Source organism: Tinamus guttatus, unplaced genomic scaffold (assembly GCF_059628265.1).
Source record: "Tinamus guttatus ecotype Peru unplaced genomic scaffold, ASM5962826v1 Tinamus_guttatus_pri_ptg000915l, whole genome shotgun sequence".
Classification (NCBI taxonomy): domain Eukaryota; kingdom Metazoa; phylum Chordata; class Aves; order Tinamiformes; family Tinamidae; genus Tinamus; species Tinamus guttatus.
Window position 1 is genome coordinate 557,042 of NW_028289449.1, and position 53,546 is coordinate 610,587.

Here is a 53,546-nt window from a genome sequence, read left to right on the forward strand (position 1 = left end):
TAAAAGCCCTTTCACCTACTGCTTTTAAAGCAGTAAAGGCTGTGAAACCACATATCTCAGTCTTGTAAATACTACTCGGGTCTCTGCTATATTCAGTGCAACGCTAAGTAGAGAGAAGGATTTTTCTCTTGAAGTCCTGCAGTTAGTGTTCAATTACTGTGAGCTGAATTTCAGGCTGTGGGAGATTTTTGTTTGAATGCTCTTTTTGAACCCTCTAAAACTTCTCCTGCTGGAGGCTTTGTGAGCATCATGGTCTCTCTGTGGCTTCCTTTTGCCTGCCTGTCACACTAGTTCCGGAAAGCAGCAGCCAAAGCTTTGTCCTGCTTTCAGCCCCTTGGCACACTGATGAGGAAGTTCATGGGCAAGTTACGTGAAAGAGTTGCTGTTCCTGTAGTACTCTCTGATCCAGGCAGTACCAAATGTATCTGAGCTGTACGCGCAGGTCTGAGGGGGATGGAGAACTGCTGGAAGGCTTGCCAAATGGAGCACAGTTCTGCACACTTTTCTCTGCTGGAGCATGCTGCATCTTTTGAGAGCAGTGCCCAATGTTAGCCTGCATCACTCCTGCTCCTCCCTTATTCACCCCATCATGCTCTCCCTTTCTTTCTTCTTGACTATGCATTGCACAGCTCCTCCACCTTCTTCTTTGAAAGCAGCCTTTCTCATATTTTTCTCAATATTCTTCTTTTCTGCTTATGTGGTTGCCCTTCATGCCAATGAAGAGCGTACTTCAATCTGATTTCCTTGAATGCAATTGCTTGTTCTTTTTGTGAAACCTTTTTTGGTTTGTTCCATATTACGGACCATACTTCTGATACCATGCTGAAGGCAAGCTTGAAATAAACTCTGCACAGCTTAAATAACAAGACAACAGATCATATTTGCCCTCATTTCTTTGACAAAGTTAACTTAGTACAACTCCTTCAGAGTTAACTCTTCTCATTTTCTTATTCGAGAATTTGTAGTGTTGTTGTTGTTTTTGTTGTTGAATAGGGAGCATTTCTTCATTGGAGACTGGCAACAGGAATGCAAGTTTTGGCTGGTTCCCCACATTCTGCTGGGCTTTACACTGGAGTGAAGTTTCTGCTATGTTGGTGAGATACCCAGAGGGATTGCTGCTAAAGATCTGGCAAATTGGAATCTGCATAGATCCAATTGGCTACTGTATTTCTGGGTGGACATTTATCGCTTTTGCAAATAGAACAACTATATTGGAATATCTTGTTTTGAACAGTCACTTAAACCCCTCTGGTCAACAGAGGACAAATAGTGCAGGATGTAGCCAGAGCTCCCTCAATATTTGGTGTGGGATCTGAAATGGGGCCTTGGTAAGATTTTACTAAGTGTTTGCAGGATCAAATTTTTGAGGTGATTCCTGCTGCCATCGATTTCAGGGGGTTGACTAAAAGCAATGCACAAAATGTCAACAGATTCTTTATCCTTATTCCCCTTTCTAGTCCCTCCCTCCATGCTACCCGCTGTCCCTTTCTGCCCTTCTGATTGGGCTTGCCATCCCTTCAGTAGTGCTATTGCTTCTGATTGTGTGTCTGCACTGTACACCAAATCACTGAAATGAGTGGGATTAAATATAATTTTTGAGTTAACCTTTCTGGGTTTTCTTTAACCCAGGTTACAGACACACAAACTGTCTCAAAACAATGGGCTGTGAAGCACAGCCATGCATGCCTGCACAGACCTTTGTTTTGTGGAGAACCCTGCTGTGGTTTTAACTCTGCAGGCCCCTCAAGTAGCTTGTTCCTTCCTCAGCACTGCTTAAATGAGTGAGAGATCCTCCTCTGACAAGAGGACATCTGATATTTCCAGTGCGACAGAAGCCTTGTGCCAGCACCTTAGTCCCTGCAGATAACATGCACTGTGAGAGTTGGGTAGCAGCAACTACTGGAAGCTCTATGAACAGGAAGGATTTTCTTTAAATACCCCCATGTGTGGAGCAAGAGAGATGCCCTGGTTGAGATGGGGGCTCTGGGGGCAAGACCAGCGCCTGTGGGGCAGAGAGATTCCTGTGGGGAGAGCAGGGCAGCATGAAAGGGGCAGGGGGTGGTCCAATGTCCTCCATGGGTTGGGGTCCAGGCTGGTGTCTCATTGTGGCCTGGGGTGCCTGGGTGTTCCCTTGGGTTGGGGTCCAGCCTGTTGTCCACTTAGGGCCTGAGGTATCTGAGTGTCCCCTTGGGGCTGGGGTCCAGCCTAGTGTCCCCCTTGGGGTTGGGGGTGGCTGGATGTCCCCTTGGGATTGGTACCTAGGCATCTATCCCTTCAGGGACGGGGTTTGGCCTGGTGTCCCCTCAGGACCGGGGGTGCCCGCTCAGGGTGCAGGCCCAGGCCGAGTCCCCTCGGCTCCCTGGCCGGCCGGCCGGTGCCCGCGGGGCTGTGGCGCGTCCCGGGCGGCCCCGGGGCTGGGCCGCGTCCCCTCGGCGCCGGGCGGGCGGCTCCCGGGCGTCGCCCCTCGCGCCGCCCCTACTTAAGTGGCAGCGGCGCCGGGCGCGTGTCCCGCAGATCATGGCCCCGACGTGCCCGCGCTGCCCGCGGCGCTGCCGCCGCGCCGCGCTGCTGCTGCTGCCGCCGCTGCTGCTGCTGCCGCTGCCCCTGGCCGTGCCCACCCCGGTGAGTGCCGCGACCCCGCAGCCCTCCCGTCCCCTCGTGCCCGCGCGCGGGCCCTGCCCCGTCCCGCCTGGGGGAGCTGCCCCCAGGGCCCCCGCCTCGCCGCGGGGCTGCCCCGAGCGCCCCTGTCCGACCCGACCCGTCCCGCCGCGGCCGCGCGTCCCGGCAGCGGGGCCAGGCGGGAGGCCCCGCGCAGGCTGTGGTGCCCCCTCGCCGTGCCAAGCGGCGGGTCAGCGACACCTCGCCACCTTCCCGGCAAATTGCAAAACCTCCTTTTACAGTATTCTAGCGCAACAGACCTTTGGAGTCTATTCCAATCATAATGCTAAAACCAAGCTTTGAGCTGAATGACCTGTGTCATTCAATGTTACACTAGCAAAAAAAGTCTCATGCATGTGTGCAGACAGCACTGCCACCCCTTCTGGTTTCCCTGGGGAAGTAATATCGCCCTGCCTTTCAGCTGAACACAGGGGCTTCAAAGCAAAATTGATTTCTGACTGTTAGGCATTGCTACAATTAATATGAGGAAATCTGATTTCCCTGAAGTATCTCTCTGATTTTCCAGTATTTGTAGGAATTCTGTGTCACCACTCTAACCTGGGAAATTACAGTATTTCACAACAGGAGTATAACACAGCAACTGCTTCTTCAGCTCCGAGGAAAGGGCAGATGACTCTTTCCTGTGAACTGTCTAGAGACACCAAAGAAACATTCTGTGACTGTTCCTATAAATCATAGTTTTATACACACACACACACACACACATATATATGTATTTAATCCAATAACTTTGGTTGTTTGAATTGGCTGTGGATGTTGTAGTTAATATATAAGTACTTACCTAGCCATAAAGAAATGATAAGAGAGTTCCCTAAGAACTTCTAAGTTGTTCAGAGATGCAGTCTGTTTCTGCGCTCAGGTGTCTGACTAGATATACCTCAAGGACAGTTCCAGACAGTCTAAGTATCTACACTGGGAAATTTAGCCATCCATTTTAAAATAAATACTCAAAATATACACTCCCAAATCCATAAGCACTATTAAAAGTTATTGACTTCTAGAGCAGCAGATAAGATGGAATCTCCTACTTACACTGGCTGCCAACGGGCAGCTGAACCTGGAGCAATGTGCTTACCTGGCTGTGGAAGGGTTTTCCTTCACACCCTATGTTCCATGTGGCTGCATTAGAACAACTGAGGCAAAAAAAATCTGTTTTTTTTGCAGATGACTTCAGAACAAAGCTCAAAGTGCAACAATTTAAATCCTCATGATCCTATAGCCTGTTTCTGCATACCTGGTTAAGCTGACAGCAAAGGAAAATTTGGTCACTTTGCAATAGATCGGAGTGTTTCTCATATTTAAGAACAGATATCTATGCTTAAATGTGTCTTGCATTGTATTGCAGGAGGCCAAATGTGCATATGTCATCATGGTCATGGCTGTGTACTGGTGCACTGAAGTCATCCCACTGGCGGTTACTTCTCTCATGCCTGTTGTATTTTTCCCTCTGCTTGGAGTTCAGGACTCTAGAACAGTAAGGATGAATTCAGATTCAATGTGGGTATCCATTGCTCCAATCCCTCAATCAATACGCAGCAAATAGGTTTAATATGTCTGCCACTTCTGTGGTGGTTTTCTTGAAAATACTAACCAGTATTCAGCATTCATGTATGTGAACATGCTGAGCTAAATATACTTTTGCCAGAAGATAAAAGTGTCATAGAGGGGAAAGTCCATCTGTAAGTGAATCCATCTGTGAATTCTGCTGGAGAATATCCCTGTAATGCCAGGAGCCTGTGGAGTTATTCTTGATGCAGTAAGAGGGGGCTGATTTTGAGGCTGGTGTGTTCATATCCATCCTATGAGACCACTGTTACTTTTAAGTGCAGTTGTATCCTACAGCAGATTTCAAAGTGGGGCTAACTTCCTCTGAAAGGGTAGATGTTGCCAGTAAGCGCATTGTATCCCCTCCAAAGCTCATTCTGCTAAAGTATGACTGTGTGCCTGTGCCAGGGGGAGGACAGTGTTCTAGCCCAAGGGAGTAAAGCTGTATCTGTAGGTACTGTAGCCCAGGCTTACTACTGGCCAAGAAGGCAACAGGGAAGGGCGTGAGTCCTCAAGGTGTTGAGAAATCTGTTTTGGAGCGTAGCATCCATGGTACCTATGCAACGCTTTGAGCCCCTAACAATCATTAAGTACAAAATGACAACAGTTTTCTATTTTACCTCATTTTTTCTCTTTTACCTACCTTTTACCTAACTGCTCCTGCTGATGATGTTGGGGTGGGGTCTGGTATGGTGAAAGGCTATGGGACGGTGGAAGGTGATGTGTGCTGGTGAAACAAGCAAGAGGCTGCACTGAGGCTCCTGACCTACCTTCTCTTTGTTTCAGGTGTGCTTGCAGTACTTAAAGGAAACAAACATGCTTTTCATTGGGGGGCTTATTGTGGCAATTGCTGTTGAACAGTGGAATCTCCACAAAAGGATTGCGCTGAAGGTCCTGCTGATTCTTGGGGTGAAACCTGCATTGTAAGAGCATTACCTGACCCCTTTCCAGCCTGTGTCAGGTCAGCTGAGGTCCAGGGAAGGTGCGCAATGGGTGGCATGGAAAGGAAGCTCCAATTATGTTTTTGTTGCCCTTATACAGGGTTACCAGGGATGAAGTCTGTCCACAGGAACACTTTACCATCCTCTAACCAAGAACAACATCACAGTAGAACCCCTGTGACTAAAGTGTGGCCAGCTCTCTCAAGAGCTGCAAGGAGCATTTCCACAGATTCAGTATGAGCTGATTCAAGCTAGGATTTTCTCAGTTTTCTGCTAAATGTCTTGAATAGACTTAAAATGTTTTTATATTAATTTCAGTAACCAACTCTTCTCTTAAAATTTTCACTGAGTTCATGGTTTGATCCTTGGATGAGAGCGTTCAGGTGGAATTTAGTTTTCCAAACATAGGCATTCATTTCTGATTCAAATAGTTAGTCTGTGCAGTCATCAAAAAGGGACAGGCATTTCCAGAGATGAAGTTCATCTCCCCTGAAACTTGATATCTAAATAGGGCAGACAATTTATGTCCATCTACTGCAAAGCAGTAAGTAGAATCAAGGTACCTATGTTGTTCATGTATGAAGTCAGCTGAGATTAAACCTACTCTTGCTTTCTGTAAAACTATATGTTAACTGTGCTAGCATTACCCAGCTGACCTATTACTGTATGTGCTGTCTTTCATTAAGTGAATTAGGAATTTGAATAACCTCAATAACGGACCCTGCGATGCAGGGTCCTCCTCACCATCTCTGTGAATGCAAGTACAGTTAGCACGTAGGAAGCCATATTCACATGCTCATTTTGAAACGATTAAGTGATCCCAGCTCTGTGGTTTGAGTTAAATCTAGCAAAGGTGGTGCTGATGAAGAGCATCCCGTGTCCACTATTCTGCATCTAGAGCCAAAAGCCAAATTTGTAAGATCCAAAAGTTTTGTTTTCTGTATTAATGGTACTAATCAGGAAAATAACATTTCTTTAAGTTTGCTCTTACAAAACCACCATTTTATTTTAGTCTGGCTAAAATTTAGATGTTTGCAGCTGGGAAAAAAAAAGATGGCAGACTTAATCATATGCAGACCAAGGAATCCAATGCCTTTCTGGGATCCCTTCAGTGGAGGTGGCAGAGATATTCTAGGGAATATCTCTGGCAATTGAGACCTTCTTAGAACTGGATCCTTCTCACATTGCTACACATACTGCTGTCTGGGCTCTGCTTTCTGGGTCAGAATGACTGTACTGACTAGCAGTGACTTTTTTTTTCCCCCTCCCCTCCTCTGCCTGTTTCTCTCTTTCCAGCCTCATGTTGGGATTCATGGGAGTCACTGCCTTCCTGTCCATGTGGATAAGCAACACAGCCACCACTGCTATGATGGTTCCCATTGTGCAGGCTGTCTTGGACCAAATGGACAATGCAGAGCAGGATCTCAGAATGACAGAAGCAGCCAGCGGGCAAATTAATGCAGTGATTGAGTTGGAGGAAAAGGACACATCTGATCCCACTTCAGTGCAGGGTAAGGGACTGCTAAGGAACAGGGTGATACTCCTGAACTTGCAAAACGCAGAGCTCACTGGCCTTAGGCAAATCCTATGGACCTTTCCCAAGGAGAGAGAATGGTAACTTGAATGGAAACCCTGAAATGCATCACATGCAGGTTTTCCAAAACGGCTTCATACTGGTGGCTGCCATTTTGTTGTTCTTAGTTCTAGATCCAACACAGATTTTTTTGTCTTTTTTGCAAGCAGAGCTCATCCCTCCCCAGTTTCCCTGGAATTAACTGCCTGCTCAGGGATGTGAAAACCATTCTGTGAGAAATATCTTTCAATATTCCCAGCATCCTGTGTTTTTTATTGGTGGATGTTGAGTTCCTAATTCAGATAAGAATATTTGAAACACTTTGTGCAGTCTCAACCTATTATGGTCCTGGTGTCATAAATATGCCTTTATTGACCAGAACATGTGCAAAGACATCGGGAAGAAGGCGGAATACTTTAAAAGCTATGTGAAGGGGGAATTCAGCATCATTTGAACAAGAGCTTTCTCTTCTACTTGTAGATAAACTGTTTTTTGGCAAACTAACTATGATCTTATCCTGCGGCTTGACTCCTCCCTTCCTTCTGTCTGTGCTCAGACTCTGCAATAAGTTGCACTTGACTTGACCCACTCACACATTCTCTCTCTCGCTGGCTTGCTGTTCTGGTACGGAGGGCTGTGTTGTATCATTGATGAACAGAGGTGCCTTTCTCTTTCAAAGGAGGAAGGATTATCCTGGGCATTTTCAAGGAGATGTGATTTCACTGAACTAGCAAATTGTTCAGCTATGATTCCCTGTGTGACTGTGCAAGAATGAGTGCAAATGCTGGTAGTGTGTGCCATGTCCCATAGTTCAAGCCTTCTGCCTGGGATAAACCATTCCCCTCTTGTGGATCACACGCCCATTGTGAGGGAGAACGGCGCCCATGTGCGACCAGACACTGCCCTGCTATGAGGCTGCCACAACTTCCATATTCATCTGGTCTTCGAAGCATTGTTTAGACAAGACCTTGATCTTCTCTGAATTGGATCCTTACCTCGTTTGTGGAAGGAGGATGCACTATGGCTGTGGGAAGCTCAGGCATTATGCTTATGTGAGATATGCGAATCCACAAAAAAAGCCCCCTAGCCACAGAGTGCTTGATAAGGTTGCTAGTTTCTAGATTCTGAACAGTTGTATTGAAAACAAGTTTTCATATTTGCAAATGCCCTCTTTAATGTTGATTATTGGCTCTCCCAAACAGAATTCTTCTGTCACATCAGTAATAATAATTTTGCTGGATTTCTGTCTTCTTAGAAGGAACTGCTTGGCCTTGCTTACTAGTTTACCCCTAACTTATAGTGAAGGTAACCAGTTTGTGTGAAAAATATTCTTAAGCATCGAGTGGCTTATAATTGCCATAAATGCCTTGTCCTGCTCAGTTAGTCCAGTCAGACTTTAAGATAGTTTGTTAATATCAGAGAACAATGGACACAGCAGCAAAATTTCATATTTGATGTAAACTGACATAACACATTAACTTCAGCACTTGCATCAGACAAGTTTTTTTTGTTGTTTTTTTTTTTTTTTTTCCTGTTTGCTTGTTTTCTGCCATATCCATAATAGTCAAAGCTAGTTGGGTTCTTACTCTGGCACTGAAAGTGTTCCAGTGAGTGAGATATCTAGACAGTGTTAAGCTTCTCTGTGAAATAGGAAATTGCTGCTGGGAAGCTGTGGCGCAGTATTCTTGAGACATGTAGACCAGGGCTATCAGTCTTGTGCTAGCATCGTAACAGCTTGTCATGAACATGAGTCTAAAATATTATTATCTTTAAAAATTAAAATAAATGGCATAGACAAACCAGAAGCACTGAGTCTATAGACCCTGTCTTGAACTCTCTGCCTCCCTCGCTTTACCTGAGGCAAGTTATGTTCCTTTTGTCTAGTCATAAGCAATGGACAAGTCCCTGATGACCCCACATCTTCTGAGGAAAAGGAAATGAAGAAACGTATATGTAAGGGAATGACACTTTGTATATGTTATGCTGCCAGCATTGGAGGAACTGCAACGCTCACTGGAACAGGGCCAAATCTTGTGTTGAAAGGCCAAATTAATCAGTAAGTGATTCTTGCTTTTCCTTCCACTTGCACTCTCTGAGTTTCTCAGAACAGGCTAAAGTCTTAGTCCACAGCTTCAATTCCAAACTCTAAGCAACAACCAGTTGATAAACTGAGAGTGAGCACTATGTATAAAGTGACGGGCCTTGCTCTGCTGCTGCAGCCTTTCTAAGGCAGAGAGGTGTTGGTTCTTCTGTCTCCTCCTTCCCAATTGAAATGCAGCACATCAGAGGAACTGCGGAGAGGAGCATGACAAGAATGTATGATTACCGCTTCTCATAAGCACACCAGAGAGAGCTAAAAATAGCATGGAAACTCCTGTAAGGTTGTTCCTCCGTGCTGTGGAAACTGCATGGATCTTGTTGTAAAGCAGATATGCACAAAACACTGTCTTGCTGAGCTTGAGAATTGAATTAAATGCAATCATCTCTGCAGGGGAAAGTCTACAGATTCCACACCAATTGCTGTACATTACTTCCTTCTTTTGGAGAATCTGAGCCTCAGCATCCACATTATTCATTGGTTTTAACACCCAACTAGCCAAAGCAAAACTTCCAAGACCCAGCTGAAAATTTGCTATTTATATTTTTTCTCCAAATATCATTGGTGGAGGTACAGAGAAAAGTTGTTGCTACTAAAACTCTGCCTTCATTTTTTTAAGCCTAGTAGCAACTTTGTCTTCTGTTGAAGTTAGCTGAAGTGCAACTATTAATTACAAGTAGGAGAGCAAGAATTGTCTCCTCTAGCATTACAGACAGGGAGGAGGAAAGCAACATGTTGCTGGAGAATAAATGAGCAGGTGTGCTGGAAATGAGAAGTACCTAGAAGGTGTAGGATTTTTTTTTTTTTTTTAGCAGTGTTTGCTTTACTGAGGCCTAAAAAAGCAACAGTGAGCTGCTATATGCATCAGGGTAAAATGCAGTGAAATTAATTGAGGATGATTTAAGACCTGCTCTGAAATTCAGGGATTTTTTTCTTATTGACTTCGGTAAGATATATATGTTGCCTAAAATTATTTGTAATGATTGTTTGTGATTAGCTAATTCTTACTAGCACATATTATAGAGAAGGTGGATTCCTAAATGTCTTGACAGTAGAGAAAGCATCGTTCTGTTCTTCTCAGGTTGTACCCCAACAACAATGATGTCGTGAATTTTGCTTCCTGGTTTGGGTTTGCATTCCCAAACATGCTTCTGATGTTGATACTAGCTTGGCTTTGGCTACAGTGCTCTTTCATGGGCCTCAAGTAAGTATGAACTATATGGTATTGAATAGATGAACTCACTAAGAACAAGTTTCTGGACTTGTGACAAGTGAGAAGCCCAGTGACAGGCTATGATAATTTTGCAGCAGACAACAATTCCATTTCACAGCAGCTTTTGAGTGAAGTGAAAAACCTGTTAAATCTCCCTAGTATGTAAATACTTACAGTATTTTCTCCTTCCTTTTTTCTTAAAGCTTTAAAAAAAGCTGGGGCTGCAGAACAGAGAAAACTGCTAAAGAAAAAGCTGCGTACAACGTGCTGAAGGCGGAAATGAAGAAATTAGGCCCTATCTCTTATGCTGAATTCAATATCATTGTGATATTTGTTTTGCTAGTTCTGTTATGGTTTAGCAGACACCCAGGCTTTATAACAGGCTGGGCCTCAAGACTCTTCCCAAAAGGAGAAAAGTAAGTTTTTTGTTTTGTTTTTCATCTTGTACCATTTTATCAATGAGTATATCCCCATTCTCTTAGACTCATCTTTGACTTCTGGGGCCATTCATCCCAGCCTTTTCTGAATTCGTGTTTGTTGGGCATGTCTTACCTCTTGGATGTGAGATCAAAAAATGATCTTTGACAGTTCAAAGTACAACGAAGATGAGAGAATGAGACATGGAGCAAGCTGAACCTCCAAAAGGAAGAGAAAATTCTGTAATTCTAGTCTCTATCACATTGATGTACTCATTCATATTTATTTGTAGGAGCTTCAATAAGTTGTGGTGTCACCGAGCATTTGGTAATACCATCTCTAAAAAATAGTGTATAGAGAACCTGGAAAACTAGTTCTGTGATTTGAATGTCTCCTTTATGTAATGGCTCTGCCATGTTAAGAACGTTACAGCTGTGATGGCAAAACAACCACAGAATCACTTGCAGTGCTGGAAGGGTATCCTAATTTCTAATTTATCTCCTTTTTTTCTTCTTTAGGTTTGTCAGTGATGCCACTGTTGCTGTTTTTATTGCCCTGCTACTATTCATCCTTCCTGCCAGTAAACCCAAATTCATGAAATGGAATCAAAGCAGTTCTGACCCTGAGGAGGCTGAAGAAGGTATTTTAAAGAGGAATTGTGAAATTGTTGCCAGGCTCCTGCTAATGGTATTGAGAGAAATATGTGCTGGAATTGCATGCTTCCTCCCTCACTTCTTGGTCAGGACTGGTGCACGGACCCCATTCGTTACCACTACTACCCTGAGATGTGTGGGTTTCCCAGTAACGTGCCTCTGCCTGCAGGTCTCCACTAGAGTCTTGTGGATCAGGAGCCAAAATCTTTGCACTCTCCCAACAAGAGTTCTGCTTTTCACTTCTCACTTCAGATTTGACAAAGCCATTTTTATCAGCCCCGCTGCTAGAGTGGAATGCAGTTCAGAGGAAGATGCCTTGGAGCGTTGTGCTGCTGCTGGGAGGAGGCTTCGCTTTGGCCGATGCAAGCGCAGTATGTTCTGACATATATGTCTCCCACTTAAAGACAGACTTCCCTCGTTTGTCATCTTGTCCCACACGTACCCAAATTCAGGCCCAGTGAAGATCTAAAAGTGGAAGGAGAGTTGAATTCTTGTGTCTCCTTCTCAGGAATTTGTATTCTTCGATCAAGTTTCTCCAATGTGTTTGGGCTCTTGGAGTCTACCAAATAGTTTGGGATCTTCACAGGCTGAACAGACTAGAAGAGCAATGTTTGTGTTGTTGCCCTGGCTCCAGCCCTGTTTAGAAAAATAGAAGTAGAAAATACGTATGAAAGTTTCAGAACCTCTAGAGGTGTAAATCTGCATATTTAAACCAAACCATTACTGAAGTGGTCAGGAATAAATGCCTGGTGGGTAGATATTTCCATAATTGTTTACATTGGGGTTTCTCGAATCTTTGAGTCTGTCGAGTGAGGTATTGCTTTCTGTAAGCCCATGGTTTGATCCAGTGTTCATAAATTCACAAAAAAAACAGATGAGTTCCTGAAACAGGCAAGAATCTTGAGGCTAATCATGTTGATAACTTAATCGCTACTAAGATGGGTCTAAATCAAAGCTTTAAATTTCAACAGTGCCAGACTTTGGGGAAATTCCTATTAAGGTCTAAATTTTGTTTAGTAAGTTTTAAAACCATATGATAAATGAAAGCTTTGGAGTGCAATATTCCTCAGTGTTTGGACCTGGTGGCCACAGCCTGTGGTCCTGTCCACTTGGCTCAATAGCAGAAGGCTTTGTAAGATGTTTGTGTCAATCCCTGTTAATACTCAGAGCATTACACAAAGTCAGGATCCTCAGAAACCTTAGAAGGATATATTGGAGGATATATCCTGTGAGTGGTTCATTAATTATTTGCAGTACTCTCAGAAATAATGTCATGTTTAGCAAAAAAAACATATCTCAGTAGTCAAAGTGTGAGCAAGTATTTGGGTTCCAGGAAAATCAAAAAAAGTGGGACTAAGTATCATGTCTAGTTGGTAAGGAATTTCCCTTAGTGTCTGAGAAATAACATTTTACTTCTGTGAATGTTGTTTCTTCAATTTGTGCATGATCTAGCTGTGCCTTTCAAGTGTCTGGTTTCAGGCATCCTTTAGTATTATTGGCCAAGAACGTTATACATAGTGATAGTTCCTTGTTCCTAAGCCAAGGTTTCTAAGCCTCACTGAAAAACACTTTTTATGCTTGCCAGGACTCTGGGCTCTCAGCTTGGTTGGGTCAGCAGATGACTACGCTAGGATCTGTCCCACCATGGGCCATTGCTGTAATAATTTCATTTGCTATAGCTGTCTTCACCGAATGCACCAGTAATGTTGCCACTGCCACTCTCTTCCTTCCTATTTTTTCGTCCTTGGTAAGTTTAAAATCTCTTTCTGTCAAAGTTCTGGAGTATGTTCTCTCTGCTTTTCCTTCTGAAATGCCTCCAGTGTGATGACTCTTTATCTTGTACTGCAGGCCACATCTATCAAGATCAATCCTTTGTATGTTATGCTGCCTGCTACTCTCAGTGCGTCCTTTGCCTTCATGTTACCTGTTGCAACACCTCCAAATGCAATAGTGTTCTCCTACGGCCACATCCGTGTTTTGGATATGGTAAGAGGATTCTGTTTCTTTTCTCTAAAATTCTCCCTTAGCCTAGAATATGATGTAAGCTTAATTTTTTTAGCTTCTTCTTGTTTACTTATCTTAATACTTCCAAAGTACTAGAGGGCCCTTATAGGCAACAACCAGCTCCAGATGTCCCTCTCTTGTAAGCCATTAATATTTGAATAAGAATTTGCATCCCTAAAGCAATAGTACCTTGTTCACAGGCTTCCACAGACAAACAGCCCAGTTTGGAATTCAAGACTGGCAAATCACCAGTCTCAAACACAGAAGGGCTAAACTGCAATCAGGGCCTAGGGAATTGGCGAGTATAACTAAAGGCTTGACTGTGACTCCACAGGAGCCGAAAGCAGAAGATACTGGTCAGTTGTCCTAGGCTGAGGTCCTCTGATTGTCTGCTAGACCACACAGTGCCAGGTTCTCTGCCCACACATGGCCAGTTTTCTAATTGGGGATGTGCAGGGGCAGAAACTGTGCTTTAATAAAAGAAATGTGTTTTACATTACTCAAAGTTCCTGGACTAATTACACAATGAGTGCTCAAAAGCTTTGCACAGTCCCCAGTATTTCCATTGAAGTGTGAACAGAGGGCCGTTATTTGCTATTTCGTTTGGTTTTTGACAGTTTGGCGCTTTTTTTTTTTTTTTTTTTTTTTGGGCAGGTTAAATCTGGAATAGTGATGAACATCATTGGAGTCTTCTGTGTCACACTGGCCATCAACACATGGGGAAGGCCTTTATTTGACCTGGACACATTCCCAACCTGGGCAAACAACACGCTAAGCAGTGAGCAGTGAAGAATGCACACATCAAACAAGGAAAGGACTCTTTATCCTACTCCCCATTGCCTGAAGACCTGTAGAGAGTCTTGTCACAACTTTAGATCCAGGGCTAGATGTCTGCTGCTTGGAGTCGCATGTCAGATGTGGCACGACCAAATTCAAACTTATTGAAGTCAAAAATGAAGTCTAATTATATCACCTGGGGTATCTGTGTCTGGATCACAGGTATGACCAAGTGATCCAATGTACCTCCAATCAACATGGAGATGTAGAATTTATCTTGTTCCAAATAAAGAGAAGGCAGGTTATTGTATCAAATGGATTGAACTGTTGTATGAGTAATATGTACTTGTAAATCAGTAAATCATTAACAGAACACTGCATATATGTAAGGGCTGACAAGTTATTAAGTCTTACATCCACAAGTCAGTAGTGGTATAGAGAAACCTCTGCTGTCACTTGCCTAGTGTAAGAAAGCGTTCAGTTATGTTACGTTATATTTTAGTCTGGCCTCCATCTATGTGGTGGAGTCCTTCCAAATCAATATTCAACTACATTTTCCATTGGCCTGTTTTTCCTCCCAGTCTCACCACACTTAGACACCCTTGTTGAGGACTGAGGTAACATAATTCCTCACTGGCCATGATTCTGGTGCTCTCTTGGGGAATGAAGAGGTAAGGCTGGCTTTATTTTTCTTGCACTGTGGGATTGGTAAGACAATGAGTCAATCTGTGTCTTGGACCCAGGTACATGTGTTTTCACATGCCAATCAGTGCTTGGTTTGTGCCAGTCTGGAAGTGACAGGTGACCTACAGGACTTCACATCTATCATGTAAGTTCCTGATTTAGACTGTGAAGTGCCTTATCAAGTAACTCTAGAATTGTAGAAGGGAGACAGGGCCTGAAAAGGGGCTCTAATTAAAGTGGAAATAGCCTTGTAAATATTTAAGGACCCAGATTCTGGGCCTTCGACTAGCTAACAGCAATGGGAGTTGTCTCATGTACTTTGGAGATCAGGTCCTGTGAGAAAAGGCTTTTCTAGCACCTGTTTACAACTGCTATCAGTTCTCCATCACAGCTCTCATTTCTGAGGTGGCAAAAGTCTGCATAAAGACTGATGCTGGACTGAGTGCATTTTGCCAGCGATAGCTGGATTTTTGTATTAGCCCGGGAGACAACGTGAGAGGGAAGTAAGGTAACGTGTTGTAGTGGAAAGACATGGTCAGGTCAAGGCACAACCTGAATGCTGCTCCCAGGCTTGCTGTGAAGCTTCAGGAAGGACAATTCACCTCTTTTCAAAAGTTTCTCCTTCTGAAAAATGGTACTTACCTACTACACAAGATTGTTGTGGGCACAAAAGAGGTTAATTCTGCATCTTTAGTTATTCCTATCCTCCAGAAAAAGGGTGCAAGGTCTGGCCTCTAACATGGTAATGTATGTGGAATATTGGATAGTTTTGTTATTGATTTGATTGTTCTTTACCGAATTGGGAAAATAATTCATATTTTACCTTTCAAAGTGAGGAAAGTGTTTAGTCACAAAATCACCAGGTGCTTTTCTGAGCAGAAAACTACTTCAATAATTTTTTGATTTTTTTTGCCTGTAAATTTTTTTGTTCTTCCAAGGTGCTGGGCACCATAAACTCCCCACTTACTGTTGCTTTTGGTGCCTCCAAAAATGTATTTTTGTCTAACTAGCTTGGGTCCTTGTGGTACAGCCTTGTACCTCTTCCATGGACTGGCAGAGCCAGGACAAAGCAAGTTAGGATGGGGTTTTGTGGCAGATTCCTCATGCAGAGTCTGTCTAAGGAAGAGGCTAGTTCCAGTGCGAAGAAGCAGCTTGGTGACAGACTGGTCACCAGCTGAAGCTTATCACAATATTTGCTTGAAGGAAACCAGGGACAGCTGGGCAGTTTCTGTGCTTTGGAAAGCACCACTCAAGGCCTATTTACCTCTGTGGGTATTTAAATGCATTTGAGAGAGTCTTTTTCTGGCTTGTGTTGTTGCTCATGGACTGTGCTATGAGGACATTTCACCACTTCAGGGTAGCTCTCGGTGCTTGCTCTTTGCCACTGAAAACAGTGTGCAGGGAACATACACTGAAGGCTGTTCTTGAGCTTGCCTATCTCAGTACCTACAGATGGAGCTGCTGCAAAAGCTGTAGCATTTGCACTTTCTTGTTCCAGGTGCAGAAGGGAATGTTCTGAAAGTTTCCTGACAGGGAGAAAGTGTCCTCATCACAGTTAAGGGATAAGTTCCCTTTGTTGCTGTGCAAGAAAAAGAATGTTATTTTATTGATTAGACACACAGAGATGTATCGACAAGAATAGCAGGGAAGCATATGTACATATGTAGAATAAAGAACTCTGGTTGTATTGTAACTGTTATGTAGTCACCTCTCTCTACTCTGCATATAAAATCTTTATTTCTTAGGCACTCTTATGGCATTCTGTGATTGACTTGTATTTAATTTAAATGGGTGAGTTGAAGAATTGGAGCCTGGCAAATAAAAAGTGAATAGAACTGTCCTCACTGTCAAGAACTGTTTCTTGTGGAACACAGCAGAGCACTTACTCCTGCATTACTTTCACTGTAGTATGGTGATTGTTCAAACTGTAAGATCTGGGAGATTATACACCACAGAATCAGACCTGAGCAGAGATTTGGACAACCGCTTTAAGTACTTTCAGACCTCCATTTCCATGGTTCTTCCTCTTTCCCCAACTGGCTAACTCAAGTTTGCCTTTTTGAAAGTGCTAGTGGGACCAAGTCAGGTGCCATACTGCATGAGCTTTTCACTTTAGCATAAAAGATTATGTAAAAATCCAAGAAACATAATTCATGTTTTAAAATTATGTACAAAATCTCCAGCGTAATAGGCACAAACAGGCTTTTCTTCAGCATCAAGCAGGCGTGTCGTCCTGTTCCAGTGCCCTGCTATTTACAATGAGTGATGCAAGGCCCAACCTGCTTTGTTGCTGGAGCTCAGTTACATTTCTTCCCAGCATTACAGAGTAAGAATCATGACAGATGTTCATCTTCGATGGGCTTTTTTTCCCTTGTGCCTCTAAAGGTCTTAGTTCTAAACACAAAAATTTTGGTGGTATAGAGACATAAAAAATCCATTTTCCCTGGCTTCAAAACATGCATGACCAAAGGCAACAGAGAGTGTGGGAGGTTGTTGAGCGTGGGCTTTATGAGGATGGTTCCTCTTGGCCAGGCAGAGCTACCAAGTGGTTCCTGTTCTGTCAGGTGGAGGCAGAGCGTGACTCTTAGCGGCTCGTGGCTGTGCCTGCTGTCCCGCTGGAACAATGTTAGGCAATGCTGCCTCTAAGGAGCTAATTTAATGCTTTCCTATTTTCTGTTCGTGCTATAGACTATCCTTGAGTTTGTCTTGCTTCTCTCAGGATACCAAGTTGCTAATGCTGTTCCTGCAGTGTTGGAAGTGACATGAGTATCTCAAGCCTGCAGAATCTCAGTGTGGTCTGCTGTTAATAGAGGGTTTGCTCATGCTAACATTTAGGACTGTGTGTTGGCTTACTCACACATACTATTGGTTAGGGGGGAATGGTTACAAATGCGTGAATGAGTTGGTGAATGCCCAAACTACAGGAAAATCTAAAAAGGAAGGACAAATGGATTTTCAGTCTCCGTACGGAATGTATAGAGCTAAGGCAGGGAGAACAAAAACCTTTCAGCTTTTCACTATGTGATTTAGAAGTTTCCAAATTGAGAAGAAGGAGAAAAAAAAAAAAAAAAGACCCTGGTTTACTGCGGATGAAGAATTAATCTTCCTTATCTTCCTTTAAGTATCACTTTCTTCTTCTTTGTCTTCCCGTAGACATCTGACCGAGCCTTACATTTCAAATAGGGCTACATTAGACAGGTCACCTCCTCGGCTGGTGCTGTCCACTGAATATATAGTTGCAGCAGTTAATTTCAGCTGTGTGCCGGTCTTGGTCAGACTCAGTCTTTGCTTTATTCAGATCTTGTTTTCCAGCTCACATTTGTTACCATGCAAACGAAAAATAATCTTCTAGCTAAAAAAGAAAAAAAAAATGATGACAGTGTTTTGGGATTGAACAGTGAGTGGAATTCAGCACAGAAAAAAAGTAGATCACTAGACAGTCCTTCTTCAAAATCCAGTTGAGACCTCTTCATCCTTTTTGCAATGATGGATCATATACTCTTTTGACATGTTTGATTTACTTTTTTTTAAATGTCTCTTCAATACATGAAGTGAAATGTGTAGTGATGAATCCTGATCACTCAAATCAAATGACAGATTGTTTTCATAATGTTTTTCTAGTGGGAGGGGAATAAGCATATGACCCCCCTGCCATTCACAGGGAGGAAGGGAGTCCTATCACCGTGAGGTCCCAACGCTTTTGCGCATGAGCAAAACCTCAACAGTTCATTCAGTGTGCCAACAGCAGCTGCTCTTCCACACCTGAGCAGACCCCTCTTGGCTGTATCTTTGCTGGCCCCTTTGTGTGCATTATGTGGTGTAAAGATGACTGCCATGTGCTATGGACTGCACCTGTACTGCGGCATCTAGCTGACATGGTCCTGTCCTGCGCAGAGCACCTGGACCTACCTGAGCCTGGCAATATCACACAGTTGTCTACTCTACAGAAGTATGTGAGGAATACCATAGCTTGATAGTGTGATTTGCTATACAATTAATATTAATGACAAAACCAGTAACAGTGGACAATGATGTTGTTATTCCAGCCCTATAAACATTTTCTTAGGAAACTTAATCTTAAAATGTGGTTTTGCTTAAATAACCCTGACAGAAAAGAGGATTCATGTGTCAAAATTTGGTATTTTAGCAGAGGGTGCTAGCTTTTCTCTATCGTTCTAAATAAGTTAGCGATGGTTCAAAGACTTTCTGGACTTGGCATTTTGCAGCAGTGTGCTGGTAGTATAGTTTGTTTCATAAGCAGGCAGGCTTTGCAAGACTTTCTTTTTGTTTGTGCCTATAATTGTTTAATTTCATTGATGTCATCCCCTTTATTTTTGAGACTGGAGGTTATCGAAATCTTCACACCGAGGAACTCATCAACGGAGCTTCTCTGACTCCTACCAGCTGCCAGTCATTGTATTTGGGCTATTAAAGGCCGGCTACTCTTCTAATGCCAGCAAATTCTGACTGTACTAGTCTGTTCATAAATATGTTCATAGATTTATGTGGAAGGGGGTTATTCTGAGTATCTCATGTGAATGTGTGCTGTAGGATTACTCAATTAAGAACAAGTGTATAAGGAAGTGGGGAAAACTGAGTGAAAAAAATCTGAAAGTATGTGTATTAAAGAAAGGCTGTACAATCTGAAAGCAAGGAACCAGAAGCTGATATATTGATGCATTTTTTGTACTTATGGACTAAGTATACCTTAAACAGTTGCTTAACTCTTCTGTTTTCATATTAAATGCTATTTTTAATGCTTGTCATCCTGTAAAGCCATTAGAAATATGCCCTGCCAATTCATAAGTGAAGAAAGACAAAGTGATACATCCTACTAATTGCTAGACAGTACTGTTAAAGTCTGTGATTTTTATCAAATTTCATGAAATTTGCTGTGATTCTTAAATCCCCATCTCCCAGCGTTTGTCTGAAGCGATACATAAGCCTAAAGGTGTGACAGCAGGGGAGGAAACCTTTTGAACATAAACTCTAAAGCCTCAAAAAACAAAAGTAAGTAAAAGAAAATCACTGCTTCAGTTTTTAATTACTTGGTTTTAAATGCAGGCATGCAATTTTGAGGGTTTGGCTTGTGAATTTTTGCAGTGATTTGCAGTGCTTAGCAATACTGAATCCATGTTAATAGAACATGGCTTTCCTAGTCCAGTCCTTTATTGATTTTTCCTTTTTTGTTAAGCCCCTGTCCCTTTTTTATATTTGCCCTTTAATGTGACTCTTAATACAGAAGTGAAATCTGTTTATCTACAGATTCTCTTTTTTTTTTGTAGCAGTAGCGGTAAGTTTTCCTTAAATTGTTAAATGTTATTTGATCTGTAATTTATCATTCCAGTGCAGTAACTGTCAGATGTACTAAAAAAAAAAAAAAGTGATTTTGCCTGGTTAGTGAATAACTGCCTTTTCATGGTGAATGAGAACTTGCTTCTTCCAGAGGGAAGGAATTGCTCTCTCCTATATGGAATAGAGGTACTTGCAGCTTTTGCTTTGCTTTGGACTTGAATTTTGCAGGCTGAATAGGGCAGATGCAACCAGTGAAAGAAGAGATCGTCCAAAGCACCTTTTCAGCACATAAGTTATAAATACAAAATGCACAGTGCTTACTTAACAGAAGTCTCCCTACCCAGGCATAATAATCTTTGCAGAAGTGAATCATTAAAGTGAGATTTGAGCATCCTTTCTTCCATTTACCATTTGCATGGAGAAGGCAAATGAAGTTGTGTGCTACATGTTATCCCACAGGGCAATGGCAGGGTCAAGATACTGCCATATCCTGACACTGCAACCTCTTCATTACCTTATGGTTTTGATCTAGAACTTCACGTGGGCTGAGGACATCATAAATGAGGAGTAAGTTATTCATCTCTACAGAAATGATTAGTGCTAATATTTCCTGTGAATTTACCCCAGATATATGGGAGCTGGCATCCTGATCTCTGGCCTGCAGCATGCTACCTCCTCAGTCATCCCAGCACCAGCATTAGCACAGTTGCACAGGAATCTGGGTCACGAGGTGGAAAATAACCCACAAATTGTTGTATCAGAGACACAGTATTGTTGAGGAGAAGAAATGAACAGCCGAGGCACAGGAGAAGCGGGACTGCGATTTACGTCCCTGCGGTTTTCGCAGGCGCGCTGCAGGTGTGCGCGCCTGCAGGCCCCGTTGCTGCACGGCAGCTGAACGGTGCATGCAAACTGCCACGTGTCCTTGGGCGGACGGAGAGCTTCAGTCTTCAAGCAACGGCAGGAGAGCTGTGATCAATGGGGAGTAGCGTCGGGAGGAGGTAGGATTCTTTTTTCGATGTGTATAGCTCATGCTTCTGTATGCATCTAGATGCTTAGCAAGATGTTTAGCAGCTATGCAAAAATAGAGCCAATTACACTGAAATCCAGGACTACATTTTTTCTTCCCATTTAGTTTTTTTCTGGAGCTCTAGGTCAATAGCTGCCCATTCATTATGAAATAAATATGGATTGTAGATTCTGGTCATAAGGAGGAGGCCATTTCTTCTGTAGAAAAAAAAAAGTGTTATACTTCTCATGTTTACTTAGGCACTTTATTTATCCATATGAAATTACTGTCTAGCCTTCTTTCGCACACAGCCTTTCAATGAGTTTTCATAAACCATTCCAGGTCAGAATGTGATCTTCACTACAGCCCTCATAAAACATGCTTTTCTTTTAGACAAACCATATTCCTAACAGAACTAAATGTTCTAGATACTAGAACAAAGTACATGTGTGAACTATTCTTGAACTATTCTTTGTAAACAATAACATGGGTTGGGACTTACCAAATATTTTAGCAGTCTAGCTAAATATCAAATTTTCCAGAAACAAAGACCACAAAATCATTCAATTAAAGAAGGATTGTTTCTGGAATAAGTATCTCCTTATCTTCAATACTATGTCTTTTTTATGCAGATTATTCATCCTCCAGTTACTAAAAACAGAACTTCCTCTGAAAAAAGTGTCCTTTTAGATTCTCTTTGAAAAACAGAAGCTGGAAAAAAATTTAAACATCTTTCCCTGTACTTTTCTAAAGATGTCTTAGTTCAGAGCTCAGCTATGCATGTATTCATATCTGTCTAATTATGTGATTCAGACCAATGCAGAATAGGTCTGAATATGTCACCCTAGGATACTCAAAATGAACAACAGGTTAAAATATACTCTCTAGGGATTCATCTTGAGAACCAACTTTGCACTTGTTTGAAGGGTGATCGAATAAATAAGTGTGAATTCTTTGGCAGGCAGTCAGGACCAAGCTCTTTGCAATTTCATTTTGGGGTGAATGTTAAAAATACTAATGGTGACCCGTATACAATACTGGGAGGCATCAACACCACTTATTAGCTTTATGCAGATGAGAGCTCCAAGTTCATATACTTTGTAAAGCATTTGTAAAGCCTGCCTAGCTGAGTCGTTCTTTAACTAGAAAACTGCACGATATATCAAACTTTTGCAGCTTTTGAGTGCTGGAGCTGTTGCAGGAAATTTCAACCAGACTGAGACTCGTTCACCTGCAAAAACAGAACCCAGCAGCCTGTTAAACAGCTAAGAGATTTATCAGAGATGTACATGGTGGCTGGACCTCTTTAGGATGACTGATTCTGACTTAATTTGCAGCTCTTGCACTTAGGAGAGAAAAGGGCACAAGATTTTAAGAATCAAACTGATCTGACTATCCTCCACAAACTGGGAATAGTTTCCAGGAATCCTACTGTCCTGAATGTGGACAGGACACATGTTCCTCTCCTTTCTTACCTCTTCTGAAGGTTGCTGATAAAGAAGCTGCCTATTCCTGAAGAGAGGGAAAAAAAAAGCCTATGAATAACAATTCTTCCCTGCTGTGCCCTTCTGCACTGGAGTTATAAAAATTTAATCAGAATTATTTGGCTGCACTTGAGAAGTATAGGTGAAAGACACTAGGAAAAATTGTTGCTGAGGGGAAATTGTTGCTTAAGCAAATTGCAGAGAGGCTATGAGAATGCTGTGATTTAAGACAAAGTTTGGGAATGATTTCTTCTTTATCTTTTTTCAAAGTCCTAAAAAATAAGTGTTTTTGTGCAAGGAAGGATTTCAAGGGATGGAGATAAGGCTGTCATTTTCTGGGAGCAGGAGGAACTCCTTGACTATCATTTTATTGTTCCCAGAGATGTCACTTAATTCTGGAATATGACCCTTTCACTCATACAACCTAGCATCTGAGAAGTAGCAATGGGATTCAGAGGCAAACTCTAGAGAGGCTCAAACTGTGTCTCCAGCTAATCCAATGGATTTGTTGCTGCCACCTGCTCTTCCTCTTAGTTTCACAGGAGAAAAAAAAAAAAAAGAAAAAGAAAAAAGTTAATGGACTTGTTGTTTCCCTCTCTGTGGATTTTTTTGAGCACTGAATTCTTTAATGACTGCTGAAGATCAACTTCAAGAGACAGAGTTTGGAGAGAGAGGTGGGCCCATGCCACCTATACTAGATATATGAGAGAATAATGGTGAGAGAATAGCCTGAGCAGCAATAAGGAAAGAAGGAACCTCTATCCTGTTCACACACTTTTACATACCACTATAAATCAGTGCAGATTAAAAGCAGGATTCATTGCTTCAAGAGTCTGTAGATAACAGCGATGTTGCAAAGGCTAATAAAGAAGAAAAGGTTAGTGAGAAAATAAAATTCACTTTTCAAGAAGTCAGAGGGCAATAAAAGCTCAGAATCCTTTCTACCCATTTTCAATCTTGTGTAGGGATTTCTCTTCTTTATAACAAAGCTACTTGAACTTTTTTCCCTATCACTTTTGTCTGCATGTCCACTGCTAGCAAACCTAGCCATGTTACAAAACCTGAAATCTGAATATTTCCTGAGCACACTTGAGATGCTACATCTGCAGCTACATCTTCCAAGAGAAAACATCTCTTCTACTTGGCAAAAAGAGTGATTTTCTCTGCCCTCTATATTTTTATATCAGCTCTGAGGAAATAATTGAAAGACCTGGAAACTTTGAAAATGTGAAGTTTAAACACTGGGATGGTCCTCTGCCTTGTAGTTAGTGTGTGTATATTATGTGGTTTGTGGTTAAAGATTCGCATAAAATGATGGTTAGTAGAAGCAGTCAGGGCATTTTTTTAAAAAAATATTCCATTTCTAAACATGTTGTGGGGTCATGGAAAATGTGGATTTTGATTTGTAGTAATTATTTTAGTTCCAAAATAGATTTTGAACTCTGCCCAGTATTTAAGAAGCAGTCTCTTATTATCACATGTAATAAGAGATTGAAGTGCAGGAGTGCTGGGAAAGGAAGAAAGGGGTTTTTTTTTTTTTTTTGTGCAGGGTCACTATCAGATGACAAGGTCAAAGTGACAAATGTCACATAAAAAGGTTAGTGTCACAACTGCTGGTAGTAACATTACACCTGAGTATGACCAGTGGCACCTTTGGATATTTTTATTAACATTCTCTCAGGCTCCCCTGCCCTGTAGCTGAAGAAGCTGGAACAGCTTTGACTGAAGCTTCCCTCCAGCTTCAGGTTTGACAGAAATCAGTGCCAAAATGTTTTAATCTGATGTATTAGGCTCATTGAACTGGTATTCTGTAGCAGACCTGTACATTTTAATTGGCCTGTACACATGCGAATTCCACAACCTGTTTTTACGAGTCTCTACCACTGCAAGGTCAAAGACTTTGTCTCAAAGTCCCAAGGTGAAGTTAACTGGGACTGTTTTTGGCTTTAGGCTGTAATCGTATGGAACCTGCAGGTCAGGTTGGTCCCTTAGATGACCAAGAATAACTCAGGGACAGTGATAAGTCAGCAATAATAAGACAGCATCAACCTCATGATCATTTATGTCCCTGTCTGGTCCCTAAAACAGACTCTGTAGAAACAGTTTATGCAATTATGCTGTTCATGTGTGTCTCCAAATACTTCTAGGATCCACTGGTTGATTTTAGGCTAGATTGCTGCATAGGAGAGTCTTGACAACATATGTACCTAGTTAGAAGAGAGACCTGTAATGCCCCAACAATGAAAAATATTACAAGGAAATCCAGAAGACAACTTTGACTGTAGAGCAAGGCACTGCAAGATTGGCAACACATTCAGCCAGGTGCAAAGCCAAAATGTCTGTCTCCAATGAAATGAGCATTACTCCATGAGTATCTTTAACGTGCAGCCGTCTGGAAGGTTCAACCATCCAGAAGCTGCACATGTTAAGTATAAGGGATGGGAACAAGAGCTGTTCTCGCAACCCCTTTCTTTGCAGCATCTCTATTTCTCTCGTCTTCCTCATTGATCAAACAGCAGTACAGTTTGCCTTGAGTGAATGGCTGGTCATTTTTAACATGTTTCTATTAGGTTTCTCTGTATTCCATCTCAGGCATCTAAATATTTACTGGTTGGTATTTTGGCACTTAGTGACCAGTGATTCAACGTTTAGCGCTCATCTTCCACTAATATTTTCAGCCTTTCCCTCTTGAGTGTCCGAAGTGGAGGTGGGGTGATGATTGACTAAAAACCCAGTTAAGAAAATTGAAACAATTATACTGATCTGAATATGCTTAAGAGAAAGCAAATATGTATACACAAATATAGGTATATATATATAATAATATTGTAATGAAAATATAATGAAAAATATATATATATATTTTTTAAAAAAAGGATCTGACCTTGATCCTTTTCTTTTTGCCAGGGTTAAACTGTAGGACTGCAAAGTCAGGCATGCTAGAAATTATAATTATAGTGATAGTTATAGTTTCATATTTCTCTTAGTTGTAATGTTCTATATAAAACTGTACATTTAAAAAAAAATCACTTTTTTAAAAATAGAGTGGTCTAGAAAAAGGCATAGATGGGTTGCTCCCATTGAGCTAGGAAAAATAGCTATCTGGCTGAGACATATTATTAATTATCACACATGAACAAGGAAAAAAAAGGAGCCACAAAGATGACAGATCAGAGAAACTGCACTCTTATGCCAATTAATCTCAACATATTTAAATTAAGATTTTTAACTCTGCAATAGAATAAGAAATAAAGTTGAATGTAATGCAAATAACGTGTCAAGACGTGCTTTATCAGTATAATTCTGTAACAATTCATAAACTGTAGGCTACATGAAGCTACTTAAGTTTATATGTTAGACATCATTCAAACAGTCTACTACAGTCCTAAAGTTTAAAGGTTACAGTCCTTGCTTAAAACAGTTATATTTAAATTTGCTTCCTAAGAAATCCAATAATTTTGTTTACCTGAATGCTGTGTAATCTTAACGATAACTTGGCTAGCATGCAGCTAAAGAGGGTTTATATTCTTGCCAAATATTTAAGTAGGCATTCATGACACTGTAACAATTTGTGCACCACCTTTGCAATGACCAAGAATTAAAGTTATTTTCATCATGTGTGGGTGAGCTTGTGGGTAAATTTGTACAGGATACTTAGAGTTTTACTTGCCAGCAGGAAGGAATCTCACTAATCATAACGTTTTCATTACCAGTGATCATGTGTTTTGAGCTGTATTTGCTTTACCTATAAAATTAGATGTAATGGTATTTCTAGCATAGTTAGATGTTCCTGTATAAGGTGAGGGGACAGTTGCTCTCTTAAGTCAGACAGCTGAGATGGGGGTTTAAAAGCTAGAAATAAATGGTTTTCTTTTTTCTATTTAGCCCCCATGATTTCATTAGCATGACTCATTTTTATTAGTACGTTAAGACTTACAGTCAGCAGAATGTTGGGCCTGGTGGCAGATAGGAATGTTTTATGAAATGGAAATCCCTCTTCAGTTCTGTAATAAGAGGAATGGCTGGCAAATATAGAACAATGGAAATGCTTCTCTTACATTCCACATGCTCAACACTGCATTTGGTTTAGCGTTTTTCCTACAGTTTGCAGTGAAACTGTAGGCCTGGGATTTTATTGTCTTGATCTTCAGATGACTTCAGTTGGCAGATTTATATGAAATTCAGCAGCTTTTTCAGTTTATACGTGGGAAATGACAGTCTTGGGAACTGAACTAGTACATCAGTATCCATTTTCACTGTTACCACCAACATTTAAGTAGCACCTACAAGCCCAAAATCTGAAAGTCTGTGTCTCTGCATAGTTAGCATTACTATTTGTTTTGAGGGTACTGATTTACCAAGGGCCCCAGTTAAATCTAAAACTACTTTAGATCTGAGCTTGCAACTCAGGATCCAGCAGTTTGGCCCATTCAGCATTGTAGGGGTGAACAAGATGTGTTGAACGCTCCTGCTTGTCTACCATCCCCCTTCCTTCTCTGGCCCATTTTGCCAGCCCCCCTTTTGCATTATAAATCTTCAGAAAAGGCTTGAGTTTTTGGCCACGTTCACTAGACAAGAAGTCATTCAGGCTCTGAGCTGTCAGGGAAGCTCTGTATCCCACAGTGCAATAGCAAACTACACGTTTCTGTTTTTCAGGTTCTGAAATAGAAAAAAAAAAGTAATTAGAGGTGGAATTAAAATTTATTTACCAACTACAAAAATCCACAAACCTCCCTACTTGCTAGTCTGGTGTAACCAAATGCAAACAATCTAAACCTAGACATCCAAAACTTACAGCATTTCACAATGTCCCTGTGTGTGTGATGAAGGAAGTCTTATTCAGCTCTTGAACTTTGCAGAACCTCCAGTCTGCTGTTATGATTAAGAATAATATGACCAATATGTAGCTGGCGTGAGGATCTCTATTAGTTTAAGCACCAAATTAACCATTTGTTTCTTACTCGCTAAACACAGCCAAAACACAAGACAAAGTAGAAGGGATATAGTTTTCATGAATTTCAAATTCATGCCAACAATTTCCTTAGTTTGATGCAAAATCCTTTATGATGTTTTTCCTGCATCCTTCAGCTAAGAGCCACAGAAAAAAATAAAAATGCAATGGCTGAAAAGTGGATCAAATTAAAACACAGCATATTTAAACGGGCTTCAGATGACAAACAGTACCTTTCTGAAGATGTTCTTGCAGAATTTCTTGTATATTGTTACTCTCGGGGTCAATGCGTATTGCCCTGGGCAAATGGCTGACCTCAAATTCATCTGCCTTCCGGATGTCCTAAGAATAGAACACTGATATATTTTTAACTAGCTCATTAAAGAAAAACATACTTTCAGACCATGCAAAATATAAACTTGACATTTAAACTTCAAGGTGTCTGTATTTTTTTGTCTGAAGATGCATATATATACATACACACATATATATATGCACATTTCTGTGCATATACACACATATATATGCACATTTCTGTGTCTGCAGCAAAAGACAGACTTTCAAGCCTTTGGATGACTAAATTTACAAATTCATTTAATAGTCTTTAGATTCAAATAGGCTATCATAGGTTTCCTTTTGAAATGCACATTATCTGACAGCTCCTTAAGCCCAAAAATAAAACGCAGTGAACAGCTTAGCCTTTAATTAAATATGTTCTAACAATTGTTTCAGTCAGTGATAACTATGATCTTGTTTCTATTGAGTACAATTATAGCATGGGTATAAAAAAAATTGCAGACTTTATACTGACTTGTTATAAATATAACATAATGTGTACCCTGTTCTCTGTTATTTAACCATATTTAACACAAGATATTCTCCAGTCTGCAAAAAAACTGCCTGACATTTTATGGATAAAATCCTTCAAGATGTATTGATACAGAAAATGGCAAGTTTGCTTTCTATGCTAAAGTCAAAAGTAAAATATATGAACCAAAGGGGACAGCCTGGGATCCAAACATTGGGCATGAAGTACTTTTTGGTTCACGAGACCACTGCTTTCAATGATCAAGCCTTGCTGCATCTTCTTTCTGATGACAGTGCACTGTGCTATGATCTCAGACACGGACTCCTGACAACAGTGTCCACATTCAAGAACTAACAGCAATTCAGAGCAATTTTCTCCAGCGTACAAGGGAACCTTGCTGCTTTCGAAAGTGGCTCCATCTAATGGTTGTCTCTATATCAGGACAGATTCTGGAACTTCTCCTGAAGATTTGTTTGAATTTACTCCATATACTGTTCCATTTTCTAAAAATGAATTACTGCCAGTGCAATTCTTTTCAACATGTGTAAATTAGAGGCTATATTCTGGCATTTTTTCTCAGATTTTCTGAAACTTATCAGTATAATGTTTCAGCTTAAATAAGTTTCAGCCAACTTTGATTCTAACATATTCTGCCAAAATGTTCTAGAGAAAACAAAGGCCAAGCAACAGTGTTCAGATAGAGTCAATAACAGGGACTGCAGTCTGGTCCCTACAGAAGGAGAAACTGAGGCAGGGATGTTGTCACTGTTTCACAGCAATAACAAGGAAAAATCCTGGCTCATAGGCATATGTTGACACTTAAACCCTGGAAGTTTGATTTAACTGGGGAAAAAAAGAATCCCTCTTTACCTAGAGAATGTTCTTTATGACTCTGACTTTTAATTTTGCTCCTAGCTTTGGTGGTCAAAAATCAAGATGCTTAACTTAATTCCAGCAAGCCTACATAGTAATTTAGTTCCAGTGACCAACCCTTTCGTAGGATCCTCTCCTCTGAAGTCAGTCTTGGGAGAGAAATCACATTCCAGAATAGCAATGCAGACAGGAGGGATCTGTTTGATCTCTGCTTTTAGCCTGAAGGCTGTGTTTACGGGGGAGTGACTTGGTATGTTTTGGTATAGTAATGGTTGTATTCCACAACCACTAAAACCTTTTCTGAAAAAAAGCACTGCTATTTTATTAAGAAAAAAATAAGCACAAATCCTTTTTAGATATTTTTGTAACCCAGTTCACAGGGGGAAAAGTATCATGCTATGTAGAAAAAGAAGGTATTATGGAAAACTGCTAACCAAGATACCAAAAAACCAAGACAGTTTAATGAGTGAAAATAGCCATGACTTCTTTAAAAAAACCTGACAGGTTCCAGGTAACCCTATAAGCCTGTACACAGTGCTAATGATACAACTGCACTGTAGCTGAGCTAGGCTAACAGTGCTAAACCACACAGGTTTATTTTAGCCAAAGTCTAAAAAAAAAGAAAAGAAAAGAAAAGAAAAAAAAAGGTATGTGACATGAGGCAGAACTGCAACTTTTGGAATAATTTAGTTTTACAACCTCTGAAGCCGGGCTCCTCTCCAGGGTGCTGATGCAAGAGTGCAGCTCTCCTTGCACTCTTGGCATATTTATTGACTGGATTCACTCTCAGCTAAATTTTAAGCTGATGAAGAATTAACTACAGGGGTCGACTGAAATCTCCTTGGCTCATTGTAAACTTGCTATTACAAACAAACCAAAGTCCAGTCCCCAAACCCTTCCCAGTACGAGGGAAGGGGAAGGCAAGGCAAGGCAAGGGAAAGAGGAGGGAGGTGGAAGGAGAAAGGGAACATGAGTCCTTCCTGAGAAACCCAGAATATTGACAATTCACTACAGCTAGCAGCAATGGAAACACAAATGCAAAGACTCTAGGTGAAAACGACTGCTCCAGGCCATGTCAGTGCCCCTAAAAGAGCAATGAGAGCAGCTGGGCAGCTGTATGAAAATCCCAGCATGGAGATGCTGATAACGGGTTTGAGGCAGGCTGGCTGTCGACACCGGCTCTGTCTAGAGACTCTCCTATGGCTTCCGTTATGGGGAGGCCGTAGCCGGAGCGCAGTCAGTGCTTCAGACCCTGTAAGCCGCCCCAGAGGGAAGCCACAGGAGACCGGATTTCCTAAGTTCTGCTGTCCATAGAATTCCTTTGCTTTCATTTCATTTCTCTAGGTTTACCCTTAGCTCTAATAACACAATTCTAAAAAAGCAATTTTATTCATTTCTTTTAGTGTTAGAAAAGTATGTTGTAGTGCTAGAAAAGTAGTAACCTTTTAACATAGATTAGAAGAAGATTTGAATGGCAAATAATCACTTCTGCTTAAGCATAACTTCCTTTAATTCTCAATGGACCAAATTACTTACTAATATAAGTAGCTCTTCTGGCTTTTCTTCCAACCAACTTTGCAATGTCTCTGTAGAAACTGATTCCACATTTGGAAAAGACTTCTGCACCCATTTGATAGCCAAGTCCATCATTTCTGCAGGGTCAGTTACGTTGAGGTTAGAGATCTCCTCCAGAAATTTTGCTGACATTGCTTTGAAGCAGTACAGCACTATAAAGAACTCTCTCTTAAAATGCTTAAATGTTCTCTTTACTTAACTACTTGATGCTAGGTCACATGCCTGATTTGTTTTATTTGGATAATAGCCATACACTGTCAGAAGAAATGCAACTTTTTCTAAAAAGCAAGGCTAGAAAATGCAGATACAAGGATGATACATTTGTGCCTTCACTATACAAGGGAACTAACATTTCATATGTGACATTTTTATAAATTTTTGGTAACTGCTGCACAAAGGTAACCAGCAAAGGGTCTGGAAGCCAGTTTGTTTTGTTCTCAGAGTGAAGTGATTGATTAAAAAAAATGAACTTTGACTGCCTGAAAAACATGCTGGAATTGTACTTGATTTTAGCAGCCTCTCCAAGTTGGGGGTTTAAGCCAAGCTGAAGGAGAGCACAGGCAGCTGGACAGTGTGAAGAAGAGGCTGTTTCCCAGAGCCACGGTCAGTCCTGGTTCAAGTGCATCCCAAAGCTCTGGAGGCAGGTCCTTAGGGCACGGGTGTGTTAGAGGGGAACCCCCGCAAGGGGAAGGGATGAAGCCCATCACGCTCCGATTAATCAACTTCCTGTCAACCAAAATTCAAAATCCTGTCAATCTCCTCCGTGCTTCTCTGTGTAACACTGTATGGGAAAAGTAATGGTTCTGTGCACTGCGTATTCCTTCACTCTGGGAACCTGCCTCACTCTGGAAATCACAGAATGATTATGATCGTTTTCGCGAGCGATGATGTGATGCAGCACTTTAGCATCCACCGTGAGGCCGGAGCGCGGCCACCGCGTTCGGGAGCCGTGACCGCCGGCACCGCCCGCGCACCTCTCCCCGCGGGAAAATGGCGCTACCCACAACCCGTCTCCCTAGCAACGCTCCTGCGCGCGCCGCGGCCCCGCCTCCGCCCCGCCTCCGCCGCCGTTGCCGGGCAACCGCCGGCTTCCCAGCTCCCAACGGTGCTGCGCACCGCCCGGCTTCCGTCTGACCGCGCGGGGCGTGGCCGCTGCCATCTTGTTCCGGTCGGGCGCGCGGGGCGAGGTGCTGTCATGGAGGCAGGTGAGGGCTCCGCGGCCTGGGAGAGGCCTCGCGCTGTGGCCCCGCTCCCTAGGGCACCCGCTCCCTAGGGCACCCGCTCTCCCCTGGGTGCCCCTGCTTCGCGCTGCCCACCCGACTTCGTCGCTAGTTCAAGGCACAGAGCCTCGCCTCAAGGCTCTGAGCTGCAGGCCTGGGATCGCGCTTCCTTCAGTCCGTCTCGTCCCCCGGCTTTATTGCAAGAGTTTGAGCTTTATTTCTGTGCAGAGCACTAATTCTCACGGTCCTCTGCGGGCTCTGGACTTGTAACTGCCTGGATAACTTCTTAGAAAAAGAAAAGTGTGCTTAGATGTAGTTGTTTTAGGAGCATCTATATTCTGACGTTAAATGTCATTGGTGGTTCCAGCTGGGAGCTGAAGATCAGCCTCAGGCCTGTGCCTGAGTGGTCTCTGGTAGGTGACAGCAGGCCACAGGGACCTGGGAGCCCTTCTTAGTTCAAGATAGGTGTGTGCTTGTTTGTTATGCTTAAGATTTGCAAGTGTTCTTCACTGTAGTTTTCCCATGTTCTTGACTCGTATTTTACTGATCTCATATTCTCTAATCAAGTTTCTTGTTTTTTATAAGAACTTCAAATGTTTCCATGTTATGGGAATGCTGTGTATTATGGGATGTATTCATTGCAGAATTAAACTCTTCATTTTAGTGGCAGCCCTTTAACAAATCAATTTCACCTATTTTTTTTTTGTCATAAGCCTTATAAGTATCATGCCAGCAATGTTGCAGTCCGTCAGTGGCCCTCTCCTATGTGTTCATGTCTCTCGTACTGTGGAGTCCAGAGCTGGACACAGCTTTCCTGATTTGGCCTCACCAGCGTGCAAGGACCACAGCTAGCAGCACTTGTCCTCATGTATTCCAAGATGCTGCTGGCCACCTTATTTGCAAGTGCACATCGCTGACTTGTGGCTAGCTTGTGTACCAGGACCCACAGGTTCTTCTCTGCAGAGGTGCTTTCCAGACACTTGACCCTCTACCAGCCTGTACTGGTACAGCGGTTTATTTCTTCTAAGTGTAAGATTGCATTTCCCTTCAAATTTAGTGAGATTCCTCTTGGCCCATTTGTCCAGCCCATCAAGGCCCTGCTGAATAGTGGCACAGGCACCTGGTGTATCAGCCAGTGCTTCTGATTCTTTATCATCAACAAACTTGTTCTGTCCCATCAAAATCTCTAATGAAGATGTTAATACTGGAGCCAGCATCAGGCCCTTTGGGGGTCACCACTAGTGTTTGGTGTGTTGTAGCATGAGAACATTGCAGTGTTCACTCATGTACCATATGAAGATATCATCTTTCAGAAAAAAAATGCTGCTTTTCTCTACTTCTACAGTTACATAACGCTAGGATTTCGGTGGGCTGTTTGCTCTTCCCCCTTCTCACCCTGTTAAATGTTCTCTGTATAAATATCCTAGGTTCCTTGCTCTCACGTTCCTTCATTTTAAACAAGTTAGTATGCTTTCCTCCATTTCGCGTGTCTTGTTTGGCTGTAATCACCATATTTATTAATGCAGGTCCAACACTGATTATCATAAGGAATAACCTTTTGCTGAATTAATATGTTGATTATGAAGAGTTATTACTTTGTCTACTCCTCTTTAAACTTATTGTCTCCATACTGCTCAAGCTGAAAAATGACTTTCAGATCTATTGTATGGGTCCAGTTCTTACTGTTTTTCTTATCTGTATTAGATGATACAGGAAATCGACTGCGGTTCCAGCTGGAGTTGGAATTTGTTCAATGTCTTGCTAATCCAAATTACCTTAACTGTAAGTACTTCAAAGTAAATGTAAACATCCTGGGAAATGAATATCGGTGATCTTTGTTTTTGGTAACTCTAAACACAGCAAAGCGAATGAATTTTTCACAGGATAGTAGTAGTCTGTAAGTACTTCTGTTTGTCAAAATTTGTAACAGGTGGGGGTTATGCAGAACCAGCGTTTTATCAGTGTTAATAGTAGGTTCAGATACTGTATTTCTTCCTTTAATTTCCCTGTCGATTTTGATGCTACAGTAAAAAATTTCTGTTATAAAAATCTGTTCTCTATCTTGTCACTTTATGAAATACACATACTGTAATGGGGATGAGACTACCTTTTTATGCTTGGAATGCTGACATGAAATATACTTTTTTCCTGTATATTCATTTCATCTTGAATTGATCAAAATTTGACTGTAATCTTAAAATTTTAACTCAACTGTTCCTTTGTGTAGTTTTTGCCTATATTCTTTTCAAGTTTGGCAGATTTTTTTTCCTATATCTGTAACTGACAGTTCCTTATTTGTCATCTTGTTTCAGTCCTTGCGCAGAGAGGCTACTTCAAAGACAAAACTTTTGTAAATTATCTTAAATATTTACTTTATTGGAAGGAACCTGAATATGCAAAATACCTAAAGTAAGTGTTAAAATCACTTAGCATTTTGAATCTTAATGATGTGATGCTCACCCTTTGCTAGCTGCTGTGCAGCAATGTGTCACTATCTGATTCCTGCCTGCAGCCTTGCCTCTGCCTTCTACAGTGTGTTTTGCTATTTCCGGCAGTCCAGCTATAAGGGAATAGATAAAATGATAGAATTTGTCTTTCAGTAGTTGTGCAGCAAATGTTTCTTTTGCAAACTAAAAGCTGCGGTTTAGCATTTGTTTAAAATATCTGTTTTTAAAAAACACTTCAGTTAGGTGCAGTAGCTGTGTTTTGAGAGTGATTTTTTTCAAAGTTGATGCTTATATGATGTAAAGGATGGTTTTGCATTTTTCTTATTGTTACACTCTCCCTCACGTTTCAGGAAAACCTGTTTTGTTCTTTAAATGAGCTCTTGAAGTAGATGTTGTAGCTGATCTATATGTTTGTTTTAATCAAATCTGACTATTAGAAAAGTTACCCTATGCAAGCATGTGTATGCATCTACAGATAGATCTTATTGGACTCCTTTCCTAGAATAAAACTGAAGTATTAATGCCTGGAACACTGTAGTTTTAAATGGATTGATACTTGAGTAAAGCACGTACATGATAAACAAAAATTATGGGCCGCTTAGTTATTGGAGATGTCAGTCTTTGGGTACCTTGTAAAAGCTCTTATTAAAGCATCTGTTTATTTTTAACACAGGTATCCTCAGTGTTTGCATATGTTAGAGCTGCTCCAATATGAACATTTCCGCAAAGAACTGGTAAATGCTCAGTGTGCTAAATTTATTGATGAGCAACAAATTCTTCACTGGCAACATTATTCACGGAAAAGAATGCGTCTCCAGCAAGCACTGGCAGAGCAGCAGCAACAGAACAACACCTCAGTAAAATGAGGTGTTGCAGAGTGACAAGGTGGTACTTTGTATCCCTTCAAGTACTTACAAGAGAGGACTCTTGGTAGTGTGTAAGTGACTATGTGCATAAGTATGTAAGTTTACCTGCTCATTTCTGTCGCTCAGCTCTTTTTGATTTATCAAGTGACTAGGCTTCTGTTATATTTTATTTTATTATTTTTTGGCTGTAACTTGTATCAACATTTAAAAGATACAGGACTAATAAACTCAAAGTTCTGTAATTTATTCTGTAGCATGAACAGTCTCAAGAGTGTTATTACCAGTCTTCGCTCCTCTTGAAAACAAAAATGTAGGCTTTTTTAGGTTGCTGTCACTTAAGTATCTAACAAAAAAAGTATAGTTCAGAAACCTGGCTTTGAGGCATGTTCCTTGGAGAACAATGCAGTGTCTCAGAGTGTTGCTAAGAACCATGTGTACTGCTTTTCACAGCTGCAGGATGAGCAAAGCAAAAGTGAATATATACAAAATCTATATAATATTTACAAAATTTACAATGCAGATGTTTACATTAAATGTTTGTTTACAGAGCTGAGCTATAATTTGTCATTTCTGTTTTATAGTTAATCATTGTTGCAGGGAGTCTTGCAGAGTTTTGCTTACAGTATTTTAGAGAAAGAAGTCAAAGTGCACACAAGGACTGCATGAGGGAGACGGAGTTAAGTAACACAGTCAGATATTATGCAAGTACTAAACAGAAGGTAGAGGAATTGGCTGCAGCTGTATCTATTCCATTAAAGTCAGTGTATTTTAATGGAACACACACTTTCTGCCAGTGACATACCAGATGCTTGTCGGCTTTCCTACAGAAACTGTAGCAAAAAATAATGTGTTAAAAAAAGGTGTAAATGCTTGGGAAAAGCATTTGGCGTTCAACAGGTATTTAATTTTGTTATTTTTAGGTTGTACTCAAATGAATATAGTTTTCTTTGTATAGTGAATAAAATGTAGGATAAAAACATGACAGAATTCTTAGTTAGGCATGCTACATAAGGTGACTGGTCAGTTAAAAATACAATGTATTCAACTATGTTAAAAATACAGTATAGTTTGAGTGTTCTGCTTCTAGTTCTATGTTTCCAGGACTTTTTTTTTCCTTTCTGAATACTTTTAGGCAACTATTCATGCAATACTTTGTATTCTTGTAAGAGCAGGTACACTGATCATCAAACCAGTGACACATAGAGTGTTAGCCTTCAGCTCATCATACTTGGTAATGGCTTATGTGTTCATCTATTTTAGATGTTGAAAATCTGTCTTAATAGCTTTGGTAGCTATGTAAAGTCCAATTTAGGAAGAACAAAGAGATTCTTCTATTTCTTCTCTTCTTTCCATTTAATTGCTAAGCTACACCTTTAATAGTCAGTCTTATTCATCAGTAAGTTGAGGCTAAACAAGGACCTGTTGCAGCTGATCTGGTAAATGAATTTAAGTCTTCATTTTGTTTTCTAGTAACTGTAGTTTGGCCTGCATTCTTGTAAGAAAGGATAGTAAATTACTCCCCTCTGCTTAGAGTGGTACATTCCTTTTGGCTGAAATGTTGCAATAAAGACTTCAGAGCCAATATGCATATACCATACCACCAACTCCATGGCCATTAATAGATTTAACTCTATCAAAGAATAGTTATTTGTGGGTATTCTTTAACAGAGCATCTACTTCAGCTATGCGGTGTTGAGGGAAAGAAGAAAATGTATATAAAGTGTTTCAGAATGTGAGCTCAGCACCCTTGAAACAAGACTGTTTGTGGAAAGTACAAGTTTATTTCAACAAGCAGGGAATGATACCATTTTGCATTTTGAGGATTTAGTGGAAGGTTTGGACCTAAACTTAGATGACATTTATTTTGACTGGTCAGACATTGCCATTAACAATGATAGCCTGAAAAACATAAAGATCCCTTGAAAGAATAGAACAAATAACTGAGATGAGCATCTTAATAAATGATTGACTACTAGAAGATTTAATCTTCAGTAAACAACATCCGCACAAGCTCTGCCTTAAAACATTCTTCTTCAACCAGCTTCTGAGGCTGAAAGAAAAGTAACATGTTTTTAGGGGTGGTTCAAAATCCTGTTCAAGACTAGAGGTATCCATAACATTATCTTTGCTTCAACAATTATTTTTTAAGTAGGAGTTGAGGGGAGCAAGTAGTGAGACATAACTGAAAAATGCCTGAGGGTTTTCTGCTCTGAATCATTCCTTAGAATGTAACTGCTAATTAAACTAACTTGTACAAGTTAAAACGTGGTCTGACAGGTTTAGTGTCTTCAACTAAAAACCACAAGACTTTATAGAGTTGTAGTTTGTCTGTATCAGAAGTGTACTGCGCTAATACTGTTCCACTCCCATAATTCCACAGCTGGATTTTCTAAAGCTGGAGGAGCTGCAAGTCAGGAAGCTAACTATGTTGTTAAGAACTTTCTCTCCCTTCCAACCACTATTTTATGACATGTTTGCATGGGAAAATTCTACGGAAGATGGATCAGTTGTCTGTTTGAGCCAGGAAGTGGAGTGGGGAGCAGAAGAGATGTTCCTAATTGTCTGCCCTTTTTAAATGTAAGGGCATAAGACAACATGGATGACAAATATAAATTTATAGCCACAAGCTCCTGCCACGTTCTCACTCAAATGCACAGATACCAAAAACATGTAACAAATCACTTACTGTTCCATATTTAAGTAGTGTAGGCACTCCTGTTAGTTTCAGATTCTTTCTGAATTCATTGTTGGGATCTTTCCAGCTGTTCAGGGAGAAGGTGAATAACAGCTTATACAGATGTACTTGGGAGTCAGCTCATTAAAATTCTTTCACAAAGATGATTCAAAGGACCCTACCTCCCCAACCCTGTTCACATGAGGCATGGTATAGACCTCCAAGACCACAAACTGTTTCATTTCTTACAGGAAAGAGCAGTTTGGTCAGTAGTTTCAAAAGGCTTATTGAATATCTGTCCAAGAATAACAAAGTTGCATCAGCCATTAGCATTAAAAATATTTTACTTACTAGGCTTTGTCTCCTACTAGGCAATAGATGAACACAGACCCATCAGGCATGTTATGAAGTTCCTTCCTCACAATGGGTTCAGCTAGAGAGTAATTTATTAAGTGGTTAGTAGTTAATACTTTTACTGTGCTACGGAATCACATGGATTGGCTTGGACAAAGACGCTTACTAGAGGTGATACTTTGTCTGGGGTAGAAGTTTGAACTTTTACAGAATTAACTACCAATGCTACAGGGACCGGAAGCCCCTTTCTACTTACTTAGTAACCACAATGAATGTTATTGTCTGCCTCTAGGAGAGCTCTTTTGAAAAGCAGGAAGCTGTTGCCATACATGATTTGGCACTGAGGAAACTACAGTGTGATGTACTGAGAGGAGCCAGCAAGTCCATGTCACATCCCTCTGCCAGGCATGAAGCCACAGTTAATAAATACGTTGAATTATATGAATTAACTGACTGTAAGATTCACGTCTCCTTGACTGCAGAGGGGGCAGGAGAGCTGCTTTGTGGGCGCTGCAGCTGAGCAGCGGCCCGGCCCAGCCGCCCGCGCATGCGGCCGCGGTTCCCGTCCTAGCGGCGGCAGCGCCGCGGGGCTGCGGAGCCGGGCGCGGGCGCTGGGGGCCGCCGGGCGCCTCGCTCCCGAGCGGCACCAGGTTTGGGGGCTGCCCGCGGGCGCCCGGCCGCGGGGGCAGCGGTGCGCGGCGCTCACCCGTCACGCAGTCCGGGCACCAGCTGCGGCCCGCGGCGTCCTTGTCCCCGCAGAAGAGCGCGAAGATGGGCCGGCCGTGGCAGCGCTGCGCCGTCTCCACGAACTCGCTGTAGCCGCGCACCTGCTTCTCCTCCCAGCCCATCGCGGCCGCCGGCGCGCACCTCCCGCCGACGCGGCCACCGTAGCACCGCCCGCCGCTCCCGGCGGGCTCCGCGGCGGCGTCGCCAGGGGCGGGTTTGAACCGCCTCTCCGCAGCGGGCGGGCTGGGGCCGACGAGGGTGAGCGCGGGCGCGTGCCCGGGGCCGACGAGCGCGGGTCTTCGCCTGGGGGGAGGCCAGCTCTTCCTATGTGAGACGGGAGCAGCGTGGAGCAGCGTGGGCTGGTGCCCCGGCAGCGGCCGAAGGAGAAGAAACGGGGCTTTGCGGCCCAGCGGGGAGGTCACGGGGCCATTTTTCCCTCCCCAGCGACGCGTCTGCCGGCTTCTCCCCACGCCTTGCCCCCGTGGGAGGAAGCTGCAGGTCCTCAGCGCTGGCGGGTGCCGTACAGGCCCAGCTCTCAGAGTGCTGCCCTAGGCTGTTCGCGCCCTGTTTCCTTCTCACAGGTTTGCCCTTACCGTGTTCTTTTTAGTCAAGTAATGGCCATAAAAGCGTTGCAGTGTTCTTATGACTGATAGTTTCAACCTCACGGCCTCTGGAGGTGCTTGGCAGCAAAGCAGGTTGTAAATCCCAAGTTGTGTGTTAGGTGGTGGGAGCGTATTTTCTATTTTGTGTAACACCTGCCTAGACACACAGAACATGCTTTCCATTTCCAAATGCTTCCTTGAGTTCGCTCTCTATCTTTTATTTGTATCAGGCCTTGGGCTCCTTGTACGCCTTTTACAAGGGAGAAATAGCATGTGATTCTTTGTAGGTTCATGGCTGTAACTGTAGCTAAGGGCAAATAACTGTTTTTTCAGCATCAAGCCAATGTCATGGGACCAAGCAAGCCATCTACATCTGATATTACATTTGCATCCAGTACCCCGCTATTCAAGAATGAAGCCACAGTATTACAAACTCAGGTATTTGCATGCTGTAGTGATACAGAATTGTTTTTCCTCTATGGCCAGTACAGAGAGAGAATCATGACCCACTTCATGGGACAGCTCACTAGGGGGTGTCAAATCTTTGTACTTGTTCTCAGGACAATGCCATGCAAAGCATGATGCTTTCCTTCTGTGGAATATGTGGAAATAGGTCAGCGATTGTATGTGTAAATGTTTGCCTCTTATTAGCCTTTACTATGTGGAAGCAGAAGATAAAACTTTTATTCTGGTGCTGAGTTTCAGCCATACATTTCCCTGTCGTCACATTTACCTTATCTTCCTTTTACCTTTACGAGTTAATTAATATTAATTTATATGATATAATTATGGGAAATCATATTACTAATGTTACATTTTTGTTATAACTAATTATTTATGCTTTTGTAATACTTAAAATCTCCATGATTATATTGTCCATTTCCTGGACATTCAGACCATTTTTTTCAATGTATACCTATGATGCAAAAACAATGCTAATGGTATTTACAAAAGGATCTACATGCTTACATGAAAATAATTTTGAATGCTGGTGTTTGTTTGGGTAGGGAAAATGGCTTGCATATACTGAAGAAGTGTCAACATCACAGAATATGTCCTGAAATGAAGGGAGATCCATTTTGCCTACTATTGTGTGCTAGAAATGCACCACCTGTGTAATGTGCTCTGTGTGACATTAGCCTTTGTTTAAACTTTGGAACAGCTCCAGTTTAATAGGAATGTGCCTGCAGTTCCAGAGAATCTATCTGTCAGATTTCCTAGCCCTTGTCCAATTATAATAGAAAAGCTGAAGCCATCCAAGGATCGAGGGAGTCTAGCTGCAAGTGAAGATCCCAGCATAAGAAGCTCTGGCATGTTTTCAGTGATATCTGAAGAAAAATTAAAATTTGCCATTCAGCTAGCCAAAAGGGACATAAGACAAAGACATTGTGAAGAGAAAGTAAAGCAGCAGGTTTTTGGAGTTGCTGCCAATAAGCAGTTGTTGGCCAAGAGTTCCCAACAACACAAAAATAAACTATTCCAAAGTCTGGAGGAGAAAAATGCAGCGAATTCTTGGACTCCCTTGAAACGCCAGCAGAAACTTGGTCAGCCTTCCAAAGTGGAGACCAGCAGCTCTGGTGCTAAACTTTCTCTCTATACACCGAATGAGGGAAGGCTAATACCATCTGCATTAGACTCTCCACCCACCCGTGACCCTGGACCAGGCTCTAAGAAAAATATCAGAAAAAAAAATGATGAAAATATACAGGAAGTTCAACGCTTGCAAAAGGAATTGAGGAGTTGTATCCAGAAAATTGAAGAACTGTCTAAAAAAGGTAAGACTAAAAAAAATATTTTATATGAATGAATGATAGTTTGTTTCATTGTTTCTCTTGTTTGGCTTGAATTAGAATCGGTGTTTAATTATGTATGTTTAAGGACATGTTTTTCAAAAATAAATGAAAAGTAAAATGGCTAGGTAGTTTAACTAATAAATGCCTGCAATGAAAGTAAATTAAAGGTAGGCTAAATAACATCTTGTGTGAAAAACATTGGTGCCATAAGACTTTATTGGTCAGATCTTCGGACTGTGGAGAATTAGCATTGTAGTTAGCCACTTCATTAGCAATAATAAGAAAGAGGCCAGAAGTTGACAATATTTCCTTTAGCAAGTCTGATTCACCTAATTTATGGCTATGTGTTGGCTTATTGAATGTGCCTTCTGACCTTTCATTGGTTCTCTATGTTATTCACTTGACTCTTCAGGCTTTTCATGGGTCAGATTAAGATATAAGACTCTGTATTTTATGCTTTTTAGAGAGAGGTGACATTTTGGATCCTGCTGAAGAGCAACGAATTCGCATTCGGAGACAGGAGCAAACTGTGCAGTCAGCTCGGAGGTTGTATGTTCTCCAGCAACAAGTAAGAACCAATTTTGGGTTATAGAACCAATTCCTTTAAAATTGGCATGTACAGTAGCTAGGTTGTTATGATGATTTTAGCAGAAATGAACTGAAACAAGAGATCTTGGTCAAGAGGTCCCTGACAGTGTCTTTGGTTTGGATGTGAATGATATTACTAATCTCGCTAATCATTAGATAGAGATTTGAGTAACACTTTTGGAAAGTTTGGGCTTTCATTCAGGTGTTACTTTCATTGAGATTTATATTTCATTTATAGATATTCTGACTGACTTTTCCCCTTCTCTTCCTTTTTTGATAAACAGGTAAAAGAAATTCAGGATGATTTAGACAAATTGAGTCCTCATAAAGTCAAACATACTAAAAAGGTAGGAAGTAATTATCATTCAGGCTGCCACTCATTTACTGATAGATTTTTTTTTTCTCAGTAAATTGCGTTTGTCAGATTTCAAGTTAGCTGGGGTACACCTGATCCCTCTCCAGAAGGGAGTTAGGTGGTCTGCATGTGTTTGTTTTGTATCCTGCATCTTTTGCTCCATTATCACAGAAATATGGCTTGCTTGATCTGATATTGCTTTTGCTGTTTCGCTCTTTTCCTCAGAGCAAACTGGAGATGAAAAGGCTGTTCTTCTCTACTTTTGTGCTGCTTCTAATTTCTCCTTCATTCCACTTTCATTTCTGAATAACATTGCATTCTCCTATTCACTGCTTTTTAAAGTTTCTGTTGATGTCACTTAGTCTTATTGGTTGTCCTTTCTGATATTCTTGTGTGTTTATTATCTTTCACAAAGTTAATGCTGTGATGATGCCTACTGTCTGGCCAGTATTGTCTTGTTCTCTTGTGCTTTTCCAACATTTGTATTTTCTCTGGAACAAAAGCTTTGAGGGGTGGAGACTTCCTTGATTTTTAAAATGATTGTCACATTGGAGTTAGTCTTATGGCTAAACTCTAGGCATAGAGTAGTAGAAAGATATTATAACTATACTAGTTTAACTGATGTTAGCACAATAGTTGGTATATGGTCTTATGTATTATCTTTAGTAGGCTGCTTGTTGCATTTTGTCTCAAGCAGCCTCATATTCATCAGAACAATCACAATTCTGAGTATTTTGCCATGAAATTCTGGCATTAATTCTTTGAGTAGCAGCATTTGTAGAAACTACAGTTATTCAAGCATGTGTTTTTTTTCATGTCCTAGTCTCGAGCAATATCCAGATTGGCTGCAGCACACAGAGGAGCTATACGAGCCTTGCAGACGTTTGCCAATCAATTTACTGATCAAAGAGAACAGGTTCCTACCCACTATAAGGAACTGGGCAGTCTCATTCGACAACTGTCTCTCTGCTCTGCCAAACTAGAAATGGACTCCTCTCTTTCTGACACTATCATAGATATCCTGCTACAAGTTGAGGTAGGAAAAAAACACTTCATTTCTCATGAGGCAGAAGGGACATGGTGAAATATTTGACTGTAAACTATATTGGGTGTTTGTGAATTGGCAAAATATCTTATTGATATAAAAGTCATCTTCTTTTCTAATGTATACAATGCAATGTTTGGTTTTTTTCTAAGCTAATGATGGTCTAAAATGAGGTTGTGTCTTATACACCAGAGCTACCTGCTGCATTTTCTGTTGATGCTGTTTCTTTATTGGCTGTCCTGCTGGAATAAAGCCCGCTAGTTATAGCGGTAATGGAGCACCAGCGTCTGATTCATTTGTCATTTTCAAGGCTGAAAGGAGTGCACTTTATCTAATGCATTGAAAATTATGTATTTATTTTGTTTAGTAGTGCATGTTTTATTCCTAAGGATAGTGATGAGTGTCTGCCTTCATGTTGTGTGCCAGAGAAGTATTTGGTCAGAAGATGTAGCTACAAGAATTTATTAAGCTCTATGCACTTCAAATGATTTGTTACTAATATTTGATACTTTAAAAACATTTTTGATACAATAAAAAAGCTCTGATTCACCTTTTCTGCTAACGTTTCCAAATTAGAGATGTGTTTAAAAAAAAAAACAAAAAAAACTGCATAACCTAAACTGTTATGAAATCAGTATTTAAATAAGTGATATAACAGTCATGAGATTTTCTGCACCTTAAAATATTACTCTAATTTTAAGAGCTATGCATGTATGTCTTTTGTTCTGAATTGCTTATAAAAAGATTAATATTTATAATTGCCCTGGAACACAAAGGGAGGCGGCACTATTTAAGACCATGTTTGTTACCGAAGAAGTCCTTAGTCATCCTGTAGTCATGTATGGTCTGTAGCCTCTGTATCAATTTCTTTTTGAACATGCCATGAACAGATAGTTTACTAGAGCCATTTGTAAAAACAAAAATGCCAGCCTGTTCTGTAGGATTATTGATTATGTGAAGAAGCTTCTGGATGAATAACTATCAGGATAGGTCACCTTTTTAAAAAAAACAACCAACCAAGGGGAAAAAAAAAAAAGAGGGAGAGAGAGAGAGAAGATTAAAACTTTGGGGCATTTTGCTTTTTTACTATTTAGAATCCTTTGAGGTTTGTTTCTCCTTATTCTCATTACTTAATTAAATAGTAATTTAATTATAAATATTTGGTACAGGATCTGGATTCATTGCTGGAAAAGAAACAAACACCCAAAAAAGCAAAGAAATATCTGTCAGCATTTCAGGGCAAATCTCCAGGGAGCAATATGATATTTCCTGCCAGAAAGCGGCTTAGGTCTCCAAGAGGAGAAAAGAAACCTCTCGTCTTAAAGAAGCAGCTTGGACAAGAACCTAGAAAACCTTCATCTACCAGGAGACTCTTGATTGGTTTGTATTCTGAATTATTAAATAACTTTTTATCAATTAGCTTACCCCAGTGGCAGTTGAATTCTGTGGTACGTTACATATTGCTCCCAAAGGTATAATAATTGGATTCTTGTAGCCTTGCTATGCAATTTTTTTTCAGTTGTTTCTCTGGCATGGTAGCCCTGCAGGTTTATATGTCTGTTTATGACTATTCTGTTATTATTTAAATCATGTCTCTTGCTGCCTAAAATATATGATGTTATCAGTCCTTAGACCACAAGTCCCTGTAGCTGCCAGTGTACGTACTGTGTACATTTGTGTGTATTTATGTATATATAATTAACAACAAAAAAAATCTTTGGTACAACAGGATAGTGTAAGGAAATTATTACCAGGAAATAACAAAACTTATAAAATTTCAATATTACGATAGAACTTTACATTTTGTGATTAAATAGCACAACAAAAATTACAAATGTAGACATAAAGATGGATTTTGTCCCTTTGTGCTTGAAGTTTTTTTTTTTTCATACAGACAAACATGACTTTGCTGCAAATGTTTCAGCAATTCCAAAGACAAACAGTTATGTTCATGTATCACAGAGTGAATTCCAAGAAGAAAATGACCCACCAACTCCAGAGAAAAATGCCATTTTACAAGGAAGCTTAGATGCATTGTCAAGAGCTGGAGCTGTAAAAAAAGTTCCCATGCTTGAAAATGGCCCTTTGAGGAAGAAAGGGGCATTGCTACCAGCAAAATCAAAGGTATAGATGTGATGAAATAATTTATGCTTTCCTCTACTTGTTCTCTGGGATTTCTTTTAAGATACTGCCAGGCTTTGTGCTTCCTCAGAAATATCAGAATTCTGAATAGGGGAGGAATAAGGAAGCAAGTCTTGTGTTATGAACTTTGAAAGTATTGTTATTGTTCATTAGAAACAAGGAAAACATTCTCTGAAAGCGTTTTTGTGTTAAAAAATATCATAGTAGCTTTTCAATTTGGCTTTAAAGCTGTGATCTTTTCTTTCTTTCTTTCTTTCTTTTTCTTAATGGTAATATGAGGATATAAATGAAGCAAATTTTGCCTCATTGATTACAGAAATTATATAATTTCAAGAAGACATTGTGTGTTTTGATAAATCTCTCTTGTAACCAGCAAGAGATTTCTGTAATGGAAACAAGGAGTTTCTTTAGAAAATGTTTTCAAATACAAAATATTTAGTTACATTATTTTAAGGGATTCTTGAAAAAACAGATTTTGTATAGTAATATGGATGCATAAATATCTATTTTACTGCTTTGCATATTAGTGTGAGGACTGTGAGCATCAAAGTTAAGCATTTCAATAATTCATACCGAAGGAGGTAGTTTGTCTTTGTAGCAAATATAAGTAGAATAATTTTATAATTTCATGATTGTAAAAAAGTTATCTTGGAAACTTTCTGTTTTGATCTGTTCAGAGTTAAGAGTCTAATTCTGAAAATCTCAGAAGTATTTCTTCCTGTGAAGAGCAATATGCAAAATATGGAACTATTTTTAACAATCACAGTTTTGGGATTAAGGACATTTTCTGCTAGAGCATAGTTGTAACCCACCTTATATCAGCTGCAAACCCTCTGCATTTATTAGCTGTGCAATAAAGCCATCAGTCATGAGTTCAAGACAAATTCTGATATGGAATTCAAAATACTTAAGAGATAGAGAAGAAAATATCAAAAGCAGAGATGTATGTTTTTAATGCGATTGTGTTAAAAATTAAAGGGAGTGCCTAAACCTGTAAAATCAAGACAGGCACAATGTCAAGGAAAGCGTGCCCGGTTTCAAGAGACAACTGTAGCTTTCCAACTGAAAGAGACCAAACGACAGGTTAAGGAGAGCAGAATACCCTGGGTACCTCCAAGCCCTACATCTCCACCTGCTTCACCAAAACGGTATGTCCACAGTTTAATGCAATAATGTTTGCTATGAATAAGCTTTAAAACTTTAAAACTTTTAAAACATGTAGAGGAAAAGGAGTGCCATTAATATTTTCTCCTATTTATAGTGCTGTCAAGACACCCAGGAATGCAAGATCTAGTGAACTCATTGCTAACTCAGCTTCACGTAAAGAAGAAAGAAGACTAGGTTTCATGGAAAAAGAAGCTCTTAGGTTGACATGGATACTCATAGGAAATACTTTTCTTTCTGAATTTTTCTTATATGTATATATACATATATTTTTTTTATATGGAGTTGAGATTTTGAGGATAAATAGTTAGGTAGGGGTCGAAGGGTTTGTTGCTGCTGGGTTTTTTTCTTTGTGTGTTGTTTTGGGGTTTCTGTAAATGAGCATTGAAAGAATTGGAGAACTGAGTTTTACACAAAATTCCTAATAAGGTTAAATCCATGATAAGAATATGTATTTGAGTAGTTCATTATGAAAGAAAGAGACATCAGGATCACAGTTTCATTATGTAGTTGTTACAACGTGCATTTTGTAACTTCCTTATAGTGCTGTTTTATTTGTGAAAACTAGCATGGCTTGAGGCAGAATCTTCAAGGAGAGTGAATTTTCTAACTGACCTTAGTAAGGAAGAAATATAAAAGCAAAAGCTGACGTAATTACTTATTTGAAGAACTGATAAATGGAAAAAAAGTTTTGGTATCAGATCTGATAAAGCCTCCCCATCTCCCACCCCACCCCACCCCCCCCCCAACAAAATGGATTACTTGTTATGATTACTTTTTTTGTCATACAGTATTTCAGAATGACTTTGTTTTTGGTAGGTCACAGGGTGCTTCTCCAGTCCAGTTTGCTGACAAAGTTGAGAGCACAGTACAGGAGCACTTAGAACCTCTTTTGGACAAGGCACAGGTAGTATAGTCAAAAGCTCATGCAACTGAAGGATTAATTTAAAGCTATAAAACATTTTGGGGGGGGCAACACATCTATTCTTTTGCAACTTAATGGAAGTAAGCAATTTTTGGGAAAAAAAATCATATAAAATTGTTTATGTATTCAACAAAATTTTAGACTTTTGGAGAGTGTGTTTCTTTTTCAGCGTGAGGTCCTTGAATTATTGTAATAAATTTTTGCCATTAATTTTCAGATTATTTTCTGATAAAGTAGATGCATTTTAAATTGTTTTTGAATGGTCATAATAATTTCATCTTGAGCATAACTGAACTTGATAATAGTATTTTAACAATTTATATTAAGCTGTATTTAATGGCTAAATATAATCTGTACTAATAATGCTGCAAATGTGATTATTATGAGAGGATTTATGTTTTGTTAGAAAGTCAATCTCTGCTCGGAAACAAACAGTCCTTTGAAGGATTCTTTATTTATAAGCAAGCACTCATGCAGCTGAATTCTGTCTGTCATGCCATAAAATATAGTTTGAAATTTCTGATTTTTTTTTAATATTTGTTATATAATAGAATGATTCTGGGAAAATAATAATGAACTTTTCCCATATCTGTTGATTTTATGGGTAGAAACATACTGAACTTCTTTTATTTATTTGGATTTTCATTGAAGTAGAATGTTAAATATTGAATGATAATTGGATTATTACTGTAAGCAGCTGCTTTTAGAAATATTTTATGTATAAACACTTTTTTCACCAGAATTTCTTTCTCCAATGGATTTTTTTTCTTTCAATTAGCAGGTTGCAGCAAATGCAGATAGACTGAGTGAAAAACTATTAGATGATCTTTTGGAAGATACTGCTCAGGAACTCTGGAGCATGGAGCACCAGGAGAGACTGCAGCTGCCTGCTTCGGCTGTGGCTGAGTGTCCTAGTTTGGAAGCAATGTTGCAAAAGATAGAAGACATTGAAGTAAGCCTTTGTCTCTCACCTGGTCTCAGTGTTACCAGATTGCTCTCCTTAAGTTGTGGATGTCAGCAGTTTTTGTACATTCTTTGGTGAAGCAAGGTCTGACTGAATCACTGTGTGAACTGGAAGAGCTCGAAGGAGTTTCTATTTCCAGCTGAAAATAGAGTGAGAACAGAAGCATGTTTGGCCTATGGGTTTTTTTGCTAGCTTTGCAGTTGGTAGACCTGAGCTTGCTTCCCACCTCAAAGTTCTGTGGCTTAGATGGTCAAGAAAGTCAGTATGGTGATTGCTACATTGTTGATTGTTCTCACATTTGGAAAAGTTTGAATAATTGTGAAATTTTTTTGAGTGTTTTTGATACAAGGTCCTAGTATTCCAGTAGCATGAGCGCTTCAAGGACATCTGCCATGGCAATCCAAAGTATATATTACAGGAAAATGTGGTGAAGTCAAACAGATATGTTAGTTAACTATGCTTCTCTTTATCCCCCTTGCTGTGTAAATTTTAATGAGGTTGTCATTTGGTTGCCTTGATCTTTCTCATATGTTGTGCTTTTCATTTTTTTCTTCAATTAGATTTCATTAGATTTTCCATAGTTCTTTGGTTCGAGTCTCATTCCTACCTCCTACTTTAAGCAATTTATCCTAATCTGGAACTACTGAGCTTAGTGCCATTTAGTTCTAAGATGGAGACATAAAGCTTAAATTATGCAGTATCTTTATCCATATAAGACTGAACATTTAAGTATATATTTGAATTTACTGTTATTGGTGGTAGAGCAGGACAGACAAATGGGCCATCCGGTTCTCCGTTATTTGAACAGTTGCTGTTTATCAGAGGTGGAAGTAGTTGCAATTGTACTAGCAACTGATTGAGTCTTAAACTGGCATTTTGACCAAGATTATCTGTGATTCCTGTGTCTCATATACACACAACCTTTTCTGTTTTAATTTAACTGCAGAAAATAATCCTGCTTTGATTAGAAAAGATTATGGCCAGCTTTCATACGAGGTTATCACTAGCCCAGCTAAACTGTTAAATACTTGCTGATTTATTTATTTATATATATATTTTTAAAGAGATATCAGGAAGCTGTACGTAGGAGACTTACCCAGATTGTGTACAGTGATTTGGAGTTCTGGGCTCAGGAAGAGAAAAAAGGTAAGTGTCTTTTTAACGTAAATTACTTTTTCTGTAGTCTCTGTCCATAAGTTCTACTCTTTTAAAACCAAGATTATTGTATTATGTGTAATTACCAGACAGTGAGGTGAGGATCTGATCACACACTGACTTTAATTGGGCTGTTTTACCTCAGCTGAAAAGTCTCATAGTAGGGCATGTGAAGATTTGACTTAAGTCAGGTGTGTGTGTGTTGGGATTTTTTTGTTTTGTCTTGTTGGGAATTTGTTTTTTGGTTTGTTTTATATCTTCTAGTTAGGACCAAACTTATGTAGACTAATTTTAGAGTAGTATTCTCTCTCTTTTTTGTAGAAGTAGCACACATATAAAAAAAAATCTACAAAGGGTTTCTGAAATGCTTATCTTTAGCACACTGAGCTCTTGGAAATGTCAATTTGAATTTACATTTTAAGGGCTTTTATCTGTCTGAAGAACTTGGACTTAAAAGAAGCCATACTTTCTGCAGATGTATTTGCATAAAATGTTCTTTTCTCTTCCAAGGAAACAAGCTTTAATGTTATTTTCTTTGTTCTAGAACAGCAAAATATACCAATAGCTAAAAGTCCTACCTCTCCACATCCAATTCAAATAACTAAATTAATTGGACAGAAAGAGCCAGAAATATGCATTATATCTGAAAACCCTTTTAATGGCAAGTAAGTAAAATATTCTACCCTATACTAAACTGAGATGCATTTGAGTTGTGCATCTTTGTTATAGTGTTTTCATAAAAGAAAATTGTGATTGCTATTTGACTAGACTTTGTCTTTGAAAAACATTTTTTCAAAATCAGGTTCTGAATTAATGACTGTTTTCATTTCCAGTGCTGTTGATGAAAACAAAACATCAGAAGAGAAAATGCAGCCTGGAAGTGACATTCTGCAGCCCTTGAGTCGAAGTATGTCTCTGCAAAATGAGTGCTACGTTTCTCTCTCTGTTCCAAAGTCTATGTTCCAGAGCATCTTGGATTATAACAATACATACAAGCACCACCTAAAAATCATCTCCCATGAGGCAGTAGGCACTTTCAATCCATGGCAGATTGCTGAGAGGTACATGAACTATCTTTGTATTTGTGAAGTGACTCTATCAGCAGATGAACGTTTTTTTTCTGACTTTATTTAAGGAAGGAGTGGGGGGGGAAAGGTTCTGTCGAAAGCCCGAGTAGTCAGCTATTGGACTGCTTCTCAGCTGGTACTTGACGTTTATAGATTTTTAAGATTTTCAGAGAGAATGAAAGCATATAGGAGCAGAATGTTCTGAGGGAGTTAGTGTTTTTCACATATTGCGGTGTTACCACAAACACAACTGTGCGACTGTTGCTTATAAGTAGTTCATATTGTTTGTTGTTTACAAGTAGTTTATATTGTTTTCAGAAGACTACATCAGAAGTGAAACTTTTCAATTTTAACTTGACCTTCTTTTGTGTAAATTGACTTTCAATTGCTGTAGAAAAATGCGAGAAGAAATGCTCACCCTCAGCTTTCTTCAACCATTCCTGCAGTAAATGGGTGAATTAATCTGTAGGGAGTCACCGTAGAAGATGTAGTTATTTTGCATGCTCCGAAAAACCCTTTAGTGCTGCATTTTCAGTGTTTAACTCAGCATAATATCCTTCCTACAGATAAAAGGAAATGGGTCCAATTTTCCATCCACTAATTCAATGGTATCATCAACAGGTAAATTGAAGGAAGACAAAATTTACTTTTTTGTTGAGTGAAACATAAATAAGGGTTGCCCAGAGAAGTGGTGGAGTGTCCATCCTTTGAGGTACTTTGGATCCTCAGTGGACATGGTCCTGGGAAACCTGCTTTAGGTTTCCTTGATCAGGGAAGTTGGACTAGGTGATCTGTAGAGATTCTTTCCCACTCCAACTATTCTGTGGTTCTGTGAAAGCACTGGAAATAGCAGAAAATGTCTGCAGTCTTTACCTCTCATGATAGAAGTTTATGCAGTTGATGTTTTATGGAACAATAGTAGGTTTGCTCTGTCAATGAGTTCACTGTGGGAACTGTGACATATCTGGTCTGTCATACTTCAGCACAAATAAAAGAAGAAACAATAAATAACTTTCCCTCCACTGCATACTTTGTAAGAAAGAAATCTTTAACACACAGTCAAGATTTACTAAGCAAGCAGGGCAGTGAAAGCTGAAATATTCACGAGTATTTTGATTGCTTAGGTATAGCAAGTACATGATGTTATTTGTCATCGTTTCCTTGCACTTCCCTTGAGTGATTGTCTAGAATTACCTATAATTCATTCTCTGTTTACAAATATTTTAACAATTGTGAGTAGACCAGTGCTTGTGAAGCTATTAAAATGTACTGCTGGAGTATGCCTGGACAATTCTTAGCACACTCATTCTGCAATGTGAACTACATTCATTTTTATAACTGGTGTGAGGCTGAGTACCTCAAAGACTGGCATCTTCCTGTGGTTGACAGAAGGATTAGATGGAAGTGAATCTCTTTCCTTCTGCCAGCTGCTGCCATTTACCTATGATACATATTACTTAAAATCAAACTGTAAATGTAATCTGACATCCAAGATGCTTCAGTAAATTATTTTTACCACCAGAGGGCATTACAAATCTTTGTAGGTAAAATATGTGTCAAAATACGTATGTGTAAAACTCTTCCATGCTATTCTAGTAGGCCTTGGATACACTAACTATGTGAAACCTTTATAGTATGTATAAAACTGAAGAGAATTTTTCAAGACACTGGAAAACAATTGTGTTTTTAAATGCTAGAATAATTATTCCCTTCTGTGACATCTGCTTTGACCCAGAGATCCATGAAAACAGAAATTTCTAGTCTCGCTGCTTCTTAAATTTTGTTGCTTTCAGGAAGGCCTGATTCAGTGACCACTAAAATCAGCAAAATGCTTCCCATTGACTTCAATGGCCTTTGTGTAATCACATGGTATATTAAATCTTATTTCCAAAGGAGGATTGGTATATAAGAGTTTGAAAAAGAAAGTGATGGAGATCCCTCAACACCTAAGCTTGAAGAATTTGTCCTTCCCTAGGAACTGCACTGTGGCAAATTTCGGAGTAGATTACACACGATGTACAAGAACACAACTCTTTTGCGGTAGTGAGATCTTTATGCAGGCTAAACCGTAGAAAGAAAGAAAAAAATAGGAATATTTGTAATAGAGCTTTCCAGAGTACTAATATCCTACTGAACCCTTTCTTTTCCCTCTCTCCTCAGTCTTGCAGAAGAACTGACAGAAGAAGCCCTATGTGATGTGGCAGCAGAGTTGCAGAATGTCTGTGAGGATTATGCAGAAGCTGTGTTCACCTCAGAGTTTTTGCAGCCAACATAGTAAATGCTTTTAAATTTGCCCCATTAGCAACTGCAATATCTAGCCCCAGTCTAACAATTTTATCAGGTGATCTTATTTTTCATGGTTTTTTTTTTTTAATCTGTGTGAGATTCCATTCCGCAACTGAATTAAGTTCAACCAGGACTCTTATCAGGTTTTGTAAAACCATGATGACAATCTGCCTGATTACAATAAAGTACTAGAAGGCGGACCTTAGATTCTAGGTGTGCCATGAATTTAGCTGTACTGTGCTTCATTTTTCTTCTTTAAAATTGAGAGAATCTGACTTATCTACCTCACAAGAGAACTGTAGGCTTTAGTTTATTCTTAATAGCAAAATGCATTGAATATATCTGAAAATTGTGGTGGAAAGAATGGGATATTCTCAATATGCGTGTAAAGCCCAGCTGGAAAACTGAGGAATAAAAGCCACTGGGTTGCCATTTAAAGCTTTCAGTGTCATGCAAAAAGGATGTTGTCTGACCACAATAACAGGCAGAGCTGAATTAGTGTTTTTTTGTGGGGTTTTTTTTGGGGGGAGGCGGGGGGAGTGCAGCAATCCAAAGGAGAGTGATTCTCCTGGCACAGCCTTAAATGGATGCAAC

At 40.3% G+C, this 53,546-nt stretch overlaps 5 protein-coding genes across 5 annotated transcripts; 3 read left to right on the top strand and 2 right to left on the bottom strand.

Moving 5' to 3' along the window:
- Window positions 1-2,517: 2,517 nt before the first annotated feature.
- SLC13A5 (solute carrier family 13 member 5) lies at window positions 2,518-14,275 on the top strand. The gene is made up of 12 exons (XM_088538010.1): window positions 2,518-2,622; window positions 4,025-4,153; window positions 5,011-5,147; window positions 6,462-6,676; window positions 8,623-8,794; window positions 9,918-10,040; window positions 10,253-10,465; window positions 10,985-11,106; window positions 11,372-11,490; window positions 12,705-12,866; window positions 12,968-13,105; window positions 13,778-14,275. The coding sequence occupies exons 1-12, from the start codon at window positions 2,518-2,520 to the stop codon at window positions 13,910-13,912; spliced, it is 1,770 nt and encodes a 589-aa protein (XP_088394136.1). The 3' UTR covers window positions 13,913-14,275.
- A 12,465-nt stretch (window positions 14,276-26,740) lies between these two features.
- Window positions 26,741-30,739, bottom strand: LOC148591220 (uncharacterized). Its single transcript, XM_088537974.1, has 3 exons — window positions 30,541-30,739; window positions 27,557-27,665; window positions 26,741-27,031 (listed from the first exon to the last, which is right to left on the bottom strand). The coding sequence occupies exons 1-3, from the start codon at window positions 30,709-30,711 to the stop codon at window positions 26,760-26,762; spliced, it is 552 nt and encodes a 183-aa protein (XP_088394100.1). The 5' UTR covers window positions 30,712-30,739; the 3' UTR covers window positions 26,741-26,759.
- A 1,020-nt stretch (window positions 30,740-31,759) lies between these two features.
- Window positions 31,760-35,149, top strand: MED31 (mediator complex subunit 31). Its single transcript, XM_010223945.2, has 4 exons — window positions 31,760-31,784; window positions 33,504-33,581; window positions 34,112-34,208; window positions 34,920-35,149. Exons 1-4 carry the CDS (start codon window positions 31,775-31,777, stop codon window positions 35,110-35,112), a joined length of 378 nt encoding a protein of 125 aa, XP_010222247.1. The 5' UTR covers window positions 31,760-31,774; the 3' UTR covers window positions 35,113-35,149.
- A 1,815-nt stretch (window positions 35,150-36,964) lies between these two features.
- On the bottom strand, window positions 36,965-39,037 carry TXNDC17 (thioredoxin domain containing 17). The gene is made up of 4 exons (XM_088537978.1): window positions 38,847-39,037; window positions 38,138-38,219; window positions 37,799-37,874; window positions 36,965-37,162 (listed from the first exon to the last, which is right to left on the bottom strand). Exons 1-4 carry the CDS (start codon window positions 38,986-38,988, stop codon window positions 37,094-37,096), a joined length of 369 nt encoding a protein of 122 aa, XP_088394104.1. The 5' UTR covers window positions 38,989-39,037; the 3' UTR covers window positions 36,965-37,093.
- A 667-nt stretch (window positions 39,038-39,704) lies between these two features.
- On the top strand, window positions 39,705-52,964 carry KIAA0753 (KIAA0753 ortholog). The gene is made up of 15 exons (XM_088537973.1): window positions 39,705-39,906; window positions 40,631-41,243; window positions 41,726-41,829; window positions 42,134-42,196; window positions 43,028-43,240; window positions 44,419-44,629; window positions 45,144-45,373; window positions 46,370-46,539; window positions 46,653-46,757; window positions 47,375-47,462; window positions 48,259-48,432; window positions 49,509-49,590; window positions 50,144-50,264; window positions 50,433-50,660; window positions 52,827-52,964. The coding sequence occupies exons 1-15, from the start codon at window positions 39,817-39,819 to the stop codon at window positions 52,939-52,941; spliced, it is 2,607 nt and encodes an 868-aa protein (XP_088394099.1). The 5' UTR covers window positions 39,705-39,816; the 3' UTR covers window positions 52,942-52,964.
- Window positions 52,965-53,546: the final 582 nt, after the last annotated feature.

Bases quoted from the DNA above. Each gene is read 5' to 3' on its own strand.
- SLC13A5 (XM_088538010.1), top strand. From the start codon at position 2,518: ATGGCCCCGACGTGCCCGCGCTGCCCGCGGCGCTGCCGCCGCGCCGCG. The intron at 5,148-6,461 runs GTAAGAGCATTA...CTCTCTTTCCAG, and splicing joins CTTGGGGTGAAACCTGCATT to CCTCATGTTGGGATTCATGG. The intron at 11,491-12,704 runs GTATGTTCTGAC...TATGCTTGCCAG, and splicing joins CTTTGGCCGATGCAAGCGCA to GACTCTGGGCTCTCAGCTTG.
- LOC148591220 (XM_088537974.1), bottom strand. From the start codon at position 30,711: ATGTCAGCAAAATTTCTGGAGGAGATCTCTAACCTCAACGTAACTGAC. The intron at 27,666-30,540 runs GTAAGTAATTTG...TTCTATTCTTAG, and splicing joins CAGAAGAGCTACTTATATTA to GACATCCGGAAGGCAGATGA. The intron at 27,032-27,556 runs GTACTGTTTGTC...TTTCTATTTCAG, and splicing joins GCAAGAACATCTTCAGAAAG to AACCTGAAAAACAGAAACGT.
- MED31 (XM_010223945.2), top strand. The intron at 33,582-34,111 runs GTAAGTACTTCA...ATCTTGTTTCAG, and splicing joins TAATCCAAATTACCTTAACT to TCCTTGCGCAGAGAGGCTAC. The intron at 34,209-34,919 runs GTAAGTGTTAAA...TTTTTAACACAG, and splicing joins GAATATGCAAAATACCTAAA to GTATCCTCAGTGTTTGCATA.
- TXNDC17 (XM_088537978.1), bottom strand. From the start codon at position 38,988: ATGGGCTGGGAGGAGAAGCAGGTGCGCGGCTACAGCGAGTTCGTGGAG. The intron at 38,220-38,846 runs GTGAGCGCCGCG...ATTACTCTCTAG, and splicing joins GTGCCCGGACTGCGTGACGG to CTGAACCCATTGTGAGGAAG. The intron at 37,875-38,137 runs GTAAGTAAAATA...CTCCCTGAACAG, and splicing joins CTAGTAGGAGACAAAGCCTA to CTGGAAAGATCCCAACAATG.
- KIAA0753 (XM_088537973.1), top strand. From the start codon at position 39,817: ATGGGACCAAGCAAGCCATCTACATCTGATATTACATTTGCATCCAGT. The intron at 49,591-50,143 runs GTAAGTGTCTTT...TCTTTGTTCTAG, and splicing joins GGCTCAGGAAGAGAAAAAAG to AACAGCAAAATATACCAATA. The intron at 50,661-52,826 runs GTACATGAACTA...CTCTCTCCTCAG, and splicing joins CCATGGCAGATTGCTGAGAG to TCTTGCAGAAGAACTGACAG.